At 45.8% G+C, this 72089-nt stretch overlaps 2 protein-coding genes across 3 annotated transcripts; both read right to left on the bottom strand.

The window, feature by feature from the left end:
• Positions 1–17292: 17292 nt before the first annotated feature.
• On the bottom strand, positions 17293–36383 carry LOC146059439 (interferon-induced GTP-binding protein Mx3-like). 2 transcript variants are annotated; one of them, XR_014470239.1, is made up of 3 exons: positions 36101–36383; positions 22321–22530; positions 17293–18077 (listed from the first exon to the last, which is right to left on the bottom strand). XR_014470239.1 is itself a non-coding variant. In XM_083171666.1 (3 exons), the coding sequence occupies exons 1-3, from the start codon at positions 36308–36310 to the stop codon at positions 17823–17825; spliced, it is 492 nt and encodes a 163-aa protein (XP_083027792.1). In that variant the 5' UTR covers positions 36311–36377; the 3' UTR covers positions 17293–17822. The 2 variants fall into 2 exon arrangements, 1 of the variants encoding a protein (XP_083027792.1); XM_083171666.1 differs by having other exon boundaries at positions 36284–36377.
• Positions 36384–39148: 2765 nt separating this feature from the next.
• On the bottom strand, positions 39149–70950 carry LOC146059279 (interferon-induced GTP-binding protein Mx1-like). The gene is made up of 8 exons (XM_083171389.1): positions 70761–70950; positions 54008–54145; positions 53131–53285; positions 50311–50449; positions 48297–48495; positions 46656–46734; positions 41412–41534; positions 39149–39358 (listed from the first exon to the last, which is right to left on the bottom strand). The coding sequence occupies exons 1-8, from the start codon at positions 70948–70950 to the stop codon at positions 39149–39151; spliced, it is 1233 nt and encodes a 410-aa protein (XP_083027515.1).
• Positions 70951–72089: the final 1139 nt, after the last annotated feature.

Here is a 72089-nt window from a genome sequence, read left to right as displayed (position 1 = left end):
AATATTATTTGCTCACTGTACGGAGTACCTGGAGGGAGGGATGCACTTATTAGTACAGTGATTAGCACAGTGTCTCTGTCAGTCTCTCTCCTACTCACACACTGTGACTGACTGAGTGCAGGGAGGATCTGCGTGCCACTCAGCTCAGCTGCTGGATACACAGCAGCCAATAGACTGTGTGTGTGTGTGTGTGTGTGTGTAGAGTAGCCAATGGGCGGGAGCCGGCAGCAGTGAGCCTGAGCCATTTCTGGACGCGCAGGGGGACTGTCAGACCCAGCCACTAAGCGGTGATGTAATGTGCATGGCAGAGTGGGTGGGCAGTGGCGGGTGACGAGCGGCGCTGCCAGCGACATATGATAATTCATGTCTGCGGCGCTCGTCACTCGCCGCTGCCCACATGCTGTGCCATGCTGCTATTTAACAGAATGTCAGCCTGCCTGCTGCCCCTTAATTGGTGCCGCCCTGAGGCCGGTGCCTCACTGGCCTAGGCACAAATCCGGCCCTGGGAAGGAGTGTGTGACAAGAGAATATAATCTATTCTAGATAATTGTCCTGTGGAGGCAGATAAGCAGGTAAAGTCCCTCTCTGTGAGATTTAGAACTCTCCATAGGTCTATTAATTGTAGGTGGGATGCTAGGGCTTGTATTCCAAATTTTGGCAGTTTCTGTCTGTTTTTGTTGGGGATTTGCCTGTCAAGTACTAGAGATGATATTAGATTGAGGTCTCCACCCAATATCACCGGCATATTGAGGTGGGTTGTCAGTAGTGAGAATATTTTAGTGAAGAAGGGTCTGGAGTACACATTGGGTGCATAGACATTCATGCAAATAAAGGATTGGGAGCTATGCTCTATTTGGCACATCAGGTATCGGCCTGCTGGATCAGCTATCACATTAGAAACTTGTACAGCTAGATTTGATTTAACTAAGATTACTAAGCCCCTGGCTTTTGATGTGTAGGGGGCTGCTGCCGCCATTTTCCAACCCATGGCATTTAGTTTAAGGGATTCAGGTTCAGTCAGATGGGTCTCTTGCAGGAGGGCTATATCTAAACGTAATTTGTTTAGATAGATCAGTACATTTTTACGTTTTTTGGGGGAGTTGATTCCCCCAATGTTCCAGCTACCCAAGGTCAGTGACATCTGTCGTGTCTAGGTAAGCGTATCCTGTCCATATAAAATGATTACCAACATACAATGTCACACATAATCTTGAGCAATATCTATAGCCTGTGGGTGTTTTTCCCATAAATGGCCCCAAAGTAGGATGGGAGGGGTAGGGTAAGGCAGAGGGCAAGGGGGGAGGAGGGGGGGGGGGGGGGAGAACAAATATAACAGTGAAATTAACTTCCAAAGAATAATAATTCTGTTGATAAACATAAAGTTTAGTCTCTAAGGGAAAGGTCTGGCTCCTAGAGTCAGCCGCCCTTATACTACTTTGTAACTTAGTAGAAAGACAATATAAGACTATTAACAGTGCAGGTGCGAGCTCAGCTATCTCGCTCAACATAAACCAAACATGAACAAATGTAATACAGTGTGAATAAAGTAGGACATATGTTACTTATAAATCCACCAATTCCCTTATGGCTCCCTCTTATAGCTTTCGGGTGTAAGTATAAGTCCTCACATCCTCATCTGCAGCTGGGGGGAGATCTGGGGGCCTGCCCCATGTTCTCTCTGGGAGAGGGTGTGCTGGAAATAACTTGGAGGAAAAAGGACGGTGGTAAAGAGGTTCCATCTTGTGGGGGAATCAAGAACTGCAGGGTGACGTGCAATTTTCCATAAACATGTGAAAAAACCATACTTGCCGACTTCTTAGCTGGGCTTTGCGGGAGAGTGGGGGCGTGGGAGCACTCAATTGTAATTTGGATAGCTCCGCCCATGGCCCCACCCCATTTACAGCATGTAAATGGGGCGGGGCCATGGGCGGAGCTATCCAAAGTACATTTCAGATGGTACTTTAGAAAGTTAGCGCTATTTACATTTTTCCAACCTGGAATCCTTCTTGTTTCCTCCCTCTCTCCCTCCACGCTGCTGCTGCTGCTTTATAAAAATAATTGTTCCTCTCCTCCTGCACCCTCATTACAGCTTCATAAAAATGTTATAAGGCAGTGGGGAGGGGAACAATTTTTATGAAGCAGCAGCAGCTTTGGTGTCTGTATTGAGGGGGGCGGGGGTTTGAGATACAGCCTGATTCTTCTTATTAAAGTAAACAGCGCAGCGGGGAGCAGTGGGAGAGAAGCAGGAGGGAAGTGCCGAAGCAGCCAGCCGCTATCTTACTGTCATCTGCGGCGCTGCCGGCCTGTCCTCTGCTGCTCCTGAGTCCTGTAGCCTCCTCTCCTCTGCTGCTCGCTTGTGCGCCGCTGATGATCCCGCGGCTGCCCCATGCTGTGCTGCTGCTGCCGGCTTGCCGCTATGATGGTGACCACATCCGGTCCCCGGCTGTCATTTAATAGGACAGCCGCGGCGCACAGAGGTTACCGGCGGAGCTGCGCTTTGTGACTTGCGCATGGCAGTCACTGATTTTTTTTGCCAGGAAGGCTAAAATCCGGGAGGATTCAGTAGATTCCCGGGAGACCGGGAGAAAGAATCAAAAAGCGGGATACTCCCGCGAAATGCGGGAGGGTCGGCAACTATGGAAAAAACTGAACTTGATCTAGTCACATTCTGACATGTGTCTGGGGCTGTGTTGTTGGAAATTGGCTTCCTTCAAATATTCCTCAGCATCACAAACATTCATAAAGTCCTTATATGAGGAACCATCAAAGATTCTGAGGCGAGCCGGGTACAGCAATGCAAATTTGCGGCCATCGCGTATTAGAGCAGAACAAACTGGGGAGAAATCCTTCCTTGTCTTACTCAGTTCCGCTGAATAGTCCTGGAATAACAGGATTTTGCTTCCCTCCCATGTTAAGTCTTTAAGTTTACGGGAAGCTGACCAAAACAGCTCTTTGTGCAGGTAATTCAGTGTCTTAAAGATGACTGCACGTGGTCTGGCTCCTTCTTGCTGTCTCTGAGGCCCCAGCCTGTGAGCGCGCTCAATCACTAGGTCTCCACATCTATCACTGATTTTTAGCATGGAAGGGAGTGTGAGCTTAATGAAATCGTACAGTTCCTGGCCTCTTACTGTTTCTGGGAGGCCTATTATACAGAGGTTATTCCGACGGGACCTATTTTCAAGGTCTTGGACCTTGTTCTGTAATTGCTGAATAGTTTTAGTGTGGTCTGCCGTTGTTTGTTTTAATTCACACACTTCCCCAAAGGTCTCCCCCACCCTCTGCTCAGTCTCCAGCACTTTCTGCTGTAGTTGGGATAGCTGCTTGTTGATATCTGCAGTTTGAGCTTGTAGCAGGGGTTTCATAGCTATTCGCATTGCCTCCACCAGCTCCCCATATAGTACTGGGGCGCTTGGGTCTGGCGATTTGCGGGGCTTAGGAGCATGGGTGAGGGGGGACCTAGAGCCTGGGGGTACCTGTGTGTCGTCGGCGGTATCCTCGTCTGAGGCACGTGTGCTGTGTGAGGGTGATCCTGGCAGGGACACGCTGGAGTTACCGGTCAGCGCCATCTTGGATGCGCGGTCTTCTCCTGCCTTTATCACGCTGGCTGCGTGTTTTAGCATCGGGCATGTCAGGGCACTTCTCTCACTCGGATCGGGGTATGCAGCTGAAGGTACGCTGAGGTGCTGGCGTCTTTCTGCGAGGCTTAATGCCGTGAAAAAATGTGATAAGGGCGGATGGCAGAGCAGAGCCAGCTCTCCTAGCTGCTGCTCATCAAGCCGCCGGAACCGGAAGTCCAGGTATATCTAATTTTATTCAAAAATAATACTTGTGCTCTGTGGGACTGTAAAACATAATTCCATGCTGCTGGTGCACTGACGTGTGCCACTGAGTGCCACTGCCAAGCAGTACCTAATAATTAATTATTATAAATTCTGCTGGTGCACAATAGTAGTATTGCTGACGTATCTACCTGTCTTGTGCCTAGTAGTACTGTCTTATCTACCTGTCTGGTGCCTAGTACTGCCATATCTACTGTCTGGTCTGTGGCTCACTGCCTAATACTGGCGTACCTGTGTGGTCTGGGGCTTACTGCCTAATAAATAAATACTACCGTATATCTACCTGTGTGGTCTGGGGCTCACTGCCTAATACTGCCGTACCTGTCTGGGGCTCACTGCAAATAATGGCGTACCTGTCTGGTCTGGGGCTCACTGCCTAATACTGCCCTACCTGTCTGGGGCTCACTGCCTAATAATGCCGTACCTGTCTGGGGCTCACTGCCTAATACTGCCATACCTGTCTGGTCTGGGGCTCACTGCCTAATAAATACTGCCCTATATCTACCTGTGTGGTCTGGGGCTCACTGCCTAATACTGCCGTACCTGTCTGGTCTGGGGCTCACTGCCTAATACTGCCGTACCTGTCTGGGGCTCACTGCCTAATAATGCCGTACCTGTCTGGGGCTCACTGCCTAATACTGCCGTACCTGTCTGGTCTCGGGCTCACTGCCTAATAAATACTGCTGTATATCTACCTGTGTGGTCTGGGGCTCACTGCCTAATACTGCCGTACCTGTCTGGTCTGGGGCTCACTGCCTAATACTGCCGTACCTGTCTGGGGCTCACTGCCTAATAGTGCCGTACCTGTCTGGGGCTCACTGCCTAATACTGCCGTACCTGTCTGGTCTGGGGCTCACTGCCTAATAAATACTGCTGTATATCTACCTGTGTGGTCTGGGGCTCACTGCCTAATACTGCCGTACCTGTCTGCTCTGGGGCTCACTGCCTAATACTGCCGTACCTGTGTGGTCTGGGGCTCACTGCCTAATACTGCCGTACCTGTCTGGTCTGTGGCTCACTGCCTAATAAATACTGCCGTATATCTACCTGTGTGGTCTGGGGCTCACTGCCTAATACTGCCGTACCTGTGTGGTCTGGGGCTCACTGCCTAATACTGCCGTACCTGTCTGGTCTGGGGCTCATTGCCTAATAAATACTGCCATATATCTACCTGTGTGGTCTGGGGCTCACTGCCTAATACTGCTATACCTGTCTGGTCTGGGGCTCACTGCCTAATACTGCCATACCTGTCTGGTCTGGGGCTCACTGCCTAATACTGCCGTACCTGTGTGGTCTGGGGCTCACTGCCTAATACTGCTGTACCTGTCTGGTCTGGGGCTCACTGCCTAATACTGCCGTACCTGTCTGGGGCTCACTGCCTAATACTGCCGTACCTGTCTGGTCTGGGGCTCACTGCCTAATACTGCCGTACCTGTCTGGGGCTCACTGCCTAATACTGCCGTACCTGTCTGGGGCTCACTGCCTAATACTGCCGTACCTGTCTGGGGCTCACTGCCTAATACTGCCGTACCTGTGTGGTCTGGGGCTCACTGCCTAATAAATACTACCGTATATCTACCTGTGTGGTCTGGGGCTCACTGCCTAATACTGCCGTACCTGTCTGGTCTGGGGCTCACTGCCTAATACTGCCGTGCCTGACTGGTCTGGGGCTCATTGCCTAATAAATACTGCCGTATATCTACCTGTGTGGTCTGGGGCTCACTACCTAATACTGCCGTACCTGTCTGGTCTGGGGCTCACTGCCTAATACTGCCGTGCCTGTCTGGTCTGGGGCTCACTGCCAAATAAATACTGCCGTATATATCCACCTGTGTGGTCTGTGGCTCACTGCCTAATACTGCCGTACCTGTCTGGTCTGGGGCTCACTGCCTAATACTGCCGTACCTATCTGGGGCTCACTGCCTAATACTGCCGTACCTATCTGGGGCTCACTGCCTAATACTGCCGTACCTGTCTGGGGCTCACTGCCTAATACTGCCGTACCTGTGTGGTCTGGGGCTCACTGCCTAATACTGCCGTACATGTCTGGTCTGGGGCGCACTGCCTAATACTGCCGTACCTGTCTGGTCTGGGGCTCACTGCCTAATACTGCTGTATCTGTATAACTGCCTGCTGGTGCATACTCACTGACATATATTAATTACACTCCAGTGGCGCTGTCCTGTGACATAACTCCACAAAAATAATGGAGATCCAAAATATAGAGTTTAACAAACAAAGGATGAAGATGCACTTCCTCATAGTTCTGAAGCTGCTGCCACTAGTCATGACATAGACGATGAAATGCCAACAACGTTGTCTGCCAAGTGTGAAAGCAGAGGGCAAGTACAATCGAAACCAAAGTTCCGTAAAAGGAATAAAAATATGAAATGTAAATCGTTGGAAGAGAAACTTAAACTTGGCAATATGCCATTTACGACACGGAGTGGCAAGGAACGGCTAAGGCCATGGCCTAACTTCATAATTAGTGGTGCAGCTTCAGATGACGAGGAAAGTCCTCCTCCTCCTCTCTCCCCGCCCAATATTAAATTAAAGAGAGTTAGGCTGACACCGACTCAAAAAAGTCTGAAAAAAATTTCAGGAAAAAAACCCGATAAAAATTTGGAAAATAAATCTGAAAAAAAACTCAGCCTTCTAAAGACATATCCCAAATCCTCACAGAGAGTCCTAGGGTGGCGGTGGTTGTGATGCCGGACCTTCCCATCACTGTACGTGAAGAGGTGGCTCCTTCCACCATTTGCAGTACGCCCTCTGCATATGCTGGAAGGATCACCCACAGTCTAGTTCCAGATTTTATTAGTGAAGGTGATGTTGTACACCAGGAGGAGGATATTGATGTAGCTGGCACTGAGGAGGAAGTTGTCGAGGAGGATGGTGTGTTGGTTTGCTTAAATGATGCACATGGGGGGAATGAGGCACCTGTGGGGGGAAAAAGTTGTTGTCCATGGGATGAAAAAGCCCATCGTCATGCCTGGACAAAGGACCAATAAATCCACCTCTACGGTCTGGAATTTTTTTTATCCGCATCCGGACAACAAAAGTATTGCCATTTGTAGCTTATGTAAAACTCCAATAAGCAGGGGTAAGGATCTTGCCCACCTAGGGACAACCTCCCTTCAACGTCAGCTAAAGAAGATTCATGGTTCAGTGTTTAGTCCAGAAAGTGCGGCTAGCACTCCAGCGACACCTAAATCACTTGGTCCTCCTTTTGGAGCCAAGTGCCTGAAAAGCACACCACCAACTCCCTCCTTGACAAATTCCTCCTCGATCCGGATAGGGGGGAGTCCTGCAGTCCATCTCACCAGCATGAATGACTCCATAGATTCCTCTGGAGGATCCTGCAGCGCTACGCCTACTACTACTGCCGCTGCTGCTGATCCTGGAAGTCAGTCATCATCCCAGAGGGGAAGTCGTAAGACCGCTACGTCTTTCACTAAGCAATTGACCGTCCAATAGTCATTTTCCATGAGGATGAAATACGACAGCAGTCATCCTATGGCAAAGCGGATAACTGCGGCCTTGACAGCTATGTTGGTGTAGACGTGCGTCCGATGTCCACCATCAATGGAGTGGGATTTAAACGGTTGATGCAGGTATTGTGTCACTGGTACCAAATCCCGTCTAGATTACACTTCACTAGGCAGGCGATACCCGCTATGTACAGGGACGTCAGAAAAAGTGTCCTCAGTGCCCTGAAAAATGCGGCTGTACCCACTGTACACTTAACTACAGACATGTGGACAAGTGGATCAGGACAAACTAAGGTCTATATGACTGTGACAGCCCACTGGGTAGATGCATCGCCTTCCGCAGCAGCAGCAGCATCTCCTGCATGCCAGCTCCTTCTTAGGCAGGCTACGCTGTGTATCACCGGTTTCAAGAAGAGGCACAACGCCGACAACCTCTTAGAGAAACTGAGGGAAATCATCTCCCTGTGGCTTACCCCCCTTAGACTCTCCTGGGGATTTGTGGTGTCGGACAATGCCAGTAACATTGTGCGGGCATTAAACATGGGCAATTTCAAGCACGTGCCATGTTTTGCCCACACAATAAATTTGGTGGTGCAGCATTTCTTAAAAAATGACAGGAGTGTGTAGAAGATGCTTGCGGTGGCACGCAAAATTTGCGGACACTTTAGGCATTCTGCCACTGCCTGCCGAAGGCTGGAGCGGGAGCAAAAACTCTGCAACCTGCCCTGCCATCAGCTAAAACAAGAGGTGGTGACGCGCTGGAACTCCACCCTCTATATGCTGCAGAGGATGGAGGAGCAGCAAAAGGCCATTCAAGCCTACACAGCCACCTACGACATAGGCAGAGGAGCGGGGCTGCACCTGACTCAAGCGCAGTGGAGGCTGATTTCCGTGTTGTGCAAGGTTCTCCAGCCGTTTGAACTAACCACACGTGAAGTCAGTTCCGACACTGCCTGCATTAGTCAGGTGATTCCCCTGATCAAGCTGTTACAAAAGCAGCTGAAGAAAGTGAAGGAGGAGCTAAAGCGGAGCGATTCCGCAAAGCATGTCGCTATTGTGGATGAAGCCCTCCATACGCTTTGCCAGGATACGAGGCAGTACTAGTTGTGTGTGTATCTGTTTTGGTCAGTTTAATATTTAACAAGACCCCTATCTGGCTGGTCTGGTGCCCACTGCTGAGAGTCATTCGTATGAGGGACTTGTCTTTTAAATGCATATAACTGAGTGCATTCCACTCATGAGAGTAATTGATTGCTGCACCAATCGCCCACTGCTCCTCGGCTGCACTGTGTAAACAGTGCACAATCAAGCCAGATAGGGGTCTTGGTGCTTGTTTTGAGGTTGTAGCAGGGGAGTGCAGCTACTCATAACACCTTTAGTGAAGACCAGTACTTCTCTACCGGCAAAGGACATCCTCCTCGACAGAGCGCGCAGCTTCACAAGGGACGCATGTGAAGCAGTGAGCAAATGGAACACCCGCCTAGCGAGCCAGATCACCTGAATCCACCCTAGTGATCAATAGAGTTACAGAAGTCGCAGCCAGATAGAACTCTTCCAGCTGCCACCTAGTCATTGATTAGCCCCCTCCCTTCCACCCATTAGGCAATGATTGACGAGACGAATGGTAATAAATAATAAATTAATAATTACTAATCACCAAATTAAAAATCAGATGAAATTAATTAATTATAAATAATCATACTCACAATCAAGACAGATAGGGGTCTTATGAAATATTAAACTGACCAAAACAGATACACACTCGAGCAGGTGATCGCTGACATGCCAGGTGCAACGGTCTTTAGCACCCTGAATGCCAAGTGTGGGTTTTGGCAGATCCCTCTGGACAGAGCCTCTTCCATGCTTACTGCCTTCATGACCCCTATTGGGTGCTACATCTTCCTACGCATGCCCTATGGCATCACCACGGGCAGCGAAGTTTTCCAGCGCTGCATGGAGCAACAATTCACTGGCTCTCCCTGTGACATCATCAGCATTCCTTATCTGCACAGCCGGGTCCATCAGTTACTGCCACTGCTGCAACCAATGCTAGTGATGGTTTACATTATATTAAATCTTCCATCTGCCACCTTAAAATTGATTAGCCCCCTCCCCTACACCCATTAGGCAATTATTTAAGAGAAGACTGGTAATAAATTAATAATAATCACAAAATTAAACAATCAGATTACATTAATTAATCATAAGCACACAATCAAGCCAAATAGGGGTCTTGTTGGATGTTAAAGTGATCAAAACAGTTACACACTTGCAGACAAACTCTGTGCTGCACAAAATGCCCACCGCTCCTTGGCTGCACATGGTAAACAGTGCATGATCAAGCCAGATAGTGGTCTTTTTTGGGCCTATTTTTTTAAACTGCCATCCAGCCTGCGGCTGCAGTGCCACTCTTACATGAGCCACGTGTTTGTGCCGCACACTTGTGTGGCTTAGCATAGTTATACAGCTACCTCGGTGCAAACTTTTGCCCTAAAAACAATATTGTGAGGTGTTCAGAATAGACTGGAAATGAGTGTAAATGAATGTTATTGAGGTTAATATAGCGTAGGAGCAAAAAAAAAAAACACCCTAATTCTGCGATTTTAGCAGTTTTTATGCTTTTTTAACAAAAAAATCAGAACCCAAAACCCCCAAAATCCAAACACAAAACACTTAGGAGGTGTTTTACCAAAACCCATTAGAACCCAAAACCTCAAGGTACTCAGAACCTAAAACCCGAAAAGTGGCCGGTGCACATCTCTAGTGTGTTGTAGTGTGTAATGAGCATTAAGTTTGTGGCATAATGTGTAATGGGCATAACAGTGTGTGGTATAATATGTAATAGACATTATGTTGTGAAGTATAATGTGTAAGGGGCATTACGGTATGTGGCATAATGTGTAAGGGGCATTATGGTGTGTGGCATAATGTGGCCATGCCCCTATTGCCATGTAGCCATTCCCCTTGTTTCATGTGACCTCACCTCCTCATGACATGTGACCACATGCAATTTTTTTTGATCGCCTACCAGTAACACTAAGATAAACTCTCTGCTTGCAGCACTGGTTCAATGGCCGTTACTTTAAAGGGACCTTAGAACGCGATAATACATGTTTCAAAAGACTATGGGGACGATTCAGACCAGTCCGAATTCTGCAACATTTTTGACCAACAAATGATTTCTCCTCCTTTCGGGTGCATGCAAGGGGATGTGTAAGCGTACACATCCCCTCGCATGCAGATGCAGGGATTAGTGCTGCGGGGCATATGGTCAGGCGAAAGGCAGTGTTTACCTGTCCACTAGGCAGGGCCGGCGCTTCCACTAGGCAGCTTTAGGCAGCTGCCTAGGGCGCTGGGGACCTGAGGGCGGTCCGCTGTCAGATGGAAGAAGAAAGTGGCGGCCATTACAGCTGCCACTGCTTCTAGTACTGCCGTCCGCCTGCCTGCTACCCTGCCAATGCCTCCAGGACCATACAGCAGCAGCAACACATCCGGAAGGGCAAACCCGGGGAAGCTGTCTGTCTGCTTTGTGTAGCTGCTAGCTGGGATCACTCACCAGTCAGGAGGAGCAGGGACTCTGAGGCCGCCCACTGATGCAGGCTGCGTGCTGCATTGAGGCACAGAACTAATGGCAGCTCAGTTCATTGGGGAGGGACCAAGAAGATTATGCGGCCCGTCCCCTGCCTGTCAGCACAACATGCCGCTGCGCTGCCGTTTTCATGGGGTTTTGTTTATCTTAAAAGGGCACCTGGGTAGCGTGGTTGCGCGGACCTGACAGGAATGGATGCCGCCAGGGGGAGGTACATAGACAATGCCGTTCCTGGACACTGCAGGGTGGCCACAGGATTTCCTCAGCCTGCACAGTGCTTGTGTCTGCTCTGTGCTGCTCCCGGGCCATGCCTGTATGTCAGGAGTCAGGCTGCCCGGGGCTGCTGGAGGGAGCAGAAGAAGAGAGGAGCGGATCCCAGTGGAAGCAGTTTGGGGAGACCAGGAGAGTGCATGAAGAATGAAGAGCTGCAGTGAGGTCAATCGGTCCGGAGTGTCCCCCAAAAGCAGCCTCCTTTGAAGCACAGTGGGCCAGGTTAGTAGCTACTACACCCCACCTGAGGCCTACTCTCGCAGCCTAACTCTAAGTATACATCCCCCATGGCTGAATATTAACTATAGACCCCTCCCTGTAGACTAACCTTCATTTTATACCCCTCCCCGTAGCCCAACCTTAATTATACATCCCCCAGAAGCCTAGCCCTAACTATGCATACCCCCATAGACTAACTATCTATACCCCCCACAGCCCAACCATTCACAACCCACCAGCAGTCTAACCCCACCCATCCCCCTCCCCAGAGCCTAAACCTAACCATACACCGCTCTGCAGCCTATAATACTAAGCACATAGGCACACACCCCGCAGCCTATAACCTTAACCCCCCCCCCCCCCCCCCGCAGCATATAACACTAGCCACACACGGAGCATGTAACACTAAACATACACACACATACCCCGCAGCCTATTACCCTAACCATACACACACCCCTCACAGCCAAACCCTAGCCTTCTCCACCATAACCCCTTTCTAAGTGGGGGGGAGTAGGCTGACAGTTTGCCTAGGGCGCTGAGGAACCTTGCACCGGCCCTGCCACTAGGCTGCAAACAGGTCAGAATCAGGTTGTATGTGCCTTTTAGTATGTTTCTTCTATGGTCTAAGAAGCAGGTGTTAAGGCTCTGTATTGTATCCTACACTTGCATGTGAACACATAGATCACATAGGTAGATGACGGTCCATAAAGTGTACAGTTACTGCTTCTGTGTTCCGCATGGTCACATGTCGTGCAGCCATTGTGGCCGCATTTGTAGAAAACATTATTATCGTCTTTCTTTACTTCCAAATTCTGTAAGCCTTGTTACATACTGGCTGCTAGCTTCTTCGTGAGGTTTCTGGATGATTGCTGTTTCATAAGTAAGAAATGGTTTTTTTTTCACTTATATAGGATTAATGCTGTTCAAACGATAAAGGACATACACACTGAACTCATCACTCATTAGTGATGCGCAGGATCATGGATCAGCCAGCATTGCACGGACCAGTCAGATCCATGCTGGCTTCCCAGTGTTAAAGATAGGGAAAATAAATACATTTAAAAAAAGCATGCGGTCCCCCTATCCGGCTATAACCAGACCCGGGCCTGGTCCTTGTTGCAGAAATAAATGGGGAAAAATCAAATAGGGTCCCCCTGTATCTCTGTAATCAACACCAGGCTCTTGGCCCGGTCCTGGTCCCCAAAATACGAGGGACAAAATACATGGCACACCCCCCACCCGCGACCCCCCCTCCCGCGGACACGCCCCCCCCCCAGCCGCCGCTATTCACAGCAACCCCAGGATTAAATGGCACATGCAAAACACTGACACGTCTATGGTCGACGATGAAAAAGGTTGACATTAGTTTTTGAATATTTATTTTTCATTTTAAGATTGTTTTCATATTCATTCTCATGTGTCGAATGTGTCCAATGAAGTGCCACTTATGTCAACATTTAATGTGTTGACCTTTCTGTGTTGATTTTTTCTGGTGGCGATTTGCGGCACCCCAGCGACCCCCTCCCGCAATTCGCGGCACCCCCCGTGACCCCCCCCCCGCAATTCACAGACACCCCCCACCTCCCCCCCCCATTCACAGCAACCCCACAATTAAATGGCACATGCAAAACACTGACATGGCTATGGTCGACAATGAAAAGGGTTGACATGAGTTTTTGAAGATTTATTTTTCACTTTTTCAATGTTTTCATATTCATTCTTATGTGTCGATATGGACACCAATGAAGTGCCACACTTATGTCAACATTTACATGTGTTGCCCTTTCTGTGTTGATTTTTTCTTGTGGCGATTGTATCTTCCACCACTGGGTAATCGCTGACGCTGTGTTGCCCACATGCCCCTATCATGCCACATAGCCCAGCCTCCTGCTCTCATGCACCCTATCTCCCACCCAGTAGGAGGAGACACTGACTCAGAGCCACCGTCCTGTACTCCTGTACTGCCACGCTGGACCCTCTCTGAAGAATGGAGAGAATATAAACCAGGACCGGAAACCGTGGTTACCAGGTAAGGCCACATAGACAACATTTTATACTATGCGTGTGTGTCATTAATGCAGTGAATATACTGTACTTCTCTATCTAGCTTTTAACTTTGCATAAGCTGGTACATTGGATTATTTTTTAAATAATAAAAAAATACATCATTTAAAAAAAAACACCGTTTTTATTTTGAGGTCGGAGACTATCATGCGCTCAGGCTGGAGGAGAGATGATTTCAAACCCTCCAAAGGAAAGGCTTTTTTATGGTCAGGGCAGTAAAAGTGTGGAACTCTCTTCCAGAAGTAGTGTGTCGGCAGATACAATAAATACATTTCAATTAAGGTTGGACACGCATTTATTGGATAAAAACATCAGGGGAACAACCGATAAACATAATTTATGTGGAATCAAAGTAAAAAATTAAAAGGTGGATTTAACATATAGGTAACACCATCTAATGGGACCTGTACAAGGTTGAACTTGATGGACGTAACCCTGTGTCTCCTGTGTGATAACTGTACTGTCTCTGCTACACTGTACTGTATTTGCTCTATTGTTACCTATCTGGCTGCTGCAACGACCAGTGGTGCCACGGATGGCTGCCTAGGCGCTGTGCAGCTCGGCGGGCATGTGTTCCCTATGTGATAACTATACTGTCCCTGCTTATATTGTTACCTACCTGGCTGCTGAAGCGACCAGTGGCGCCACGGATGGCTGCCTAGGCGCTGTGCAGCTCGGCAGGTATGTGTTCCCTGTGTGATAACTGTGCTGTCCCTGCTTATATTGTCACCTACCTGGCTGCTGCAATGACCAGTTGCGCCATGGATGGCTGCCTAGGCGCTGTGCAGCTCGGCAGATATGTGTTCCCTGTGTGATAACTGTACTGTCCCTGCTTATATTGTTACCTACCTGGCTGGTGCAATGACCAGTGGTGCCGCTGATGGCTGCCTAGGCACTGTGCAGCTCGGCAGTATGTGTTCCCTGTGTGATAACTGTACTGTCCCTGCTTATATTGTTACCTACCTGGCTGCTGCAATGACCAGTGGTGCCGCTGATGGCTGCCTAGGTGCTGTGCAGCTCGGCAGGTATGTGTTCCCTATGTGATAACTGTACTGTCTCTGCTTATATTGTTACCTACCTGGCTGCTGAAGTGACCAGTTGCGCCATGGATGGCTGCCTAGGCGCTGTGCAGCTCAGCAGGTATGTGCTCCCTATGTGATAACTGTACTGTCCCTGCTTATATTGTTACCTACCTGGCTGCTGAAGTGACCAGTTGCGCCATGGATGGCTGCCTAGGCTCTGTGCAGCTCAGCAGGTATGTGTTCCCTGTGTGATACTGTACTGTCCGTGCTTATAGTCACCTACCCGGCTGCTGCAGTGACCAGTGGCACCGCTGATGGCTGCCAAGGCGCTGTGCTGCTCGGCAGATATGTGTTCCCTGTGTGATAACTGTACTGTCCCTGCTTATATTGTTACCTACCCGGCTGCTGCAATGACCAGTGGTGCCGCTGATGGCTGCCTATGTGCTGTGCAGCTTGGCAGGTATGTGTTCCCTGTGTGATAACTGTACTGTCCCTGCTTATATTGTTACCTACCTGGCTGGTGCAATGACCAGTGGTGCCGCTGATGGCTGCCTAGGCACTGTGCAGCTCGGCAGTATGTGTTCCCTGTGTGATAACTGTACTGTCCCTGCTTATATTGTTACCTACCTGGCTGCTGCAATGACCAGTGGTGCCGCTGATGGCTGCCTAGGTGCTGTGCAGCTCGGCAGGTATGTGCTCCCTATGTGATAACTGTACTGTCCCTGCTTATATTGTTACCTACCTGGCTGCTGAAGTGACCAGTTGCGCCATGGATGGCTGCCTAGGCTCTGTGCACCTCAGCAGGTATGTGTTCCCTGTGTGATAACTGTACTGTCCCTGCTTATATTGTTACCTACCTGGCTGCTGAAGTGACCAGTTGCGCCATGGATGGCTGCCTAGGTGCTGTGCAGCTCAGCAGGTATGTGTTCCCTGTGTGATACTGTACTGTCCGTGCTTATAGTCACCTACCTGGCTGCTGAAGTGACCAGTTGCGCCATGGATGGCTGCCTAGGCGCTGTGCAGCTCAGCAGGTATGTGTTCCCTGTGTGATAACTGTGCTGTCCCTGCTTATATTGTCACCTACCTGGCTGCTGAAGTGACCAGTTGCGCCATGGATGGCTGCCTAGGCTCTGTGCAGCTCAGCAGGTATGTGTTCCCTGTGTGATAAACTATACTGTCAATGCTTATATGGGTGTGGTATATTTGCCCGACAGTCGGGATTCCGACAGTCATTAGTCAGACTCCACAGCGGGGGGAGCGCAATGAAGCCCCTTGCGGACTTGCTGCGCTCGCCACGCTGCAGGCACGGTGGCGAGCTGCGCTCGCCACCTATTTTATTCTCCCTCTATGGGGGTCGTGGACCCCCACGAGGGAGCAGTCGTGATTCCGACGTCGGAGTAGTGACTGTCGGAATCCCGACTGTCGGGGAGCCGTCCGGCACGTGCTTATATTGTCACCTACCTGGCTGCTGCAATGACCAGTGGTGCCAATGATGGCTGCCTAGGTACTGTGCTGCTCGGTGGGCATGTGTTCTCAGCTTATAATGTCTTAATGTATTGTATGCAATGTCCCCCCCTTCCTATCCCTGCTTGATGCTGCACTGTAATCCTCAAAAAATGCCTAGTGTGCGCAAGCACACATGGCCAATAAAGTTGATTCTATTCTTTTCTAGTAAAGTTGATTTTATTCTTTCAACCTAAAACATTCATCAGTCTTAAAAGTGTATGTGTCATTGGGTCGACCAAATTGTTGACATACATTGGGTCGAGTACTGAAGGATGACAGGCCTTTGGTTGACACATGAAAAAGGTGTGTCAACCTTTGGTCGACAGGGTCAAAAAGATCGGCACAAGCATCAGATCGATATTGGGAAGGTCCACAGTTTAACAATGTCGACCTAATGCTTGTGCCCACATTTGACCCTGCCGACCTTAGACATTTTGACCTTTTTAATGTGTTGACCCAATGTATGTCATCCTTAATAGTTCCAACCTAATGACCGTATAACTCTTAAAAATACTACATGGTATCTTACCAGAATGGCAACATTCCTACAGTACCAATCAATCAAAGCTAAAGTAGAAATTGATTATATACCCCCAGCTTCCGGAGAGAATACCTTGTGATATACTGTAATCTAATTGGTCTGTATGTGAATGCACAAATAACTGTGTTATTGGGTCTTGCAATACTGATAAATAATATATACATGAATCAAAAACCATACAATACAAATGACATTTTATTGTCATATTGTCAATTGTAACAGACATTTAATTTTATGTAATGTCATTGGATAATCATACATGTACAGAAAATACATTCTGTGTAATGTTATATAATACCTCAATAAAAAAAAAGTTTACAAAAACTTGCTCTGAACAACTGTACACAGAAACATTGGCTTTGCTCCTGCGGTGTATGAAGCTCACTCGTATTCTCAGGCAGAACCTATTGCAGAATTATACTTTTCTTGTAAGTAATACAAGGCATATAACTGGCATTATATTTTTGGATAGGTCCATTTCTGTGGACAATTTCAGCTGATGGCTATAATCTCTACAGAGTCAGCTACTGTGAAGATAATGACAGGTACCATGCAGTCTAAAGGGCAGTGAGGACTGAGTGGCGGCGGGGAGCTGGTAGCCGCATTTGACGGGCGGCGGAGCAGGAAGCAGCTACTGAATTTGAAAAAAATATTTTGAAATGACTGACAGGATGCTGCCAGTCTCTCAGTCAAGAACCGTCTGGCAAGTCTTTTCAAAATATTTTTTCAAATTCAGTAGCCGCTTCCTGCTCCGCTGCCCGGCAAATGCTGCCAAGTGCTCTCCGTTGCCACTCGAATCCCGATGCGGCCAGATCCCCGGGAGTTCTTTACATGCAAAAAATTATATGGAATTTATTGCATGTAAAAATTGCACACCAATAGTTCACTCTTAGAGGCAAATTCCACGGAACAGCATGCAAACTTTTGCGAATTACTGTATCAGCCGTTTTTCCGAATAAAGACGTGGATTTGTGATGACAGGCCCCCACAGCAAGTATACGAGCATGTGGAAAGGAGGGGTGGATAGTGCCAGTCTAGACTCTCATGTAACATAAAAGAGCCCTCAGAGACTGAGGGCCAAAATTTACTAAGATGGGAATTCTACTGAATCTGGGTTGTTGCTTTAGCAACCAATAAGATTCTACCTTTTATTTAATTAGCACCTTCTAGAAGATAATAGATATAATTGGATGGTTGCTATTGGCAACATCCCATCTTCAATAGAACTGGCATCTTAGTAAATTTACCCCAAAGTGCCTAACCCTCCCTTCCCACAGACTATCCCCTATAGGTATCCTCTGTGGAGCCCAAAAATGTGTGCAGCCGGGTATGTGCATCAGACAACCGCTCAATCTTTTGCTTCAAGAATTTCCTGGTGCTGCCGAGATCTTCATTCTCCTGTAGAAGCTGGTCGTGCTGGTCTCTCTCCTGCAGAATCTTCACCATCTCCTTCTGTAGCAGTTCCGCATTTTGATTTAAAATGTAAAACTGGATGATCCTGGGGATCTGATTGGAGAGGCGGGTGGCCGCTTCCTGTGGGACAAGCACAACTCCGGTGACTGATGACCATTAGTTGGATTTTACAATGGGCAATACGGACCAGGTGGACAATATTTTTGTAAACCTCTTACTGTACGTTCTTCAATAAACCAAATACTGTACATTACTGGAACCAGCAGATGTACATGACACTGTCCCACTGACTGCAGGGACTTGCATAGTAAGGCTGGGTACACACTGGAGCCATGTGTACCGAGATGATGTGTAGTAGTAGTAGTAGTAGTAGTAGGTTTATTTATAAGGCGCCACAAAGTGTCCGCAGCGCCGTACATAGCAAACAAAAAACAAGTTACAAGGTAACGTACAGGGTGTGTTGAAAAATACAGCATAAATAGGGTATAGCTGGTAGAACTAAAATCAGCATCAGTTAAAAATTAGGTGTCAAAATTGTCGAGGAGACTGAAGATGAAGTAGAGGAAGGGAAGAACAGGACAGGAGCACAGGTGAGGTAAAGAGGTAGGGTGAGTACGTGAGGAAGGAAGACCCTACTCATAAGAGTTAACAGACTAAAAGGAGGTGGGTGGACGAACGAAAAACAATAGAACAAGTAGGAACGGATGGGAATGGAGGCAGGATAGGAGGATCAAAAGAGGTTAGGAGGAGGAGGAGGGATAGGCTAGTCGAAAAAAGTGGGTTTTGAGGGAGCGCTTGAAGGAGGTAAGGGAATCAGAAAGCCTGATGGGTGGCGGGAGGTTGTTCCATTGCAGGGGGGCAGCGCGAGAGAAGTTTTGGACACTGGAGTGGGAGGAGGTGATTAGGTGAGAGGTCAGTCGGCGGTCAGCGATGGAGCGAAGAGGACGGGAGGGAGTGTGGATAGAGATCAGTGAAGAGAGGTAAGGAGCGGTGGAGGAGGTGAGAGCCTTGTAGGTGGTGGTGAGGAGTTTAAAGAGAACTCGGAAAGGAATGGGGAGCCAGTGAAGAGATAGACAAAGGGGGGAGGCGGAGGTAGAGCGGCGGGAGAGGAAGATGAGCCTAGCAGCAGCGTTAAGAATGGTTTGGAGATGTGCAAGGCGGCTGAGAGGTAGCCCAGAGAGAAGGATGTTGCAGTAGTCAAGGCGGGATATGCCAAGAGAGTGAATGAGAATTTTGGTCGCGTCAGTGGACAGGAATGGTCTGATGCGTGAGATGTTGCGTAGGTGAAAGCGGCAAGACTGTGAGAGAGCACGAATGTGGGGGGTGAAAGAGAGGGAGGAGTCAATGATGACACCGAGGCAGCGCGTTTGGTCGGTGAAGGTGATCTCGGTTTCACCTATGCTGATGGAGATAGTGGGAGAAGAGGGGATGTTCGGGGGATGGAAGATTAGAAGTTCAGTTTTAGCCATGTTTAGTTTCAGGAAGCATTGGGTCATCCAGGCTGAGATGGCCGTGAGGCATTCGGAGACCTTGGACAGGAGTGATGGGGATAGGTCGGGGGAGGAGAGATAGATTAGGGTATCATCAGCATAAAGGTGGTAATGGAAACCATAGGAGCTGATGAGGGTGCACAGACAGTTGGTGTAGAGGGAGAAGAGGAGAGGGCCAAGGACTGACCCTTGGAGAACACCGACTGGCTGTGGGGTAGTAGGAGAGGAGGAGCTCGGAGTGGAGACGGAGAAGGAGCGATCGGAGAGGTATGAGTTGAACCAGGAGAAGACCGTGCCAGTGATGCCAAAGGAGCGGAGGGTGTTGAGCAGGAGAGGGTGGTCAACAGTGTCAAAGGCAGCCGACAGATCAAGCTGGATGAGGATAGAGAAGAGGCCTTTGGATTTAGCCGATAGTAGATCGTTAGTGACTTTGGTCAGCTCATTCCTTGTTAAATCCTTTATTACACTGCACACCGCTGCATACGGTATTGTCTGGTTGGCCGGGCAGCAAGGTTGATAATATGTCATTCCAATTTGGCAAGAAAAGACATACCGGTCCAAGATCGCTCTAGTGTGTACCCAGCCTAAATGTGGTGGCATCCAGACTATACTGCACATATACTATTTCTTCCCTCTAGAACAGGGGTGGCTGGGGTTGCTACAACTCCAGGCACCACCAGTTGCCATTGTTTGCTTGCATTCATTTGCTGCACTATATTAAGAATTTAAGAAGGCAATTTTGATGTATTATATGTAAAAGCCTCAGTTTATTATATAAAATATTTTGTTTATTAATTTATTTATTTTTTGCCGGCCGGTATATTAATATGAAATTGTAATTATGTATTTCGTGTATTAAATGTAATTTGCGTCAATTTCAAATATGCTGCCTTAATTTTATGTACAGACGGAGCCCCTCTCATCTTTGCTCAGCTCTTGCCAGAACGTCCCCGCTGGCAAGAACCGGCAGAGAGGGACTCCCATCAGACTGGGACACGCTTGCTTCTCATGTGCATGCACGTCCTAGTCTCTCGTTGGCTGGGCAGTGGGACCCTGCCTGTTTCCACTTTAGGGATACGGGCAGGGATAGAGGGGGTCAGGGCGGCAATGAGAGCCGTCGGTGGTGGTGGGGCGGCTGCGGGGACCTCCATAGCCACAGGCCGTGTTAGCGTCTCATGCACGCGCACCCCTGGCGGGGGTTGACGATAGAATCACCAGCCCCTGAAAAGATGAAATGGACTACATCTATACGTTGTTGAGACTATACGTTGCAGCACCCCCGGATTAATACGGCAGACAGGGAAGCACCTCTGGACTGATATGACAGATAGGGCAACACCCCTGGATTTATACGACAGACAGGGCAGCACCCCTGGACTGATATGTCAGACAGGGAAGCACCCCATGACTTGTACAGCAGACAAGGCACACATGGACTGATAGAGCAGACAACACCCTAAACCGCCCCAATGCCGGAGTGAAGATGGCACTGATCAGCAGGGCCTTATATAGAATCCAAAAACCCACAAAAATCTGAATGCAGGATGATGACGTTTTGACTCGTTGTGGGATCAGAGTGCACGGGAAATTCTGAGCCGGACTCAGATACCACCTCGGAACAGGAAGTTCAGGTGGGTCCTGTTCTCTGAGCACAGAACCTGCTCACCCCTAGAATGAACAGCATAACAATGTGAAATTCTGTGTATAAGGGGTGCTGTGGCATGCTGTATCATGAATAAGGATCAATGCGGTGTGCTGTATTGTGAATAAGGAGCAATGTGCTGTGGTGTAACTTGAATAAGGAGCAACATGCTGCAGTGAAAAATGAATAAGGAGTGATACGCTATGGTATAATGTGAATATGAGACTGATGTAATGTAAATAAGGTAGCACTACTATGTGGCATAATTTAATTCGGGGATACCATTGTATGATCACACCCCTTCACAGCAAGATCACCCAACTTTTTAACATCCATTTAAAATATGGAAGATTGGGACACCAGTGCTCTTTCTGGTACATGGATGTGGATTGCTATGGATGTGGAATGATGGGTGTTGCTGGCTGCAGCTGATATCTGTGCTGCTCAGAGGTGGAAATAGCTCAGGGGCTAGGGGGAACCAAGCAAAATCTTGCCTAGGGCATCAAACTGGTTAGGGTCAATTCTATCTAACCTTCCCATGAGCAGCTGAACCCTCCTGAACTGCAGCCTAACCCCTAACCTTTCATCCTGCAACCTAACCCTTACCATCCCCAATACTTAAACTCCCCCTAGACCTAACCTTTCCTCCTGCAGTCTAAAGTCTAATAACTTTAGGTGACACTATGGCCCTCATTCTGATCAGCTCAGTAGACTGCAAAGCTCTAAGCTTACCAAGCAGTTGTTGCGCTTCCCTGGCACCGTATCCTCTTGCAACCAAGCGAGGGTATGTGTTATGAAAACATCCCCTCGCATGTGCCCACTGCTGTAGAGATGATTATTCTCCTGGGCTCCAAATATGTCAGTGGAGATTGACTTATATTTGTGGGCTTGTGGCCGGCTGAAGACAGGACAGGAGGCTGATGTCATGTGACACCCAGTCACGCCAACATTTACATGGGGATGCATCCATGACACGCTGGCTGTTCCCATGTTGGAGCTTCTTACACCCCCCCCCCCCACCATAAAGCAGCACCGACTGGCTTCTGAATAATCCATGTAGTATAGTAGTATAGGTAATTGTATGATGTACAGCACTATATCTAATCCATACCTGGCCCATGATCCTGAAAGACTTGACATCTGGTTGTCTAATTTGTGAAGAGCAGTTTATAAATGAAGAATATCCCAATCTATCCATTCCCCTCCCTCTCAAAATAACTTCAAAACTTACTACTAAATATGGATATAGAAGATCGGTCAACTGGCTTCCTGGGTTGTGGAAAAGGGTACCGTATATTTGTGGTGCAGGAAGGGATCTTTGACTGATGCTCGCGATATAACTTCTATCTTGAGTGAAGACCATCTCTTCCAGCAAGAACTGAGTCCTGATGAGACTGAGCGCAGATTCTTCTTGGATTTTTAGGATCTTTACAATGTTTCTCTAAAATCCAAAAAAGAAAAGTTAAAAAAAAAACAAGATAAAAACTAAAGTATGAGATCCTTAGATGCTTCCTGGCAAATGGATCCCAGAACCGACCTGTTTGAAAGGGTTTATGTCTCTTGGAGTTAAAATGGCATATAAGGATCTCTTATCTAAAACAACCCTAAAGGGGTCTACACACTACACCTGCTGAGCGATCTGAGCAATGTAGATCAGATCGCCCAGCAAGATAGCTAAGCACACAGCGATGTGTCAGCGATGTGTGCGGAGTAATCTGTCAGGGCCAGTGTTCTCCAGCGAGAACACTGGCCCTGGCCGGCGCTTAACTACTGTACATTTATTCTGCATGCCGGATATAAGTCGACCGCCGATAGCGACGAGTGTGGCCATGCATCCCTGTGGCCCCTGCACACGGAGCCACGGAGGGGCATTTTCTAAGTGGTCTCGCGAGATTGCTTAAAAAATATGTTGATACATGATCATGTGGACCTCAATAAGAGTACCACATCCGGGGAATAAACCATCAAAAAATCTATTTTTGACCTTAGCCATGTCGACCCTAGCCATGTCGACATTTTGATTTTGTCAACTTTTTGATTTACTTGGCCATATTGTTAATGAAAGAGTGTTGACCTAGACATTATCTGTGAAACAGTGAGATACCATGCCAGACAAATGGCCTCTATCCCTAGACATACGTCAGCTATCCCCAGATATAAGTCAGCTATCCTTAGACATACATCAGCTTACCCTAGACATACGTCAGCTATCCCCAGATATGTCAGCTATCCCTAGACATACGTCAGCTATCCCCAGATATAAGTCAGCTATCCTTAGACATACATCAGCTAACCCTAGACATACATCACCTATCCCTAGACATACGTCAGCTATCCCTAGACATACAGTAGCTATCCCTAGACATACATCAGCTATCCCTAGACATACAGTAGCTATCCCTAGACATACGTCAGCTATCCCTAGACATACGTCAGCTATCCCTAGACATACAGTAGCTATCTCTAGAGATACGTCAGCTATCCCCAGATATAAGTCAGCTATCCCCAGATATGTCAACTATCCCTAGACATACGTCAGCTATCCCTAGACATACGTCAGCTATCCCTAGACATACGTCAGCTATCCCTAGACATACGTCAGCTATCCACAGATATGTCAGCTATCCCTAGACATACGTCAGCTATCCCCAGATATAAGTCAGCTAACCCTAGACATACATCAGCTAACCCTAGACATACATCACCTATCCCTAGACATACGTCAGCTATCCCTAGACATACAGTAGCTATCCCTAGACATACAGTAGCTATCCCTAGACATACAGTAGCTATCCCTAGACATACGTCAGCTATCCCTAGACATACGTCAGCTATCCCTAGACATACAGTAGCTATCTCTAGAGATACGTCAGCTATCCCCAGATATGTCAACTATCCCTAGACATACGTCAGCTATCCCTAGACATACAGTAGCTATCCCTAGACATACGTCAGCTATATTAGACATACGTCAGCTATCCCTAGACATACGTCAGCTATCCCTAGACATACGTCAGCTATCCCTAGACATACGTCAGCTATCCACAGATATGTCAGCTATCCCTAGACATACGTCAGCTATCCCCAGATATAAGTCAGCTATCCTTAGACATACATCCGCTAACCCTAGACATACATTACCTATCCCTAGACATACGTCAGCTATCCCTAGACATACAGTAGCTATCCCTAGACATACAGTAGCTATCCCTAGACATACAGTAGCTATCCCTAGACATACAGTAGCTATCCCTAGACATACAGTAGCTATCCCTAGACATACAGTAGCTATCCCTAGACATACAGTAGCTATCCCTAGACATACGTCAGCTATCCCTAGACATACAGTAGCTATCTCTAGAGATACGTCAGCTATCCCTAGACATACGTCAGCTATCCTTAGACATACATCAGCTAACCCTAGACATACAGTAGCTATATCTAGAGATACGTCAGCTATCCCCAGACATAAGTCAGCTATCCCTAGACATAAGTCAGCTATCCTTAGACATACATCAGCTATCCCAAGACATATAAAAAAATTGTTTGTTTTTTTACTCAAAATCTGGCGCCCCTCCCACGGATGTGGTACAACAAAAGTGATATATACAGTATAGGAATCAGATTATACTCTCCTTTTGAATTGCATTCCTTCCACTGCTCCACTTTCCATACGTTCTTTTTCTCTTTTTCTTTTTTAGGTATTCACATATAATAGAAAAAATGAGAGAAGATAGACATCCAAATATCCTACTGCACGTCTTAATCCAAGATATTATGCAAAATAGGATGATATGGCGAGGGCGTACCGCAACTCACTATTTGTAAGTTGGAATACTCTTATCAAGGTATCGTTTCAAAGCAAGTCGTACCGTTACTCACGATTAAAAGTAATTTTCCAAACACATCATGGTTTCTTTTGTGTTTCTTTTTTTCATAACAATTTAGCAACTGGACTAGTGCCCTTGTGTTTTATTGGAAACTTGTGATAGTTTGATACAAGGATATGTCCTTTGTAATTTTTATTGGAAACTTGTGATAGCAGACTGTAAGGGAAGAAGGTAAGTGGGAAAGTGGTAGTCCGCACGCTGTTTAGATCCGGATCCTTGCTGCGTGTGTAGACTTCACGGCTACACTACCTTCACCCTGAAAGTTTGATACAAGTATATGTCCTTTGTAAATTTTATTGGAACTTATTCTTAAATAAATTGTTATGAAAAAAAGAAACACAAAAGAAACCATGATGTGTTTGGAAAATTACTTTTAATCGTGAGTAACGGTAGGACTTGCTTTGAAACGATACCTTGATAAGAGTATTCCAACTTACAAATAGTGAGTTGCGGTACGCCCTCGCCATATCATCATATTTTGCATAAGATCTTGGATGAAGACGTGCAGTAGGATATTTGGATGTCTATCTTCTCTCATTTTTTCTATTATATGTGAATACCTAAAAAAATTCTCTTGAGAGAATAAGAATGTATGGAGAGTGGAGCAATGGAAGGAATGCAATTCAAAAGGAGAATATAATCTGATTCCTATATATTAGGGCGGAGTGAAAAAACTGAAATTGAGAAATTCAATATCGGCTAGTGTGGGAAAGTTGTGACTTGACCTGAGTAAGAAACGTGCAAAAGCTTTTTGATCTGAGTCAACATCTTCTGTTCTGGCAAGAGGCCTAAAGTTTCACTTTTTAGGTGAAAATGACGAAACCTATGAAGATGCTCCGATCTAGTTATAATTATGTCAGGATGTCTTAGAGTGGTTCATTAATATACTTTAGCATAGTAAAAAACAGTACGAGCTTGTCCTAGTGCAAAGTGACTGACTGGCAGGAGAAAAAATCCCTAATAATTGACCCATTTTCATGGTCACAATTGTGAATATTGTGTGTTTTCTCCTGAACGTGTTTATAATAGAAGAAGCACAAATACTCTAAATGGAATTTCATTGACACTGTGTGAAATATAACACTGCATAATAGCCCTTAATCAGACCTGATCGCAGTACAAATTTGTTCTCAAAATGGGCAAAACAAATGCTGCATTGCAGGTGGGGCAGATGTAACGTGCTGAGAGAGTTAAATTTGGGTGGGGTGTGTTGAAACTGAAATCTAAATTGCAGTGTAAAAATAATGCAGCAGGTATTTACCCTGCACAGAAACAAAATAACTCAACACAAATCTAAAGGTGGCCATACATCTACAGATCGATTGTCAGATCTGGCTGGTTGGAACAAATACCTGGTAATATCTGAATGACAGTTTTTGGCAGTTTTCCAGCATTTCAAAGCAAAGTGCTCTCATCCATTACCAGTATTTTGTTCCAAACAGACAGATCGGACAATAAATCTGTAGATGTATGGCCACATTAACTCCCTCTGCACATGTTACATCTGCCCCACCTGCATTACAGCATATAATTATGCCAAAGATAAGCCAATATATTAATAGTTAAATACATTAAAGTGCATTATGCTGTAATAAGTATTGCTGATCAATCCTGCCTAGCAGGGCTGTCTTTTTGTATGGGCTTAATGGGCACTTGCCCAGGGGCCCCAGGCGTATAAGGGCTCTATATTGATAGCTGAGAATCCCCTTTTTCCAGGGATACCAGAATTTTGAAAATCGGCCCTGGGGAACTGCAGATATCCAACTTCAAAGCAGCAGTCCACATCCGACCTGTTAATTACAATTTCCAGTCATATTTCTCAGGTTCTCTCTGACACTAGCGGCTTGTCTCTATCATGCCCAGAACCAGAGATATCAGCCTTCCAGCAGCCGATCCCTGCTCCAGCTCCATACGTCTGGTGTACAATTATATATTTTTGTCAATGGATTGCTCTGGCTCCTGATCTCTGATCCCCAAGACCCCAGCACCTCCTGAAAGTTGGGACTCTAGGTTTTTATACTAGGCTAAGAAATCTATTTCCAGATAATGGCGATATCTGCAGTCAAACAAGCTGCCCTTCCACCGGAAAATGACGAATATTAAGCCCACTCCATTATCCAACCGTCCCCTGTGTATAAAACACCCCCTACCTCCCTGGAAGTCATTTACAAGGGACCCTTCATACAGCTCAGTGCCCCCTTCCACACGTTAGTGTTCACCCTCCCACCACCTGTGCAGTAAAGGAGTAATTAGCAGAAGTTACTGCTCCAGGTCCTACATGTTGAATGGAAGATAGAGCACCCCCTGCCACCCGTGGGACATCAAAGCTGCTGCTGATACCACCCCCCACCCCTAGGAGGGGAGAATGGGTAAGGGCCCCAGTGCATTGCTTTGCCCAGGTGCCCACACTGCTGTTAAGACGGCCCTGCTGCCTAGAAATGAACACAGTGATTGGCATATATCTACTGCTGGACACCACTCATAGAATGATTAACCTGTTATTTTTTTTAATCAATGTTCTTGTTTTTTTCCCCCTAAACATTAGATGTATTTGTTTATTTATTTATTTACAGTGTCTTATATAGCGCAGCAGATTACTTTACGCTTTACAATAGTAGACAGTGATAAAACAAACTGGGTAACAACAGACAGACTTGGGGGTTAGAGGGCCCTGCTGCAAGCTTACAATTTATTACATCATAATACACTTCAACGTATTTAAAAGTTAATATATTGGCTTATCTTTGGCATAATTATATGCTGTAATGCAGCCCAATCATGTTCCCAGTATAGGGGATGCAACACTGTTTTTCTGTCAATAAACAGAAGTGATATGTAAAATGATACATTAGACAGTTTACACTTACTTGTTATACTTATTGTAACAGTTACTGTTTTTCAATAACAGACTGCAACAGTTATTTCTTATTTATATACACAGGATTGTCTATCTTTGTATATGCACTGCAAAGAGAGCAGCATAAATCCAATTTCATGTATTTCAGTGGCACTGTGTGAAATATAACACTGCATAATGGCCCTTAATCAGACCTGATCGCAGTACAAATTTGTTCTCAAAATGGGCAAAAAAATGCTGGACTGCAGGTGGGGCAGATGTAATATGTGCAGAGAGATTTAAGGTGGCCATACATCTACAGATTTATTGTCCGATCTGTCTGGTTGGAACAAAATCCTGGTAAAAGATGAGAGCAAATGACAGTTGACCATTTGCTTTGAAATGCTGAAAAACTGTCATTCAGATATTACCAGCTGTTTGTTCCAACCGGCCCAATCTGACAATCGATCTGTAGATGTATGGCCACCTTTAGATTTGTGTTGAGTTATTTTGTTTCTGTGCAGGGTAAATACCGGCTGCATTATTTTTACACTGTAATTTAGATTTCAGTTTCAACACACCCCACCCAAATTTAACTCTCTCAGCACGTTACATCTGCCCCACCTGCAATGCAGCATTTGTTTTGCCCATTTTGAGAACAAATTTGTACTGGGATCAGGTCTGATTAAGGGCTATTATGCAGTGTTATATTTCACACAGTGTCACCGAAATTCCATTTAGTGTATTTGTGCTTCTTCTATTATAAACACGTTCAGGAGAAAACACACAATATTCACAATTGTGACCATGAAAATGGGTCAATTATTAGGGATTTTTTCTCCCACCAAAGTCATTCACTTTGCACTAGGACAAGCTTGTACTCTCTTTTACTATGCTAAAGTATATTAATGAACCACTCTAAGACATCCTGACATAATTTTAACTAGATCGGAGCTTCTTCATAGGTTTCATCATTTTCACCAAAAAAGTGAAACTTCAGGCCTCTTGCCAGAACAGAAGATGTTGACTCAGATCAAAAAGCTTTTGCACGTTTCTTATTCAAGTCAAGTCACAACTTTTCCACACTAGCCGATTTTGAATTTCTCAATTTCAGTTTTTTCACTCCGCCCTACTATATATATCACTTTTGTTGTACCACATGCGTGTGAGGGGCACCAGATTTTGAGTAAAAAAAACATTTTTTTGTCTTAAGCTTTTGTGGATACCAGGGAAATATCCCATTACTTAGAATAGGCGACTCTCCAAACCATATTAGCGCCAAGAGATTATCTTACAGAACCATTTTTAGTTAGCTATCCCTAGACATACAGTAGCTATCCCTAGACATACGTCAGCTATCCCTAGACATACGTCAGCTATCCCTAGACATACGTCAGCTATCCCTAGACATACAGTTTCCTAGATATACAGTAGCTATCCTTAGACATACGTCAGCTATCCCTAGACATACGTCAGCTATCCCTAGACATACGTCAGCTATCCCTAGACATACATCACCTATCCCTAGACATACGTCAGCTATCCCTAGACATACAGTAGCTATCCCTAGACATACAGTAGCTATCCCTAGACATACAGTAGCTATCCCTAGACATACAGTAGCTATCCCTAGACATACGTCAGCTATCCCTAGACATACAGTAGCTATCTCTAGAGATACATCAGCTATCCCCAGATATAAGTCAGCTATCCCCAGATATGTCAGCTATCCCTAGACATACGTCAGCTATCCCTAGACATACAGTAGCTATCCCTAGACATACAGTATCTATCCCTAGACATACGTCAGCTATCCCTAGACATACGTCAGCTATCCCTAGACATACGTCAGCTATCCCTAGACATACGTCAGCTATCCACAGATATGTCAGCTATCCCTAGACATACGTCACCTATCCCCAGATATAAGTCAGCTATCCTTAGACATACATCAGCTATCCCTAGACATACATTACCTATCCCTAGACATACGTCAGCTATCCCTAGACATACAGTAGCTATCCCTAGACATACAGTAGCTATCCCTAGACATACAGTAGCTATCCCTAGACATACAGTAGCTATCCCTAGACATACAGTAGCTATCCCTAGACATACAGTAGCTATCCCTAGACATAAGTCAGCTATCCTTAGACATACGTCAGCTATCCTTAGACATACGTCAGCTATCCTTAGACATACATCAGCTAACCCTAGACATACGTCAGCTATCCCAAGACATATAAAAAAATTGTTTGTTTTTTTACTCAAAATCTGGCGCCCCTCCCACGGATGTGGTACAACAAAAGTGATATATACAGTATAGGAATCAGATTATACTCTCCTTTTGAATTGCATTCCTTCCACTGCTCCACTCTCCATACGTTCTTTTTCTCTCAAGAGGATTTTTTTAGGTATTCACATATAATAGAAAAAATGAGAGAAGATAGACATCCAAATATCCTACTGCACGTCTTAATCCAAGATATTATGCAAAATATGATGATATGGCGAGGGCGTACCGCAACTCACTATTTGTAAGTTGGAATACTCTTATCAAGGTATCGTTTCAAAGCAAGTCGTACCGTTACTCACGATTAAAAGTAATTTTCCAAACATATCATGGTTTCTTTTGTGTTTCTTTTTTTCATAACAATTTATTTAAGAATAAGTTCCAATAAAATTTACAAAGGACATATACTTGTATCAAACTTTCAGGGTGAAGGTAGTGTAGCCGTGAAGTCTACACACGCAGCAAGGATCCGGATCTAAACAGCGTGCGGACTACCACTTTTCCACTTACCTTCTTCCCTTACAGTCTGCTATCACAAGTTTCCAATAAAATACAAGGGCACTAGTCCAGCAACTGGACTAGTGCCCTTGTGTTTTATTGGAAACTTGTGAAAGTTTGATACAAGTATATGTCCTTTGTAATTTTTATTGGAACTTATTCTTAAATAAATTGTTATGAAAAAAAGAAACACAAAAGAAACCATGATATGTTTGGAAAATTACTTTTAATCGTGAGTAACGGTACGACTTGCTTTGAAACGATACCTTGATAAGAGTATTCCAACTTACAAATAGTGAGTTGCGGTACGCCCTCGCCATATCATCCTATTTTGCATAATATCTTGGATTAAGACATGCTTCACATATTTGGATGTCTATCTTCTCTAATTTTTTCTATTATATGTGAATACCTAAAAAAATCCTCTTGAGAGAATAAGAACGTATGGAGAGTGGAGCAGTGGAAGCAATGCAAATCAAAAGGAGAGTATAATCTAATTCCTATACTGTATATATCACTTTTGTTGTACCACATCCGTGGGAGGGGCGCCAGATTTTGAGTAAAAAAAACATTTTTTGTCTTAAGCTTTTGTGGATACCAGGGAAATATCCCATTACTTAGAATAGGCGACTCTCCAAACCATATTAGCGCCAAGAGATTATCTTACAGAACCATTTTTAGTTAGCTATCCCTAGACATACAGTAGCTATCCCTAGACATATGTCAGCTATTCCTAGACATACCTCAGCTATCCTTAGACATACAGTAGCTATCACTAGACATATGTCAACTATCTCCAGATATAAGTCAGCTATCCTTAGACATACATCAGCTAACCCTAGACATACGTCAGTTATCCCTAGACATATGTCAGCTATCCCTAGACATACCTTAGCTATCCCTAGACATACGTCAGCTATCCCTAGACATATGTCAGCTATCCCTAGACATATGTCAGCTATCCCTAGACATACGTCAGCTATCCCTAGACATACGTCAGCTATCCTTAGACATACGTCAGCTATCCCTAGACATACGTTAGCTATCCCTAGACATACGTTAGCTATCCCTAGACATACATCAGCTATCCCTAGACATACGTCAGCTATCCCTAGACATACGTCAGCTATCCCTAGACATACGTCAGCTATCCCTAGACATACGTCAGCTATCCCTAGACATACGTCAGCTATCCCTAGAACATACGTCAGCTATCCCTAGACATACGTCAGCTATCCCTAGACCAGGCATGTCCAAACTGCGTCCCTCCAGCTGTTGAGAAACTACACATCCCAGCATGCCTTGTCATAGGTTTAGCATTCCCTAATAGCAAAACTGTGTCAAGGCATGATGGGAGTTGATAGTTTCACAACAGCTGGAGGGCCATAGTTTGGACATGCATGCCCTAGACAAACAGTAGCTATCCCTAGACATACATCAATTATCCCTAGACATACGTCAGCTATCCCTAGACATACCTTAGCTATCCCTAGACATACGTCAGCTATCCCTAGACATATGTCAGCTATCCCTAGACATACGTCAGCTATCCCTAGACATACGTCAGCTTTCCCTAGACATAAGACAGCTATCCCCAGACATACGTCAGCTATCCCTAGACATACGTCAGCTATCCCTAGACATACAGTAGCTATCCCTAGACATACATCAGCTATCCCTAGACATACGTCAGCTATCCTTAGAAATACGTCAGCTATCCCCAGATATAAGTCAGCTATCCCTAGACATACATCAGCTATCCCTAAACATTAGTCAGCTATCCCTAGACATACGTCAGCTATCCCTAGACATACAGCAGCTATCTCTAGACATACAGCAGCTAACCCTACCCTAGACATACAGCAGCTATCCCTAGACATACGGCAGCTATCCCTAGACATACGGCAGCTATCCCTAAACATACGTCAGCTATCCCTAGACATACATCAGCTATCCCTAGACATACGTCAGCTATCCCTAGACATACGTCAGCTATCCCTAGACATACATCAGCTATCCCTAGACATACGTCAGCTATCCCTAGACATACGTCAGCTATCCCTAGACATACAGTAGCTATCCCTAGACATACATCAATTATCCCTAGACATACGTCAGCTATCCCTAGACATATGTCAGCTATCCCTAGACATACGTCAGCTATCCCTAGACATAAGTCAGCTATCCCTAAACATACGTAAGCTATCCCTAGACATACGTCAGCTTTCCCTAGACATAAGACAGCTATCCCCAGATATAAGTCAGCTATCCCTAGACATACGTCAGCTATCCCTAGACATACGTCAGCTATCCCTAGACATACGTCAGCTATCCCTAGACATACAGTAGCTATCCCTAGACATATGTCAGCTATCCTTAGAAATACGTCAGCTATCCCCAGATATAAGTCATCTATCCCTAGACATACATCAGTTATCCCTAAACATTAGTCAGCTATCCCTAGACATACGTCAGCTATCCCTAGACATACAGCAGCTATCTCTAGACATACAGCAGCTAACCCTACCCTAGACATACAGCAGCTATCCCTAGACATACAGCAGCTATCCCTAGACATACGGCAGCTATCCCTAAACATACGTCAGCTATCCCTAGACATACATCAGCTATCCCTAGACATACATCAGCTATCATGAGACATACAGTAGCTATAACTAGACATATAGCAGCTATCCCTCCCTAGATATACAGTATGGCAGCTATCCCTAGACATACATCAGCTATCATGAGACATACAGTAGCTATAACTAGACATATGGCAGCTATCCCTCCCTAGATATACAGTATGGCAGCTATCCCTAGACATATGGCTGCTATCACTGAACAATTTGTACACAAAGCAATTAAGAAAAGCATTACTTACATTAGTAAGTCTGCAGAGATTACCAAAGTTCTCAAAGTGTGAATTTGCAATGTCACAGAAAGCTTTTTGTACAGTGTCTGAAAAATGTACAATGTTTCTCATTAAACCAAACAGAACAGGAATATTCCGATTGGGGTAATTTACGGTTGACATAATTTATGGAAGAATGTGATGCAATCAAGGTAGAATAGGGGTGTTCATGTTTGTAATTAGTTGGTTGATCAACAGTAAAAAATGTTGACAGCGTTTAGGTTGACCCTAAAAGTTCGACTTCACAAAAAAAGTGGACGCAAGGAAAACATGAAAATGGGACAGAAAAAGGTTGACATGAGTTTCTTTATTTTTGGGGTGTCACTTTTTATGTTATAGACCATCAGCCCAGATTAATGTACTGTGTACTCATACATTGGGCCTGATTCAGACCTGTTTACACAGCAGCAAATGGCCAGCGACCAGCGATGAACTTGCCCCCTGAGTGATGTGCCGCTATGCTTGAATTGATGTGCGCGGTGTGTGAATTGTGCGTGATGTGAGAATTGATATGCCCTGGTGTGTTAATTGATGTGTGGTGTTTGAATTGATGTGCGCGATGTGAGAATTGATGTGTGCGGTGTGTGAATTAATGTGCCGTGGTGTGTGAATTGATATGCTACGGTGTGTGAATTGATTGATGTGTGCGGTGTGTGAATTGAAGCGTGTGGTGTGTGAATCGATGTGCGCAGTGTATGAATTGTGTACAGTGTGTGAATTGATGTGTGCGGTGTGAGAATTGATGTGCGCGGTGTGTGAATTGATGTGCGCGGTGTGTGAATTGATGTGCGCGGTGTGTGAATTGATGTGCGCGGTGTGTGAATTGATGTGCGCGGTGTGTGAATTGATGTGCCGTGGTGTGTGAATTGATATGTGCAGTGTGTGATTTGATTGATGTGCGCAGTGTGTGAATTGATCTTGTGGTTTGGGAATTGATGTGCACTGTGTGTGAATTGATGTGCGCGGTGTGTGAATTGATGTGCGCGGTGTGTGAATTGATGTGCGCGGTGTGTGAATTGATGTGCGCGGTGTGTGAATTGATGTGCCGTGGTGTGTGAATTGATATGTGCAGTGTGTGATTTGATTGATGTGCGCAGTGTGTGAATTGATCTTGTGGTTTGGGAATTGATGTGCGCAGTGTGTGAATTGATCTTGTGGTTTGGGAATTGATGTGCACTGTGTGTGAATTGATGTACGCGGTTTGTGAATTGTGCGCAGTGTGTGAATTGATGTGCACGGTGTGTGATTTGATTGATGGGCGCATTGTGTGAATTGATCTTGTGGTTTGGGAATTGATGTGCGCGGTGTGTGAATTGATGTGCATGGTGTGTGAATTGATGTGCCGTGGTGTGTGAATTGATATGTGCAGTGTGTGATTTGATTGATGTGCGCAGTGTGTGAATTGATCTTGTGGTTTGGGAATTGATGTGCGCAGTGTGTGAATTGATCTTGTGGTTTGGGAATTGATGTGCACTGTGTGTGAATTGATGTACGCGGTTTGTGAATTGTGCACACTGTGTGAATTGATGTGCACGGTGTGTGATTTGATTGATGGGCGCATTGTGTGAATTGTGTGCAGTGTGTGAATTGATGTCCGTGGTTTGTAAATTGATGTGCGAGGTGTGTGAATTGTGCCCAGTGTGTGAATTGTGTGTGGTGTTTGAACTGATGTGCGTGGTATGTGAATTGATATGTGCGGTGTGTGAATTGGTTGTGGTGTGTGAATTGATGTGCGTAGTGTGTGAAATGTGTGTGGTGTTTGAATTGATGTGCGTGGTGTGTGAATTGTATGTGGTCTGTGAATTGTGTGTGGGATGTGAATTGGTTGTGGTGTGTGAATTGATGTGCATAGTGTGTGAAATGTGTGTGGTGTTTGAATTGATGTGCGCGGTGTGTGAATTAATGTGCCACGGTGTTTAAATTGATGTGCGCGGCGTGTGAATTTATTTGCCGCATTGTGTGAATTGATGTGCACGGTGTGTGAATTGATGTGCCGCGTTGTGTGAATTGAAGTGTGCAGTGTGTAAATTGATTGGTGTGCGCGGTGTGTGAATCGATGTGCTGCAGTGTGTGAATTGATGTGCGCAGTGTGTGAATCGATGTGCACTGTGTGTGAATTGATGTGCACGGTGTGTGAATCAATGTGAGCAGTGTGTGAATTGTGCGTGGTGCGTGAATCGATGTGCCATCCAAATGACCCAGCTTAGTTAGATGCGTAAATATAGTCAGCTGTAACGCTAGTTAGACACCGGTGACTGATCGGTGGGACCATGACCGACGGGACTTTTTCAGGAATTTTTGGTGCTAAATGTCACAGGTATTCCCAGGATCACCTGATCCGTAGGGATTGGGTGAGATCGGCCCAAGTCGGTCTAGTGTATGGGCGCCTTTTGTATGAAACAGCTTCATGCAAGTAATCAGTGGTGAAGTGCAGCAGAACATCAGTGTGAAGGACAGGCTTCCCTGGGTCCTAGAGCCCCACATGTATGCACAGTAGTAATGCACTGCTTTCTAGCAGCAATAGCTACTTATACCATATACAGCAGATGTAAATCACATAATATGCAGTAACATCCTCACCCGTCACTTCTTTCAGCACTTCCATGGCAGGATCTTGCATGCTACCAATTTTCTTTTTAACGATTGCTTGAAATGTCTTATAATTAATGAACACTGGGGGTTCCATCCCACGTTGCAACCTAGCAAATTCATTAACCTCCTGTGGGTTAGTATCTAAAACAGATTAGAAAACAGAAGGTATACCGGAAATACTGTAGCGTTTTTTAACATGTTGACATTCCATCATCAGTGGGTGCGTGCTGATCTGCTACAGTGGAATATTCATTGTCCCCCTTTGCAGCACTGCTCAGTCCCTTCCTCAGGGACCTGATTGGCTAACCACCGGGAGCCAGTGACAGCATGAGGTGGGGATAATGACAGAAGCATCGCAGCATCCCTCCACCCTCTGCATGCATATCAATTTAGGAACGCCATATCCATGAAATGAATCCCAAAGGACATGGGGATGGAGCAATCATTGTCCCCATTATAGATACTGCAATGTAAGTAACACCTTTATGAACTATTTATTCATACATAGCCATGCTCATATCTCCCAACTGTCCCTACTTTTGCTAGATAGTTCAATTTTTTTTGGTACTCTCCCGCCGTCCCACCAGTGGGCACTAGTGTCTCGTGTTGGTGGGGGTAGTTGGGAGTCACCCCTGTCACTCAGCATTGAAAAGATTCTGTGCACATGCACTCCATATCTTCTCACAGAGCGCTGGCCATACCCCCCATATAGTCTAGAAAAGTGGGGATGTGGCCACACCCCATTTTTGGGAGTACACGCCTTCCATGCAAGAGAAGATGTTAGGAGGTATGCATACTTGCCAACCTTGATGGTTTCCTCTCTGGAGGAAGCAGGTGGATGGTTATATAGGTGATACCAGGCTAATTATGTCACTAGGCCCCACCCTTACATTGGTAAATCACTGTGATTAGCCCATAGTTACATATGGGGAAGGAAAATAATGACGCGATTGCCATAAAAAAGTGTCATTAGGGTTTGGGCCCCTCCTCAGATGCTTGTAATATTCTCCATATTCTGGGAACCAGGAGGAGTGCCCACTCTTCTGGGGGTGTGGGGGACTACCCAAACAATCATGTGTCTCCAGAAGGTTTTGGGAGAGTATGCAAGTGTATACATATAAATCATGAATTATCAGAGGAATTACAAACATCACCACTAGGGGTCATCTAGATTATCTACAACAGCAGTTCCCAACCTGGGGTACTAGTACCCCTGTGGGTTCTCTGCAGACCAGTTGGCGGTACTTAAAAGTAATATTGGTAATGGCAGAAGAAGAAAAAGTCTGATGGTGAAAGAAGTCTGCCATTGCCGTGTAGACAAACCATGTTTCATCACTTCCAGTTTGGTCTGCAGTAGCAGCTTCATCATCTTCTCGTGCTTTTGCCTGACCAGCGATCCACTGGGAGCTTCCCGTGCTGCACTCAGACATCAGAGATCATCTGCCCCACTCTAACATGGGTGGAGGAAGCGCAGGTTGTTAGAGGGAATCCCAGTGACAATACACAGCCAGTTGGCCATACAGAGAGGGACCCAATTCCCGACCGCACACTACTCTTCCTCCACTCCTTCATATAAAGATATGCACAGGGCCGCTAAGAGGATGGCCAGGCTCTGGAAAAATGTAGGGGTGTGGCCTCTGATGGAGGCGGGGCATCCAGAGGGGTGTGGTCATACTGAGGCAGCCTCTCATCTCTCTCCCCATTGATGGCTCCCGTCAATGGAGAGGGGGGGGGGGAGCAGGAGCCTGGGCAAATGTACCCGATCCCCCCTCTCGATGGCCTCGGATATGCGTACTGCTCACTTCCACTCCACTCATAAGTTCTGTGGTTATTTTAAATTCAGAGGAGGAGGCACTCATAAATGAAAAACCGGTACTTGTTTCCTAGCACGGCCACAAATCTTGGCCATCGGGGGTAATTTTAGTGGCCTGCGACGCGACCGACGCGATGCCCCCGATTTTTCCATTGAAATGCATTGAAAACAGTGAAAAATCGGGTCGGTCGCGTCGTGTGCACCTAAAAATGCTTAAATGGTCCACCCGCGTTGGCCGCGATTTCCCCATAGGGAACAATGTTAAATGCCTCAATTTACCCGCGATGACCCCGATTTCCCATAGGAAACAATGTTAAATGGATCACTTTACCCAAATCAGCATAGGGAAGAATGGTAAATGGGCCAGAAACCCCCCAAAAAACCACAGAGCAGTGGAATTTCCCCCCAAAAGTAGTTGACGCCACCCCGTGATCAACGTGAACCCGAAGCGTGGCGAGCGCAGCGAGCCCGCGAGGGGCGGCGGTACACATCCTCTGACATTTTCATGCCCTACTATCCACGTCGGCGTGGAGTTGAGAATAGAATAGTGTTGCGAGCGCAGCGAGCCACCGAGCCCGAAGCGTGGCGAGCGCAGCGAGCCCCGCGAGGGGACGCGGATACCTTCACAGGTAAACGCGTCCCTTCGCGGGCTTCCCAGGTGTCCGCGTCGCCATGGACACCTGGGAAGCCCGCGAGGGGACGCGTATAACTGTGAAGGTATCCGCGTCCCCTCGCGGGGCTCGCTGCGCTCGCCACGCTTCGGGCTCGGTGGCTCGCTGCGCTCGCCACACTATTCTATTCTCAACTCCACGCCGACGTGGATAGTAGGGCATGAAAAGGTCGGAGGACGCGTACCGCCGCCCCTCGCGGGCTCGTTGCGCTCGCCACGCTTCGGGTTCACGTTGATCGCGGGGTGGCGTATAGTACTTTTGGGGGGACATTTTTATGTTCAGGGGTGTTTTTGGCCCATTTACCATTGTTCCCTATGATAATTTGGGTAAATTGATCCATTTCACATTGTTTCCTATGGTAAATCGGGGTCATCGCGGGTAAATTGAGCCATTTAACATTGTTCTCTATGGGGAAATCACGGGCATCGCGTCTGGCCCATCGCACCCGATTTTTTAGCGGCCGCGATGCCCGCGATGGCCCCAATTTTACCCCCGATGACCGCGATTATGATCGTTGTGGCCGTGCTAGGAAACAAGTACCGAAAAACCAAATCAAGGGGTGTACGGGGTAGAAAAAAAGTTTGGAACCGCTGATCTGCACTGGTAGACATTGCCATACTGTATCTTACACAGAGTGTTGTAGCAGGCTTCCAGCTTAATCTGAAATTTACTGAAGATATCCCGAAGATATTGAGGAAGTTTAGGGTTTTCATCCTCCCCTTGTGTGACACGGGCAACATCCTTGATTAATAGGTGTATTTTCTGCAATGACACAATAAATAAAATGCATTAGTAAAACTGAAATGCTGGACTTTGGGCCCGATTCAGATGTCCCCTTCCAATGGAGCTCCCTGCTGGTCCCCGACAATCACCCCCACCTCCTCACACCCCTCCCTAAACCTGCTTATCTCCCTGAAGCGTAGACAGGCAGGGTTCGCCTCCCACACTGCCTGGAAACTGGGACTCATGTGTGTGAGACGCGCATGTGGCCGCAAGGAGGATAAACCCATTCGATGGTCGCAGATCATTTCTACCATTCGCTCTGAATAGGAAGTCTATACTTTCTTTACAGATGGCCGCTTTTTGACGAGCTGGGGGTGGGTACTGACATCATGTGATGTAAGCCACCCGTCCCAAGCAGGCACGGACACGTCTGCGTTCTGACGGGCCCGCCCAGCGTTTCTATGTAACCACCATTTTTGTGGGCACACCTGTAAAATACAGGGTGGACCCCAGCGACCTTCCGTGTCCGCTCATCAGTGAGTAGACTGCCCGGCGAGTGTGAAACTTGCTGAAGGCATTCGCTCTGGGGATTTGCACATTCGCATACAGTCTTCATGCAAACCCCCACCATCGCGACTGGGGACGAATTTTGACCTGAGCGGGGACATTTTCACGCTTACGTGTAATAAGTTATTCAGCAGAAGCTACAGTAATGTAAAAACTAGGGATGAGCATGTCTGGATCTCCCCTGAACTTCCCGATCCGAGCCAGGATCCGTGTCCGACTCAAGTTTTTTTCTGCCGGAATCTGAGCCCACATCCAGGCAAAACGTCATCATCCCACTGTCGGATTCTCGCGGGTTTTGGATTCTATATCAGACAATTCCAAGGACAAGTCCATCTTGCACCTCTTTTCTTTGAATTATGCTCTCTTTGGAGCATTGCTTCTTTTTGTGGGGGCCCAAACAAACCAATAATTTCAGACCCTGTCACTGAAATGGTTGGTTTGTTAAAGTGTGTATGTCCTACTACGCAACAAAAGGGAGGGTGGGAGGTCCCAAGGGAGGGTGGGAGGTCCCAAGAACCATTCCATCTTGCACCCAATTTCTTTGCATTATGAGGCCTATTTTTTAAAACCTTGATCCCGTCTGCAGCTGCAGTGCCACCCCTAGATGGGCCACGTGCTTGTGGTGCCCACTTGTGTCGCTAAGCATAGTCATCCAGCTACCTCAGGGCAAACTAATGACCTAAAAACAATATAGTGAGGAGTTCAGAATAGGCTGGAAATTAGTGAAAATTAGTGTTTTTGAGGTTAATAATAAATATACAGAACCAAAACACAAACTAATTCCAAATCCAAAACCAAAAACCCAGAAAATGGCTGCGTGCACACCTCTAGTGAAAACTGATGTTTTCATAAACTTTTTGAAATAGTGTTGTACTATCATCTAAATGTCCTAATGGCCAATTGTAGGAGAGTTCGCAAAATTCTACGCTAAGCCCTTAATTTGGCATTTATTTTAGTAAGCAGATCACCATACCTCCCCACCGTTTTTCTTTTGGGACTGTCCCACTCGGGGAAGCAGTGTTGGAAGACCCTCTCTCAGTCAGTGGAGTATAGATGATGTGAGCATATGATAATTTATACATCCCCACAATTTCTCTTAGGTGCAGAATGTGATAAATAGGCCCAAGTGCTTTTCGCGGGACAGTCACATTTTTTTGTCCTGCATCCTGTCCAGGGCCAGCAGTGTCCAGCGGTGTGGGTGGGGTCTATTCAGAGAGGTAGAGGGAATGGAGGCATGGCTAGTAGCTCACCACAACGCTGACCATGCTCCCAAAGTGATGGACAATGGGGGAGTGATCTGCGGTCCCAGAATCCCTGCAAAGCCATGTCCTCCATGCATAGGCCACACCCCTTTTTGGGCATGCGGCTGGTTACAGCCGCCCCGATTGCTCTGACTGGTGACAGCTCATAGTATCTACTGTAGAACATGTTTTACTGGTACTTTATCTCTCTCCACGTTACCTCTGTCCAAGCTCTGATAAATCTAGTGCTGTACAATTTTTCTAGCAAGCAAATACTGACTCACCTCCATCAGGAATAAAGTCCTGTCTTGCTCGTCCCCAGGTACAATGGGACCACATTTTTCTAGTTCGTCCTTTGCATTTTGAAGTATCTGATTTATCTGATTATCCAGTGACGGAAGGAATTTCTAATAGTAAAAGAAAAACTTGGAGTGAAAAATACCCCGACAATGAGCTGCATGTGCGCCGCTGCCCAATATCGCCATCACTACACTATTTCAGACACCGCCTCATTAAAATGACTATGCCGCTACACCCCTACCCCATTATCACATATACTTATTACCAGTGGATTGGTGTCTCGAGTCATTGGATCTCTCTGGTGCTGTAAAATAAGCTGCTACTTTGCAGCATCACATTACTGCACCGGGGGTCACGAGAGCCTTCACCATAGCACTGATCACCGGACCCTGTAGAGCAGGCATGTCCAACCTGCGGCCCTCCAGATGTTGTGAAACTACACATCCCAGCATGCCTTGCAATAGTTTTAGCATTCCTAATAGTAATACTATGGCAAGGCATGCTGGGATGTGTAGTTTCACAACATCTGGAGGGCCGCAGGTTGGACATGCCTGCTGTAGAGGTATGTTTTATTTTGGTACTTGTTTCCTAGCAGGGCGCCCAGATTTGCTACGTACGCAAACATAGTCAAATCGCATTGCATCGCATAACGCATAGTACTAGCATGCGATGCAATGCGATGTGATGCGATTTTCACATTCCCACTACCTGGCAATCCCGCCCGCTGACAGATCCTGACAGAAATCACTCTGAGGTGATTTTGTGTAGAGAGAGGAAGCATAAGTGAGAGCTGGTGATTTTTTGAGTGTTACGACTGATTTATCGCTATTATTATCGAGATGGCTGGATCGATTAATATGTTTTCGCTGCCGCAGACGGAGGAGGAGGCTGACACGTTTTTTCAGCCTTCTTCCTGTGGTGATGAATTCGCCATGCAAATTTCTTTGAAGGAGTCAATGTGACGCTGCCATGTCCGAGTGTGTCAGCTGAAGGTGAGCCTGAGAGTGGCACTCTGGTTTCCAGGCTGCCGCTTGTCGTCTGTGACAATGCTGCGGTTTATTTATTCGTGGGCATAGGAGCTCACCTCTATTGAGTACTGCAGCCAGCAGTTGGACATCTCTAAAAAAAACCACTGTCCTCTATAACCGGTGTGTGCGTGAGGCATGCGCAATTTTATTGATCCGGGAACAGGGGTCCACACCCAAAATGTGGAACGACTTAGAGGTGCGTGTAAGTGGCGAAATAAGCGCCAATGAGGCACTGCACGTCATGAGCTCCAGTCATACCTCACGGAGTCTATTTGGCGCAAAACTTTGGGGGCTGAGGACCCTTTCCTCCGTATAATTGAGGCCCCGAAGCTCCTACCAAAGGACGATTAAACATATTCTCATTTATTATTATTGTTCTTTTTATTCTTGCTGTTCTGTAATCATTCCTGTTTCTGATTTTAACGTTATTATATTGTAATTATTAATGAATGTTTTTAAATTATTTATGCTACATTAATCAAATTTGTAAAGTAAATTAGTTATTAGTTAACACATGTCGTCATTACTGTGTCAGCTGTATGAATGTGCAGGTGTGAATGTTTTCCTAAAACACCAGCACTATCCACGCCACCCCGAAGCGCGGAAGCGAAGCAGGGAAGTCCAGGAGCAGAGCATTTTCTCCCGCATGGAGAGGGTCAGGTAGGCAAGTATGAATCACGTCAGAAATTTGCTCCCAAAATCTGGAAAAGGACAAAAACTGTCGCTCAGACACGGTACTGTAGTTAAACCTGTTTGATTTAAACAATTTGACTGAATGTTTTTTGTCCATTTTCCTGGGTTTGTAAGCACGTTTCTGTTTGTCCTTTGCTCCCATCCAGTGCCATATTTGTATTCCATCCAAGTAACTGGGAAACAGATGATGTAGCAACACGGTACCACACCTGATTTCATTGCGGTCATTGAGTATCAATGCAAAGTGCGGTACTTGGTTAGTTTCACGGCGGCAGCATGGCCGCGCGCTACCTCCGGGTCTGCTCACCCACGCTGCGGACTCGGTGGCTCGCTGCGCTCGCCATACTATCTAACATCAACTCCATGCCAGCGTGGATAGTGGGGGTATTAACTATCCACGTTGGCGTGGAGTTTCCTTTAGAAAGTGTGGCGAGCGCATCCCGGAAGTAGCGCGCGGTCATGCTGCCGCCGTGAAACTAACCAAGTACCCAAAGTGCAAACACATTCTAACATTACGGTGGAGGCTTTGAACAATTAGAACTAATTGAGGTATACTTGCCTACCTGACCCTTTCCCTCAGGGAGAAATTGCTCTGTTCCTGGACTTTCCTGGTAATGTAGGATTGCCATCACCTGTGGTGAAACACCTTTCTATCACTTAACTAACTCCCCACAGGTGATGGCAATCCTACATTACCAGGGAAGTCCAGGAACAGAGCATTTTCTCCTTCATGGAGAGGGTCAGATAGTCTTGTATGATTTGGGGATATACATATATACATATAACGCACATCACACACACACACACACACACATACACACACACACACGTACACACACGTACACATTGAACACACACACGTAGCGCACCTCACACACTTACACATTGGATAGATACACACAGCGGTGTAACTATAGGGGGGGGGGGGGGGGCGCTGTGCATGTGGGGGGCGCCGGGGGCTGCGGTGCTATAGTTACACCCCCCCCAATCCCCCGCAGACTTACGTATCTCGCTGGTCCCGGCGGCTCCGTTCTTCTGATGAGGACCACCACAAAATGGCCGCTCCCATATAGTATAGCACACAGTTCTCTGAAACTGTCTGCTGTATGGGGGCGGCCATTTTGTGGTGGTCCTCAGCAGAAGAACGGAGCCGCCGGGACCAGCGCGATAGGTAAGACTGCAGGGGAGGGGGTTAGCATGGGCGGCGGGGGGGTGCTTGATGGGGCGGCGGTGGCGGGGGGGGGGGGGGTATGGGCGCCACCCCCCTAACGGCGGGGGGGCGCCCAAAACGTAGCTACGCCACTGTACACACAACACATACATAACACACCACACACAGTACAACACACACCCACAAACCGTACAACACACAAACACACACTCATAGGCGTGCGCACGGGGGGTGCCTGGGGTGCACAGGCACCTCCTAATGACACCTCCGCAGCCTCCTCCTTTCTCTTTGAGACACTCGCTGGCTCACTGGCTGGATTCTGCGCGCCGCCCCCTTCCCCCCTCCGCCTGGCAGCTGCAAATGCATCCCTCCTCTGCCTAGCAGCATGAGGCGAGCTCTTTCCCTTCACTTGGAAACGTAAGCTCCGTACCCCCTCCGTCCCGGCACCTCCATCCGCCCCGCCGCGTCAGCTCCCCCCTCCACTAGTCAGCAGGAACCCCGCCTCCGCTCGTTTCTCGTTTGCAGGAGCTCTGTCCCGCCTCCACTCATCAGCGTCGGAGCTCCGTCCCCACCTCTGTGGCAGTTGCAGATAGCTCTCCCCTTCCTCCGCAGGCTCCAGGCAGCTCCACTGTGTATATAGGTTTATGGGGGAAATTTGTGTGTAACACTATGGGAGGCATTATGTATGTGGCACTATTGAGGGGCATTGCACTATGTGTGTGGCACTATTGGGGGGCATTGTGTCTGTAACACTATGGGAGGCAGTATGTATGTGGCACTATTGGGGGGCATTGTGTCTGTAACACTATGGGAGGCAGTATGTATGTGGCACTATTGGGGGCATTGTGTCTGGCACTAAAGGGTCAGCACTATGTGTGTGACACTACGGGAGGGCATTATGGGTGGCATTATGCATTAAAGACTTTGTAGACATTATGCGTATGGCACTCAGAGGGGGCATTATATATGTAAAACTAAGGTGGGCATTATATGTGGGCAATGAGAATGTAATCCCCCCAGACAATGAGCATGTAATCCCCTGGGCAACAAGCATGTAGTCCCCCTGGGCAACAAGCATGTAATCCCTGCTGGCAATGAGTATGTAACTACCACTGGCAACGAGCATGTACTCCCTGTGTCAATGAGCACGCAACCCCCCCCCCCCCGTGTCAATGAGCATGTAATTCCCTGGCAAGGAGCATGTAAACCCTGGCATCGAACATGTAACTCGTGACAACGAGCATGTAGGTAAGCACACTTTTATGGCATAACATGTAATGAGCAATATGGTGTGGTATAATATGTAATGTACATGTATATATGTGTATAATGTGTATAATATGTAATGGGTATTTCGGTGTGTGGCATAACGTGTAATGGGCATTGCTGTGTGTAGAATAATGTGTAATGGGCATTACAGTGTGTGGCATAATGTGTAATAAGCAATTTGGTGTGGGGCGTAATATGTAATGGGCATTACGGTGTGAGGCATAATAGGTAATTGGCATAACAGTATGATGCGTAATAGGTCATTGGCATTACGGTGTGTGGCCTAATATGTTATTGGCATTACAGTGTGAGATGTAATGGGCATCACAGTGTAAGGCGCAACGTGTAATGGGCATTACGGTGTGTGGTATAATGTGTAATGGGCATTAGGTATGCTATATAACGGCTCTGTGAGGTGAAGTAAGCATTACAGTGTACATTTTTGGCGCATGCCTTTGGCTCACACTGTCCATATTTTACAAAAATTTGTTAAGCCCTGGCATTATGCGTGATGGGCATTACTGTGAGTGGCATTATGTGTAATGGGCATTATAGTGTGTGGCATTATGTGTAATGGGCATTACAGTGTGTGGCATTATGTGTAATAGGCATTCAATTTTTGAAGCGCGCCTTTGGCGCGCACTGTCCCTGTTTCTGGTGTGTGTGGGGGGAATGATTCAATGATTCATTCTGAAGTGCATATACATAAATAAGTCACCTTCTATTTAGTTAGCATTTATACCCAATCGGTGGTGATGGACATGCCCAGGAGGTGGGGATGGACACGCCCAGTAGGTGGTTATGGACACTCCCCTCCAATGGTGCACCCCCTAAGAAAATGGGCTGCGCACGCCTATGCACACTTAAACATTTCACAGATACAGAAACACACAGAACACACACACACTTAGTGCACAGATACACACATACAAAACACACACACATATATACAGAGTACACCTCACACACCTACACATTGGACAGATAAACACAACACACCCGGCAACGCATTGTGTGGGTCAGCTAGTTAATAATATAATGAATACAACACAAGATGGCCAACTTACACGGATGTGCTCCACAAGTTCAGTTGTGAGTCGTTGCGCCAGAAACGGGACAGATGCTTTTTTATGAGTCAGAAAATCACTGCAGCAACAAAATAAAACAATTAAAATCCCAGATCCCAGAGTCTTTTTTGTGTGCAGAGAAGTAACGATAACAGAAATATGTTGTAAGAGCGGCAAAATCTGATTTAAAATATTTTAGCTAAAAATTCTAATCTTTCCAGTCTATCACAGGCTAAGGTAGCCGGACTGCCGTCACCAGCTTCGGTAAGGCTGCATCTGCACATTGCATTCCGCACGTAGGCTCCTATGCGGCTGTCTACACATACGCGGCAGCACAGCCGCTGCCAGATCCTACCGGATGGCAGGATGACCGGATCTAAGATGAACACATACATTTCAACTGCCCTGCCCCTATGAGCTGGTATTATTTTCCAGTGGGAGACAGAGGGCATGCAGTCCGATGGCGGAGGAGGAGCAGAGAGGACCTCATGAAGACGCCAAAGTCCTTGGAGGCAGCGGCCATGCATAAGAGTTTAAAAGCTCTTTTACATGGCCGCCACCATCCGGGTGAAGACACCACAGAAGAGGGGTGTGTGTGTGTGTGGGGGGGGGGGGATCCCGTCATGGGTGTCCCCTGGCTATGGCATAACACCCCCTGCTAATAGAGCCCAGTGCTGATCCCTAAAATATGGGGGGACCCCACAGAGGCGTAACTACTTTTTTTGCACCCCCCCCGCCGGACATTTCGGGCGCCCCCCCCCTGAAATATTAACCCCCTCCTTACCCGTCCCCATTGCCGACGGCGCTTCTGCCTCTAACCCGACACGCAGATCTGTGTCGGGTGACAGGCGGTCCCCGGATCCGGCTGCAGTGCTAATATAATAACAGACACTCGGAAAATGGCTGCCCCCATACAGCATTATGGGGGCAGCCATTTTCCGAGTGTCTCTTATTATATTAGCACTGCAGCCGGAGCCGTGGACCGCCCGTCACCCGACACAGATCTGCGTGTCGGGTTAGAGGCAGCGGCGCCGGCGGCAATGGGGTAAGGAGGGGGAGGGCAGGAGTCGGGAGCCGGGACCAGGTGGTAAATATAGTCCCGCAGACCCCCCAGGCGCCCACACCTGCCTAGCACCTCCCCGCCACCGCGGGGGCTGCGGGACTATAGTTACGCCACTGGGACCCCACTCATTCTGTTCCCCTTATTTTTGAAACATGGGCTGGCTCCAAAAGCCCGATGCGGGGGGGAGGGGGGGGGATAAGTGGGGGAGCCTTGCCGGGTGCCTCTCCAGTCACTGATGTCACCACATGCCACTGATGTGATGTCTCATTGTGTTGGAGCACTGCAGCATGCCATACCTATTTTGTTAATCCTGGGCCCTACCATTTCTGATGGAAGCCCTGATAAAGGGTAAACGTAAGTAGACGTAGGCAGGATTTAATGGTCTGCGTACAGACATGCACATGTGAAAGGAGTACTTCCAGAGATGAAAGTGAGCGCAGACTTTTAAATACATTTGAATGACAATTTGAATCACTTTGAAAATATATACTGTACTATAAGTAGCCCAGGCTCCCAATTGCTAGTAAAGAGCCCTTATTGCCGCTAATAAAAAGATAAGAGATTAAAGAGAAACTAACGAAAAATATTCATGATTTTCAAAAAATTTCTTCTCCCTCTCGATGGCTTCTTTCAGCGAGAGCCTGTTCTGAATCTCAAGCTGTCCCCGGCATTTCACCATCATGTAGCCTTTCTTTAGGGGGACAGTTTTATTTAGTAACGTTTCAATGGTTTTCCCCTCTGCGCCCCGGTCGATCATATCAGGTTTAGTTAGAATTCCTGTAAAAAAAGAAATAAACCATGGATAATGATAAATTGATTCCACAGAAAATTCCAAGGCTTGGCTATGGGCACAACATTTGCACCAGGCTATGCTCAGTTCTCTCTTGCCAAACAATAGATTACTCCATAGCACAATTACACAAAGTACATCCTAATAATATGAACATTGATGCAATCCAAAGTGACACTTTTGAAAAAACATTTTTTGGTACTTGTGTATTATCACGGCGCCCATCGCATCGTATACCATAACACTACATATGGTATACGATGCGATGAAACGCGATATTGTACAATAATATATTGTATCGCATCGTACAACCACCCTGATGGGTCCTTACAATGTTACATGCCTCCCCATTGTCAATGCCACCCCCAGTATCAACAACAACCCGAAGCGTGGCGAGCGCAGCGAGCCCGTGAGAGGCGGCGGTACGCATCCACCGACCTTATCATACCCCCCGTATCCACATCGGCGTGGAGTTGAATTTTATAGTGTGGCGAGCCCGAAGTGTGGCGAGCGCAGCGACGCGTTATACATGTAAAGTAATATGTGTCCCCTCGCGGGGCACGCTGCGCTTGCCACGCTTCAGGCTCGGTGGCTCGCTGCTTCGTGTATGAAATGGTTGGAGGACGCGTACTGCCGCCCCTCGTAGGCTCACTGCACTCACCACGCTTCGGGTTGGCGTTGATCCTGGGGGTGGTGTTGAAAATGGGGGGGGCATTTCACATTGTAAGAAGCTATAAGGGAGCTCGTACAATTAAAAAACGCATCGCATGCCGCTATATGGCATGCAATGTGATGCCATACGAGGCACATCGTGGGCGCCGTGATAATACACAAGTACCAAATTTTTTAACCACAACAATATAAATTTGGCGTTCAACACCAATTTCAGCCAATAGCTGAATTCCTACATTTAGGAGTCTATGTACAGTACTAAGCCTTGGAGAGAAATAAAGTATATTATAAAGTACCAACCAACCAGATTCTTACATTACAGGCTGTGTTTGAAAAATAACAGATAGGAGGTAGTTGCATGGCACTTTGGGCCTTATTTTGGTTCATTCTTTCTGACAAAATCCTTCTTAGATGGACAAAACCATGTGCACTGCAGGGGGGGCAGATGTAACATGTGCAGAGAGAATTAGATTTGGGTGAGTGATTTTGTTTCTGTGCAGGGTAAATACTGACTGCTTTATTTTTACACTGCAATATAGATCTCACTTTGAAGTAAAACCCCACCCAAATCTAATTCTCTCTGCACATGTTACATCTGCCCCACCTGCAGTGCACATGGTTTTGCCCATCTAAGAAGGATTTTGTCAGAAAGAATGAACCAAAATAAGGCTCTTTATCTCTCCAGTATCATCTAAGTAAAAAGACCAAATTTTGCAAACAGAGACATTTAAAAAAGGGCCAACAACATATGTTATACTCTCTTGTCTTAAGCTGGCCATACACTAGTGCATTTGGGCCCTTTTCATCCAATTCTGATGGTCCGGGATGAGAAATCAGATGGAAAAGTGTCAACTCACATGTGTTTCAGCTGCCATCCAATGCGCGGTCCCATGTGCATCATTACTGAGCCGGTGAGCCCAGGGCTAGACTATTGATTTATTGGATCCCGCAGCCCTTGATACATCATTTGCAATACGACCATATACAATGTATCGTATGCAATCCTGCCACCCGGGAAGCTGCTGGGCAGTTCAAGGAAAATCTTGTGCAACTTCTACATAGTCTGGACCCCAGGTTGTTTGTTGTTCAATCTTTTTCTGGAGCCTAAATGAGATGACGTTTGAACTCACCCAAAGTTCTCTCCCCATTAGGATCCACCTTACGAGCCATCTCCAGGGCTTCAATGGTAGGGATGTCAACGTGACATGGAACCACCACCAAGCAGATGGTTTCCTGTCTCTCGATGTACTTTATGATGAGATCTCTAATCTGTAAATGTAATATAATCTGTAATGTAATGTAATACAGATATACTGAAGGATCTAGGCCATGGCAGAACTACAGAGGGTGTAGAGTATGTAGCTGCTTTGGGGCCCAGCAGCAAGGTACAACAAACAAACAATCCCCTGTGCCTCTTTGTATTTTTCTTAATTACATTAGTGCAATGGGAGTAGTATGCCAGACAGAGCCGCCCCCGCTTGCTAGATAGACTCGCGGGATGATGATGTCATCATCCCACTAATCAGAATTAAGGAACTGTACATCCCGAATGGGCTAGTCTATGATAGGAGCAGAAATATGATTATGTTAAAATAAGTTTTAAATGTTTTATCTAAAGATTTTTTTATGTTTCAACTTGGAACGCTGTGTTGTCCGCAGATGGCGATCGCTCCATTAGGAATTAATAGAGCAATCACCAGCTGGGAATAGTTTTTCTTTTCTTTTTTTTTTTTTTATAGCCAACAGGTGGTATTTCATGCCCTACCATCCACTAGGGCAACAGTTCTCAAACTGTGGGTCCTGTCACGACTCCATGTTGCTGACCATCAGGCTGATGACTTTTCTAATCTCAGTCAGTGATTCAAGGGGCTAGATTCTCTAAGCTTCAAAGTGATAAAATCCAGAGTGATAAACAGCCAGCCAATCAGCTCCTACCTGCCATGTCACAGGCTGTGTTTGAAAAAATGTTAGGCAGGAGCGGATTGGCTGGCTGTTTATCACTCTCTATTTTATCACTTTTGAAGCCCAAGGAGTCTGTTGAGTTGTCTGTAATTTTAGACTCCTCACATCATGTTGTGCCTCCACAATGCTGCCATGCATGTGCTGTCTGCTGACTACACGTATGGCAACCATTCTGCAGTAAATTGCTGGGGTTCTGTAAATATTTATATTGTCTGATGGGGTCCCAGAGGCAGGGCATGCTGGGAGTCTGAAAATACGTGTATTGTACACGTGCCGGCAGCCAGCAAATAAAAAACGCATGATGACACCTCAGCATGAGGCAGCAGACTTGCAGGGTAATACTCGTGAGATGATGACATCATCATCTCGCGAGTGCGTCTTTCAGGCTGCGGAGGCAGTCCTGGCAGGCGCTGTATGTTAACGTGATGGATGGGGATGCGGAGAGGAGGCAAATATGGCAGGGAGGCCTTTTCAGACAACAGGATTCCGGGAGATTCCCGGAAATCCGGGAGAGGTGGCAACCCTATTCCCAACTCATAGCTGCCTCATCTCTACTCTCCCTGACAGTCCCTGAATATCCCAGCTCATAGCTGCCTCATCTCTACTCTCCCTGACAGTCCCTGTATATCCCAGCTCATAGCTGCTTCATCTCTACTCTCCTTGACAGTCCCTGTATTACCAGATTCCAGCCATCTCACCTCTGCTCTCTCCCTGACACTCCCTGTGTTCCCAGCTCACAGCCACCTCATCAATGCGCTCTACATGACACTCTCTGTATCCCCAGCTCATAGCCACCCCGCCCACCTCTGTTCTTTCCTTGACAGTCCTTGTATCCCCAGCTCACTGCTGCATTACCTCTGCTCTCTCCCTGACAGTCACTGTATTACCAGCTCAAAGCTGCCTTACCTCTCTCTCTTCCTGATAGCCCCTGCATACCCCAGCTCATAGCTGTCTGACCTGTGCTCTCTCCCTGACGATCTCTGTTTCCAGTTTACAGCCGCCTCACCTCTGCTCTGTCCCTGACACTCCCTGCATTCCCAGGTCACAGCCACCTCACCTCTGCTCTCCCTGACATTTCCTGTATCCCAAGCTAATTGCCGCCACACCTCTGCTCTTTCCCTGACACTCCCTTTATTCCCAGCTCATAGTTGCCCCACCTCTGCTCTCTTCCTGACACTCCATGTATTCCCAGCTTGTAGCTTCCTCACTTCTGGTCTCTCCCTGACACTCCCTGTATTCCCATCTCATAGCTGCCTCATCTCTACTCTCCCTGACAGTCCCTGTATAGCTCATCTCATAGCTCACCTCTGCTCTCTCCCTGACACTCACTGTATTCCAAGATTATAGACGACTCACCTCTGCTATTTCCGTGACAGTCGCTGTATTACCAGTTCAAAGCTGCCTTACCTCTCTCTCCCCTGATAGTCCCTGTATACCCCAGCTCATAGCTGTCTGACCTCTGCTCTCTCCCTGAAAAGACCTGTGATTCCAGCTTACAGCTGCCTCACCTCTGCTCTCTCTCTCTGACATTCTGTGTAACCCCAGCAAATTGACGCCACACCTCTGCTCTCTACTTGACACTCCCTGTATTCCCAGTTTATAGCCGCCTCACCTCTGTTCTCTTCCTGACAGTACCTTTATTCCCAGCTTATAGCCTCCTCACCTCTGCTCTCTCTCCTTGACAGTTCCTGCATTCCCAGCATATAGCCTCCTCACCTCTGCTCTCTCCTTGACACTCCTCATATTCCCAGCTCATAGCTGCCTCACCTCTGCTCTCTCCCTGACAGTACTTTTATTCCCAGTTTATAGCCTCCTTACCTCTACTCTCTCCCTGACACTCCCCATGTTCCCAGCTCATAGCTGCCTCACCTCTGCTCTCTCCCTTACAGTATCTGTATATGCAACAGAGAGCTACAAATTTTGTGAGTTCTGACGATAAAATTAGAGAATGAATATAAAAACACAAAGGCAACTCTCCTGCATCTTACCTGGTTTCCAATGTCCTGTGGCTGAGCTCCGACTGCCACTCTTACAATCCCAGGGAGATCAATGAGCGTAAGATTGGGAGCATCAGGAGAGGTCACCTCAAGGCTTATAAGCTCAGAGCTGATCCCCTCACCTGGACCAGCTATTGCCACCTGAGCTGCAAAACAGTAAAGCAATATTAATGTATACTTTGTGAATCCCCTTATGGAATTAAACTTATTTAGCGTACATTTGGTTATATGACGGTAGGTGGCACTGTAACCACTGTGCACGTGATGGATGTTGTAGATCACAGGTTCTCAAACTCGGTCCTCAGGACCCCACACTGCATTTTTTGTGGATCTTTTACAATGGCTTAATGAGTAATGAATGCACCTGTGCACCTGCCGTGTGACCTGGAAACTGTGAACTGTGTGGGGTCCTGAGGACCGAGTTTGAGAACCCCTGTTGTAGACTAAGGATCGAGGGTTTTACAGGCATTCAGAAATCCCCTTTGCGTTTGCATATGAAATAAATGGTCACATGGAAGCCTTCAACTACCGCCAACCCATTCCTCTTGCAAATTGTCCACTCCGTTTGCCTCTATAACACTTTAATGGTTTATCTGTCATCTGTACAACTGGCCCTTCTCAGTCTCTAAGGGGTAAATATACTAAGATTGCTGATCAGGGGCGATCCACGGTACAACCGGGATCGGCCGTGATTGACAGAGCAGACGGGCGCAGCAGGCACAGACAGAGACAGGACAGGTGACCTGGTGGCCAACGACAGCACATACAGTACAGTCGCTGCGCAGTAGTATCTGCTTCTGGGGCCCCTCTAATCGCCGGGGTCCATCACATTTGTCCCTTTTGTCCCTTTTGCCGTGCCTGCACTCACCTTCCAAGATTGCGTTCTCTACCTCCATGGGACTCGCCAGTTCCTTGCTGAATTTATCATAGCTGATTTTCCCCTTCCATTCTGCACCACTTGTAGCGCTCACAAGTTTAAGTTCTAGGGGACATCTGGTGACAATGCCTGAAAAACAAGAAGGGCGTCTACATTTTCAGATCCCCTACTTCAATAATCTGATTTCTCACATTGGGTGCAGTCAATTTAAATCATACTGAACCCCTCACATTAAGGCCCCCATACACTGAGCCGAGGTACTGCATGCAGCCTCACATGCAATACCTCTGCAACTACCCCCCGCGGCTAGGATCACATATGATTCAGCATATGAAGTCCTTTTGCAAACGATGTATCGTATGCAATGTAATTCACTACTTCAGGATATGACAAATCCTTGTACCAGCCATGGTGATCAATGGGTTAAAATCATGTAAATAAGGGCCATATCATACTAGTGTATGGGCTCCTTTACAGGCACAGATCAATAACACATGTAATAGAGAGAGTACATCTGGCTCCCACAACCACTTGTCCTACTGAGACATGAACAGATGAATTATGGGCAAATGTATTAGGGATGAACATTTCTTTGGGGTCAGATCTTTTATCTAGTGGTGCCCACACATGGTGAGCAGTGGTGCCGAGAGAGGAGGGAAGGTGCTTTTTACCTGGGCCCGGGTTCCTCTCCCCTGTTGCAAGTGCCCAGGCAGTGGTGAGAGAGACGACAGGCTGCTATTTGTTGACAGGCAGCAGATGCTTGTGTCCTTAGCCATGCCGACCTATTTCAGGTGTCGGTCTTCAGTGGTTAACCCAATGCATGGGTGTGGTCTGTGCTGTGGGGTGTGGCTAGCACCATGGAGGACCTAGCTACCCACCTTCCTTCATGCACCTCTGTCTTCCTCCCCTCTTAACTTATATGAAGCAAACACCACCTGTTATAGTATTATTATTATTATTATTATTATTATAATAATTATTATTATTAATCACTGAATAAGAAAAATAAGAATACAAACAACAAACACAAACTATGGTCTATTAATAAAATAAAATTAGGGTTAATAAGGTTAGAAGTACAAAAGAAGGCCCAAATTGTGGGATTTTAGTTTCTGACAATTTAAAAAAAACTAAAATAAAAAAAAACAGTTTCAAAATCAAATCCGAACGATGAATTAGAACCAAAACATTAAAAAAAAATATTTAATTATGAGAGCATTTAATTATTTAATATTTATATAGTTCATTGTAATATTCAGTTTTAGCACACTAAGCCAAGTGGTGCACCATACTAATGTGACTACATTAATTATTTACCTATCAGCACATCTAAGTTATATATAAATGTGCCTAGTATTAATGATAGTTTTATAAGAAGGTCGGCAATTCAGCCCTAGTATGGACTATAAAAATAATTATATCTTTCTAAAAGCACTAGCACATGGATCTTCTCTTTGTGCAGTAATTGATTACTGTTTGAACTGTTAAGTCTACTTTAACAGTACCTTAACCCCTTCCCGACATTTGACGTACATTTACGTCATGGTCGGGAAGTACTTCCCGACACATGGCATAAATGTACGTCATGCCATTTAACTGTCACCGCGTCTATAGACGCGGTGACAGTTTAAACATGTCTGCTGTCCCTGACAGCAGACATGTCCCTGCATGCCCAGGGGGGGCTGCGATGCCGCCCCCCCGTCGGCGATCGCTGTGATTGGCTGTTCAGTGTGAACAGCCATTCACAGCGTTTTCTGTGTCACCGGCGAATAACGTTCGCCGGTGACACGGGGATCGGAGGTGATTGGTGCTGTAAAGTACAGCACCAATCACCGCGGGGTGTAAGGGTGACACTGGTGTCACCCCACCTCACCCCGCCCGCCCCCAAAGGCCGTGATTGGTTCGTCGGACCGACGAACCAATCACAGCCATGGAGGGGGGTTTAAACTAACGGTGACTGCACTGCAGACGCCATTCCGGTCTGGAATTGCGTGCAGTGCGGTCACTGTGCCTAGCTGCAGCGATATACTGACCAGAACCTTGCAAAATACTTACCTGATCACTGCTTGGGATCTTGCTACTTGTTGTGACTTCAAGTGTTGTGCTGTGCTGTGTTGTGCTGCTACAGTGTCATCGAGTTTTAGATAGAGAGATAGAGAGAGAGAGATAGAGAGAGATAGAGAGGGCTAGTGACAGAGACTGCTATATTTTGTGCTGCTGCAGTGTGATAGAGTTATAGATAGAGAGATAGAGAGAGATAGAGAGAGATAGAGAGATAGTGACAGATTGTGCTATATATTTTTTATATAACTGACTGCTGCCCCCCCTTTTGTGCTGATCAGTATAAATTAACTGATCAGCAACTTTTTGGGGGCGCAGGTTTTTTTTTATATATATATATATACCTGTCAGTGCTGCTGCTGCAGTGTCATAGAGTGATAGATAGTGAGAGATAGAGAGATAGAGAGAGATAGTGACAGAGAGTGATAGAGACTGCTATATTTTGTGTCTGCTGCCCCCCTTTTGTGCACCCCCAGCAACTTTTTGGGGGTGCAGGGGTTATTTTTCATATATATATAACTGTCAGTGCTGCTGCTGCAGTGTCATAGAGTGATAGATAGTGAGAGATAGAGAGATAGAGAGAGATAGTGACAGAGAGTGATAGAGAGTGCTATATTTTGTGTCTGCTGCCCCCGCCTTTTGTGCTGATCACTATATCTGAGGTGATCAGCAACTTTTTGGGGGTGCAGAGGTTTTTTTTTTTTATATATACCCGTCAGTTGCTGCCAGTTGCACTGTCAGTTGCACCAAAGGTTGTGCACCTGCTGCCCCTCACTGGTAATCAGTGTCGCATCACTGATCACCTTTTTTTTTTTTTTTGAGGGTGCTGTGGGGTCTTTTTTTTATTTATTTTTTACACACACTGTGATTTTGTGTGTGTCCTGTGGCCACTGTGCGCTGATCAGTGACGTACATCACTGATCAGCTTTTTCGGCACAGGGTTGATCTATTTTTTTTTTTTTTTGATCAAATTCCTGTTGCCTTTGAGCGCTGTTCAGTGACGGACGTTACTGACCAACATCTGTGCTCAATTTTTGGCGCAGGACCTTTTTTTTTTTTTTTTTAACCCCTTCAATTTTTTTTTTTTTTAACCCCTTCAATTTTTTTTTTTTTTATTGGAATCAAATTCCTGTATAAAGTATTTTTTTTTCTGCACTACATACACACTACATACCCCCCGGGTTGAAATAAAGTTTGTACCCCCCCCTACACTATACACGTGTTGAAACATTTCACTACCAGTAACACAAAAATAAAAATGGCATCCCAAATGTCATCCCAAATGTCATCCCAGTCCTCCAGAAGAATGTATTCAGCGGAGGAGGCATATGCCATGCTTGCCTCTGACTCTGACACAGCCAGTGAGGCAAGCGGGGAATTTGAAGGATTCGTCTTAAGCTCCTCTTCCTCCTCTAGTGATGAGGGACCCCCTCAAAGACGCCCCCGTAGAGCAGCTGAGACCCCCCCAATAATTTATCTCGTATGGACCCCACCACCAGACAATTTTGAGCCCCAGGTTCCTGAGTTTTTGGCCATGCCAGGAATCCAATTTGATTCCACAGGTCTCAGAGAAATTGACTTTTTCAAATTATTTTTCTCTGATGATTTTATCAATTTAATGGTGGACCAAACTAATTTATATGCCCAGCAGTTTATTGCTCAAAACCCCACGTCATCATTTGCTAGGTGGACCCCTGTAGATGCAGTAGAGATGATGACGTTTTGGGGTCTGGTGTTTCATATGGGCATAGTAAAAAAGCCAGAAATTAGGCAATATTGGAGTACAGATGTTCTGTACAGCACCCCATTTTACCGTATGGCCATGACCCGGGCTCGATTTGAGACGATCCTTAAATTTTTGCATTACAACGATAATGCACAGTGCCCACCCAGAGATGATCCCACCTTTGACCGGCTATTCAAAGTCAGGCCGGTCATTGATCATTTCAGTGCCAAATTTGAAGAGATGTACATCCCAGATAAATTCATTTGCATAGACGAGTCCCTTATACATTTTAAAGGAAGGGTTAAATTCCGCCAGTACCTTCCCAGTAAGAGGGCAAGGTATGGCATAAAAATGTATAAGCTGTGTGAAAGCACCTCAGGGTACACTCACAGGTTTAGGGTATATGAAGGGAAGGATTCAAGAATTGAACCGCCAGAATGCCCCCCCTCCCTCGTAGGTGTTAGTGGAAAAATTGTCTGGGATTTAGTGCACCCCTTCCTGGATAAAGGTTATCACCTCTATGTGGATAACTTTTACACCAGCATCCCCCTGTTTAAGGCCCTTGGTTCAAGAGGTACAGCAGCTTGCGGTACTGTGCGCAAGAACCAAAGAGGCCTCCCAAAAACGCACATTGCCCAAGTAATGAGAAGGGGTGAAAGCAGGGGAATATGCACCGAAAATATGTTGTTGGTCAAATATAAGGACAAGAGGGATGTCCTTATACTGACAACAATTCACGGAGACAGTACCACCTCCGTCCCTGTACGAGGTACCAGTACCCACACCTCAAAACCTAATTGTATCCTGGATTACAATAGGTACATGGGCGGAGTGGATCTTTCAGATCAGGTACTGAAGCCGTACAGTGCCCTGCGGAAAACAAAAATCTGGTACAAGAAGCTGGCCGTGTATATCATCCAGATGGCACTGTATAACGCTTACGTGCTATTCCGTTCTACCGGCCAGAGGGGGACATTTATGCACTTTCAAGAGGAAGTCATAAAGGGCCTAATATTTGGGAACCAGCAGGCAGAGGGCCCCAGTACTTCTAGTAAAGGCCCCCGTATTGTACCAGGGCAGCATTTTCCTGATGAAATCCCCTCCACTGGAAAAAAGGGCAGGACACAAAAAGGTGCAAAGTTTGCTATAAAAAGGGAATAAGAAAGCAAACTATTTTCCAGTGTGACACTTGCCCCGACAAACCCGGCCTATGTATAAAGGAGTGTTTTAAAATATACCACACATCTATGGATTATTAGGTTCATAATTTCACCGTGCACCCACCATTCATTCCACCAGAATCTGAGCCGCAAAATCCAAAAATAACTCCTTCCCTTCTGAGTCCTGCCATGCACCCAACTGGTATTTTTTGGTCACATGTGAGGCATTGCCGTACTCGGGAGAAATTGGGGCACAGATTTTGGGGTGCTTTTTCTCCTTCATACCTTCTGAAAATGAAAAATTTTGAGCCAGAACTGCATTTTTGTGTAAAAAAATGTAATTTTTCATTTGCACAGCCCAGTTGTATCAAAATTGGTGAAACCCCTGGGGGTTTGAAATGTACACTATACCCCTAGATGAATTCCCTGAGGGGTGTAGTTTGCAAAATGGGGTCACTTGTGGGGGGGTTCCACTGTATTGGTGCTTGGGGGGTCTTGCTAATGCGACATAGCACCCACCAACATTCCACCAGAATCTGAGCTGCAAAATCCAAAAATCACTCCTTCCCTTCTGAGTCCTGCCATGCACCCAAATGGTATTTTTTGGTCACATGTGAGGCATTGCCGTACTCGGGAGAAATTGGGGCACAGATTTTGGGGTGCTTTTTCTCCTTCATACCTTCTGAAAATGAAAAATTTTGAGCCAGAACTGCATTTTTGTGTAAAAAATTTAATTTTTCATTTTCACTGCCCAGTTGTATAAAAATTGGTGAAACCCCTGGGGGTTTGAAATGTACACTATACCCCTAGATGAATTCCCTGAGGGGTGTAGTTTGCAAAATGGGGTCACTTGTGGGGGGGTTCCACTGTATTGGTGCTTTGGGGGTCTTGCTAATGCGACATAGCACCCACCAACATTCCACCAGAATCTGAGCTGCAAAATCCAAAAATCACTCCTTCCCTTCTGAGTCCTGCCATGCACCCAAATGGTATTTTTTGGTCACATGTGAGGCATTGCCGTACTCGGGAGAAATTGGGGCACAGATTTTGGGGTGCTTTGTCTCCTTCATTCCTTGTGAAAATGAAAAATTTTGAGCCAGAACTGCAATTTTGTGTAAAAAATGTAATTTTTCATTTGCACAGCCCAGTTGTATCAAAATTGGTGAAACCCCTGGGGGTTTGAAATGTACACTATACCCCTAGATGAATTCCCTGAGGGGTTTAGTTTGCAAAATGGGGTCACTCGTCGGGGGGTTCCACTGTATTGGTGCTTGGGGGGTCTTGCTAATGCGACATAGCACCCACCAACATTCCACCAGAATCTGAGCTGCAAAATCCAAAAATCACTCCTTCCCTTCTGAGTCCTGCCATGCACCCAAATGGTATTTTTTGGTCACATGTGAGGCATTGCCGTACTCGGGAGAAATTGGGGCACAGATTTTGGGGTGCTTTTTCTCCTTCATACCTTCTGAAAATGAAAAATTTTGAGCCAGAACTGCATTTTTGTGTAAAAAAATGTAATTTTTCATTTTCACTGCCCAGTTGTATCAAAATTGGTGAAACCCCTGGGGGTTTGAAATGTACACTATACCCCTAGATGAATTCCCTGAGGGGTGTAGTTTGCAAAATGGGGTCACTTGTGGGGGGTTCCACTGTATTGGTGCTTGGGGGGTCTTGCTAATGCGACATAGCACCCACCAACAATCCACCAGAATCTGAGCTGCAAAATCCAAAAATCACTCCTTCCCTTCTGAGTCCTGCCATGCACCCAAATGGTATTTTTTGGTCACATGTGAGGCATTGCCGTACTCGGGAGAAATTGGGGCACAGATTTTGGGGTGCTTTTTCTCCTTCATACCTTCTGAAAATGAAAAATTTTGAGCCAGAACTGCATTTTTGTGTAAAAAAATGTAATTTTTCATTTGCACAGCCCAGTTGTATCAAAATTGGTGAAACCCCTGGGGGTTTGAAATGTACACTATACCCCTAGATGAATTCCCTGAGGGGTGTAGTTTGCAAAATGGGGTCACTTGTGGGGGGGTTCCACTGTATTGGTGCTTGGGGGGTCTTGCTAATGCGACATAGCACCCACCAACAATCCACCAGAATCTGAGCTGCAAAATCCAAAAATCACTCCTTCCCTTCTGAGTCCTGCCATGCACCCAAATGGTATTTTTTGGTCACATGTGAGGCATTGCCGTACTCGGGAGAAATTGGGGCACAGATTTTGGGGTGCTTTTTCTCCTTCATACCTTCTGAAAATGAAAAATTTTGAGCCAGAACTGCATTTTTGTGTAAAAAAATTTAATTTTTCATTTGCACAGCCCAGTTGTATCAAAATTGGTGAAACCCCTGGGGGTTTGAAATGTACACTATACCCCTAGATGAATTCCCTGAGGGGTGTAGTTTGCAAAATGGGGTCACTTGTGGGGGGGTTCCACTGTATTGGTGCTTGGGGGGTCTTGCTAATGCGACATAGCACCCACCAACATTCCACCAGAATCTGAGCTGCAAAATCCAAAAATCACTCCTTCCCTTCTGAGTCCTGCCATGCACCCAAATGGTATTTTTTGGTCACATGTGAGGCATTGCCGTACTCGGGAGAAATTGGGGCACAGATTTTGGGGTGCTTTTTCTCCTTCATACCTTCTGAAAATGAAAAATTTTGAGCCAGAACTGCATTTTTGTGTAAAAAAATGTAATTTTTCATTTGCACAGCCCAGTTGTATCAAAATTGGTGAAACCCCTGGGGGTTTGAAATGTACACTATACCCCTAGATGAATTCCCTGAGGGGTGTAGTTTGAAAAATGGGGTCACTTGTGGGGGGGTTCCTAAATTTTAGCATCTTATGGTGCCTAGAAACCTACATGGTGCCTAAAAAATAATCTCATAAAAAGGAGGCTCCAAAATCAAGTAGGTGCTCCTTCTATTATGAAGCCTGTGGTTTGGTCAACGTGCACACTAGGGCCACATATAGGATATTTATGAAAACAAAAGAATTGGGGGAATCAATTTTTAGTCACATTTCTCTAGTAAAATGTACTGTGTTCCTTAGAAAAATGTATTAAAATTGCAAATCTGCAAAAAAAAATGAAATTTTGAAATTTCACCTACACTTTGTTTCAATTCCTGTGAAACACCTAAAGGGTTAACAAACTTCCAAAATGCTGTTTTGAATACTGTGAGGGGTGCAGTTTTTGAAATGGTATCATTTATGGGGGTGTCTCACATACAAGTCCCTCAAAGTCACATCAGAACTGAACTGGTCCCTAAAAAAATCAGTGTTTGAAATTTTCTTGAAAATTTGAGAATTTGCTATTCATATTGTAAGCCTCCTAGTGTCCAAAAAAATTAAAAGGAAGTTGAAATAATGATGGAAACATAAAGTAGACATATGGTCTATGTTAGTTATTAACTATTTTGAGTGGTATGATTATTTGTCTCACAAGCAGAAAATTTAACATTTTGCAAATTGCTAAATTTTCCATTTTTTTACGACATTTTGGTATTTTTCACAGAAAAACACAGACTGTATCGACCCAAATTTACCACTAATTTGAAGTACAATGTGTCACGAAAAAACATTCTCAAAATCACTGGGATAAGTAAAAGCAAAAAAAAGTTATCCCCACTTAAGTGATACATGTCAGATTTGAAAAAAAGGGCTCTGTCAGGAAGGCAAAAACTGGCTCTGTCAGGAAGGGGTTAAAGGGAAAGAAAGGATGCTTATCCTACCATAGGTATAATAGAAACATTTAGAAATGATTTCTCGTGTTTAAATCTAATGTCACCAGACTGACAGGCTTATCCACCTCTAATAGGAGAGAGGGAGGAAGAGATGACATCAGAGGAACTGTGATTGGTGAAATTAAAAAAAAACCTGCTATTTAAATCAGTCTGGGATGCCTGGACAGGTTGCCCTGACGAAGCGGGATCTGCGAAGCGCAACCCACACAGTGGGGCAGATATATCAAGCCTGGTGAAGAGAAAAAGTGGAGATAAAGTGGAAAGAGATAATGCACCAGCCAATCCAACTCCCAGCTGTCATTATTCAAACACAGACTTTATTTCCACTTTATCTCTTCACCAGGCCTAATACATCTGCCCCATTTTTTGGTGTGAACACACTGGGCCAAATGTAATAGGGTGAGAGTTTCAGAAAGTGAGAGATTTTGGGAGAGTTTTCCCATTTTTTTTTAAAGCAGCAATCAATTACACGGCAAAATCAGGTTGACTTTCTGAAACTCTCACCCGATTACATTTGGCCCACTGTGTCTGTAGAGTGAAACATTCGCTCACAAACACTATTGGCCCTAACCTCACCATACAGCTAACGTTTAATCTCTTCTCACGCTGGTGGTTCAGATATCATATGGCACACTGGAGTATGGCAATTTAAGCTGTCACTGTGGTTCTCCCTGATATTATCTTTTATATACGCTATTTGCCTCTATGGACAGTATTCAATGCTCCCGAGTCACCATTTTTTTCCGGCGAATCGGGCTGTTTTCACTCCTTGCAGTGAGTCTTTTTCACTGAAAATCTGATTCACCCTATTCAATGTTCACTGTTCGCCGAAAGCGACCAGTGAATGCCGGCCAGTTCTCCGTTTCATGATCGCTGCAGTTCGCTGGTGTATTTCAATGGGGTTTGAGTGGGATTCGCCAAGAGTGTTATCAATGCTAGGCTGAAGAACTGCTTTCAGCATGATTTTCGCCATGATTCACCGTTTTGCATTCAACATCTTGTTAAGGTGAACTGGAAAGTGATCTTTTAAAATAAAGGGTACTTTCTTTTGGTATAAAAAATATCAGTAAATTTTATTCTGTGAATATATATATATATAATTTAAAAAACAATTCTTTACACATTTGGCAGCAGGGGCGGGGAGCTTCCTCCACAGCGCCCCTGCCAGCTCTCTCATGGGAGATTGCATTAGGTTATAAACTGTGGACGGTTATAAAACCAGTCATTCTCACTCAAGGAATACAGTTTGTGTGGATATTTAATGACAGGGTTTGTAACCATCATGCAAATCTGGTATCTATGTTAATAGACTCTCTAGCAACAAAAATATTTATGATACAATATATCACCGTGTTGCAACATTTAAATGGAACTTCAGACACAATTTTTCTAACTTAGCTCTCTGATATACAGAATTCATCTACCATATATAGGAGAGTGTAATCAAGGGGTGACAACAGGGGAACCTGCAGAGTCTGATATATAAAATATTGCACAGTGGCGTAACTACTTTAAGGCAGCCTCAGCAGCCGCTTGGGGGAGCAAGCAGCAGCAGGGTCTATGTGGGCGCCGGCACCCGCTCGACGCACTGACATGCTGCTGCCTGCCGCTGCTCACTGACTGAGTACTGGAGGTGAGTCAGCCACAGCATGGGTGGGGCCATAGCAAAGATGTCAAATTCCCCCACTGATTCAATTGACTGTACGCAGAGCCGGCTATTGGCTACTGTGTACAGGATGGGCAGGTGGATGGACATGCTAGGGCGGCCTAGTATACGTCAGATCCAAGGGAAGCAGCCGTGTGTTATGTTTGCCGCTAGGCACAGAGTACAGGTTACTGGAAGCAGGGAATGGGAGGTCAGGCGTGAGCCCGTAGCCGGGACCGCCGGTTAGGACGGCCACAGCGAACCCTATGCTGACTCTGTTGAGTACCCCGGGCAGATGACAAACCCCTGCAGGAACTAGGCTTCACCTGTGGCCGCCGCGTTTGAAGGAGCGAGTTAGGCCCATTCCAACCCCGATGCAGCTAGGTCTATGTGGGGACAAAGGGTAAGCGATTGTCAGGGGTAACTCAAGAGGATAATCTGACTACAGGGCCTGACTGTCAAAGTACCCCTGTCTGCCGGCACCAGGCCAAGGACGGGAATGCGACCCAGTCGCATGCACAAGGGAATACTGACAGGGAATCTCCAGTGAAAGAAATACCACAAGGCTAAGCGGCAAATCCCCAAAACAAAACACAGGGATAGGAATAAGGGAAGGCCCTGCCTATCAGAGAAGAATAAATGGAGGCAAAGACAAAGGAGAAACAAATGATCAACAGGATAATGATTAATAGGAGAAGCAGTATGAGCTAAGCCCACGGTGGGGCGAAGTCCAATACCCCACAAGGGGAACTAAACAAATGGCTGGACAGCCTAATAACAAAAAGAGCTAGGCAGCTCAAAAGGTATACACCAGGCTCCAAAGGAGCACTTACGTGACCCCGAGGAAGCACCAGAGGAGCTGGGCTTGGGCACTGGAGCAGGACGGTGACGCAGGATACCACCAGCAGAACTGACAGGGAGACCAGAGAAGAATCAGGAGCAAATCCGGGTAGCTGGGAACACTGACAGCGCCAGGGACCGGGAATATGCTGAGAGAAACGATTCATTCGAAGGTGGCCATCTTATGTGTGGTAAAAGAGGAACGATTATATCCACTCCATTCATAATGTACCTCAAATAAACAAAGTGAAAAGTATTAAGAATATGATTTCATAATAGTACTTGTTCATGATGACTAAGACACAATGATAAAAATATGGCAGCTGGATAAAAATCGGATAAAATGACATAAAAATAGCAGCAAAAAATGGAAAATAGCAGCAACATGGATTTGAAGGGACAATTACAGAAACCATGTAAGTTCAAAGTCCTTATTGAGACCATGGGGGACTAAGGTTTTTAACTTGAAATTCCACTCCATTTCTTTTTTCGCCAACATGGTCTTACAATCTCTATGTTTCCATGTAGATTTTATATTTTCTATTCCTATGATGTCGCGGATGTGCTTGTTTGAACAGTTATGTGTGCTGCTGAAATGTTCCGCTAGTGAGTGGATTTGTACCCCATTTTTTATATTGCGCAGATGTTCCATCATTCTAGATTTAAGGCTCTGCTAGTCCGTCCTATATATATCAAGCCACATGTGCATTCGATCAGGTAAATGACAATTGGGGTGTGGCAAGTTATGAATTGTGAAATCTTATATTTCTTGTTCTTAACTTCAAAGGAGTCCCTTTTTGATTGTTTCGATTTTACTGCTTTGCACATCCCGCATGTGCCACATCTGTGGCACCCCTGGGTACGTATGCGTGATGTGTCTGTCCCAGGAAGGGCACTTTGGACCAATTTCTTTTGTAGGTCATCAGATCTACTTTAGGAGATCTCCTTCTTTAGGAGAGGCCAGTGTTTCTTTAGGATGGCTTCGAAACACTGGCCTCTCCTAAAGAAAGACCCCATATTGGTTAACATTCTCCCCCCTCAACCCAAATTCATTTTCCGTAGATCTGATAACCTACAAAAGAAATTGGTCCAAAGTGCCCTTCCTGGGACAGACACATCACGCATACGTACCCAGGGGTGCCACAGATGTGGCACATGCGGGATGGGCAAAGCAGTAAAATCGAAACAATCCAAAAGGGACTCCTTTGAAGTTAAGAACAAGAAATATAAGACTTCACAATTCATAACTTGCCACACCCCAAGTGTCATTTACCTGATCGAATGCACATGTGGCTTGATATATATAGGACGGACTAGCAGAGCCTTAAATCTAGAATGATGGAACATCTGCGCAATATAAAAAACGGGGTACAAATCAACTCACTAGCGGAACATTTCAGCAGCACACATAACTGTTCAAACAAGCACATCCGCAACATCATAGGAATATAAAATATAAAATCTACATGGAAACATAGAGATTGTAAGACCATGTTGGCAAAAAAAGAAATGGAGTGGATTTTCAAGTTAAAAACCTTAGTCCCCCATGGTCTCAATAAGGACTTTGAACTTAAATGGTTTCTGTAATTGTCCCTTCAAATCCATGTTGCTGCTATTTTCCATTTTTGCTGCTATTTTTATGTCATTTTATCCGATTTTTAGCCAGCTGCCATATTTTTATCATTGTGTCTTAGTCATCATGAACAAGTACTATTATGAAATCATATTCTTAATCCTTTTCACTTTGTTTATTTGAGGTACATTATGAATGGAGTGGATATAATCGTTCCTCTTTTACCACACCTAAGCGGAGTCCTCACTTCCGGCGGAAGTATCTATCAGCCGGCTCTTTTCCTACAGCGAACTACGTGCTGCACACTTCCGGGAATCGGAACCGAAAGTGACATCAGATCACCGGGATGTGCGGGGCACAGTAGAATGCACGGACACTGACTTCCGGTGAGGAGTTTGTGACACACACGCTCCCTGTCCCCCGCTTTTTGCCACCATTTCTCTCTCTATAAATAAGGAAACCCAGACAGCAATCCAGCAGTCTTGATAAAGAGTCTCCACGACTCGAAACGCGTTGGCCCAGGATTGCAGACCACCAAGGAGGACCTCTGCCCAGCCCAGAAACTTGTGGAGCCGACAGGGTGAGCCCATATTTGTTTGGAAACACTCTGTCTTTACCATCCCTGGCTCCACCTTTCTAGCTGGGTAAGGAGGGATTCGCTATCTTTTAAACCTTTTTTGTGTACATTTTTGCCTATGTTTTTATGTGGAAGTTTTTATGTGGAATAAATTTTTCAAATTCAAGGAATAGCTTCATGGAATATACTTTTCAAGGGGGTGCGCAGTGGTACACAAGTTCAATACTGTATATACCCCCTGAGAATTATACTTGATAGGGCAATATTACATGAAACGCTGAACTAAACATGATAACGAGAGCATTACTGAACACATGACTCTCTTTTTTAAAACACGCACTAATTTCACTTTGTTTGTATCATTTATGTGTTTTTTTTTAATAGTTTGTAGTTTTAAAATAATTAATAAAGGTTACATTTTATTGTAATAAATTATTTCCTATTGGTGCACCGCATCCAGACAAATCTTTTGTATACTCCAATTATTCATTGTCTGTGGTAGCACACCCCTGATTTTCACCCAATAATAATAAACAGGGGGCCATGCGTTTTTATTGGACTGATGTACATCACAGTCTTGTGCGATTGACTTCTACACCATATAGCTTAGAACCAAAACCACCAGAGATGGTCTGGCGATGGTACTACTTGATGTTTGACCAACATGCTTCGGGACTGGTCAAATAGCATATGGAAATGGTAGCATTACTCACAGCCACTCAATCAGGTAAAAGTAAAAATAGAGACAGGACAAGTCAATCAGGTAAAAGTAAAATTAGAGACAGGAGAAGGAATTTTTGTTACAATTCAGAAGGGGGCCTGGTGTGACCAGGCACACCCTATTGTCTGGCACCCCCATCACCAGGTCTGACGCTCTCCCTGCTGCTGCCAGTGCTGCGCCTGTCACAGTGTCTGAAGCTAGGAACTCCTCACAACCACCTGTGACTGTGGCAGCAAATGTTGAAAAGGGTGCAGAGCTAGGCTGCGGCAGAGGGTGTGGGCCACCGGCGGCAGAGGGGGTGTGGCTACCTGCGGCAGAGGGGGTGGGGCTACCTGAGGCAGAGGGGGTGTGGCTACCTGCGGCAGAGGGGGTGAAGCTATGTGGCTCCATGCTAGGGGTGTGTATAGTATGTCAGCAGGAGCTCTTCAGAAGCAGAGGAGGTAGTGAGTATTATCTGAGGCATTACGTATATATAGCACTATGGGGGGATTATGTATTTGGCCTTGGTGTTGTTAGGTGCTAAGGAACCCTTGTGGCACCATATAAATTAGCAATAATAATAGTAATATGACACAATGAGGGGGAACAACACTTATATGGCACTTTGAGGAGCATTACATATATGGCACTATTTTTTATTTTATTTATTAACCGTTTCTTCTATAGCGCACACATATTCCGCAGCGATGTACAGAGAATATTTGAATATTCACATCAGTCCCTGCCCCAGTGGAGCTTACAATCTATATTCCCTACCACATGTACACGTGTACACAGACAATCTAGGGTTAATTTTTGGTGGAAGCCAATTAGCCTACCAGTATATTTTTGGATTGTGGCAGGAAACCGGAGTGCCCAGAGGAAACCCACGCAAGCACGGGGAGAATATACAAACTCCGCGCAGTTAGGCCCATGGTGGTAATTGAACCCATGACCTCAGCGCTGAGAGGCAGTAATGTAACACCGTCGCTGCTGCTATGGAGGGCAGTACATACAGTATATGGCACAATCGGGGGCAGTACCTACTTTATATGCACTATAGAGGGCATTACGTAAATGGCACCACTGGCACTGCCGGGACAAGATGCGGGAAGCTGCATCTTCTGCCATGAAGCCCCTGGCAACAAGCATGGAAACCCCTGACAAGGAGCAGGTCTTTTAAAAGTAATTAAAAGCCTTAATGTTTGCCATTATTTGTAAGGGGCATTATTGTGTGTAGAACATAAAATACTGTCAGGGGCATAACTTTGTGTGGCATAATGTGTAGTGTTCACTGTATTGTGTAGTGTGGTATATTGTATAAGGGACATTTAGGTGTGTTATCGTGCATTACTATAAGGAGGGAAAATGACAAATAATAGGCCTGATTCAGACCTGATCACTGCTGTGCAAATTCATACGGTAGTTTTTTTTTTCTTGCAAAGGACGTCCCTTGCAGTGAGGTCACACCCCATTTTGGAGCATTCTGGACAAACCTTCCTGCCCCAGGATAACCACTCAAGGTGTTAAGGGTCCTCTTAAGGGAGTCTGTTTATTGTGATGCATTCAGCGCTGTCGATAGGAGGGGGAGCGGGTACTATTAACCCGGGCCAGGGTCTGATGGAGGGTTCTGCGCCCCCCTTACCCACTGCAGAGATTGGGCAGTGAGAGTACAGCCTCTCTCCCCCGCTCAGCACACGCTGCTCAGTGCCGTGTGCTCAGCCGGGGAGAGAGACAGCTGCAGCAGCCCATGCGCCGACACATAGCTGAACCCACAGCAAATTTTTTTACATGGCCATGTCCATCCCATTGACCACGCCCCCCCCCCTTTTTTTTTTTAACAGGGCCCAGTGGCACTTTCATCGGCCCTGGTTGTATTCAGAAAGTCATAAGGACATATCACAAACAGAAATAGCATGGACCCTTATGATAGCACCCTTAAGGGGGTTGGCCGATAAAACCCATCTTGGAACTTTGATTGTCCCTTAAGATGACAAGGTAGTGTGCAAAGCTTGAAGAGGATTAGTTAGTGTTACACATGTAAAATACATACACACACTTATGTAGATTATATATATATATATATATATATCAAGATTGACCCAGTCAAGGCCGGATTGTATCAATCATCACATTCTGAATGTTAACATTTCGTGTTCCTTAATGCTGTATGCAAGTAGAAATTTACTATGGACAGCCCTTGCGGTAAGACTTTTATGACCCAGTGTTCTGTGCTTATATCTAATGATGGCCTCATTACTGGTCCAATAATATGATTTGCTACCCTGGCAGTGTAATGTGATGGCCACTTTAACTGGTATTATATGTAGGTCACCACAGCAGTCGGTATAATATATCATTTGTTTGTTTTTGTTGTTGATTTTCTTTCTGTCAGGGGCCAGTGTTTTATTTTCCTGTGTATCTTTGGCCAATGTGTGTTATTTTATTTTTCTTCTGCCCACTCACCACCCAAAAAAATTTACAACCCTATATTGTATTTAAATAAGGAGTTGAGGGGCCCAAACTAGTATTTTTCCAAGAGGCCCCATGAGATCCAAACCTGGCTCTACTGACACTGGTTTTAGTTATGTTTTATGTACATTGTGAGGTGTTATATGGAGCTTTACAAGATCCTTTCATGTGAAATGTTTTTTTTATCTGCTGTAATTGTTGAATCTACTTTTTGAGGTGACCTCCAGTGGATAATAACTCACCGTTGCCTCGGGGGAGGGTGACTCCAGACAGAGCTTCCAGAACAGAACTTTTCCCTGAACTCTGGTCACCGATGACCGCGATCGCCGGTAGTGATATTTCCTTCTCCACCCCCAGGGACCTCAGCGAGTCAATGAACTCAATAGGTGGACGTATAACCTCCTCATGACAGGTATTCAAGCAGCTGGCCATCCTGTAAGAAAAGAAAAATATAGATCTCATCATCAGGTCTATAAAAACCTCCCTACATTTTCTGATGGATGATCATGTCCAGTGTTGGATTGGGACCCATGAGGGGCCCACCAGGGGAAGCAATGGTACGAGCCAAGGTCTAGGGCTTTGGCCAGCCTCCAGAGTAAGCCAACACAGTGGCTTAGCTAACCATTAGAGAGTGCATGTATGGAACCCTTTATAGATACTGATTCCATGAATACTCATTAGCAGCTCCAGAGGCGGGGCTGCAGCACAGTTCAAAGTTCAAATAGGGGAGCCACACCCACAGCTACCAACTGCCATTCCATACTGACTCACTGACAGTGTGCGTGGCTCCCCTATTTGAATTTTGAAACTGTTATGCAGCTCCCCCCTCTGGATCCGCCACTGTGAATAATAATTGACCAGATAAATGCACTGTAAAGAACGCACCATAGTACTGTGCTATATAATATAAAATAATATATATATATATAATTAAGAGCACAGTATGGAACTTGCACCCTAGGGGATGGTGTGGGGACCCTGGGCAGTGGGGCCTACTGGGGGGTTCCCCTGTGCCCCTGTTTGTCAGTCCAACCCTGAAATAAAATATACTTGAGAATTCTGCGCTAATTTACAAGAAGCAGGGTGACTATGGAAGCACTCAAAACCCGCTCATATATGTTTTTTCAATTTAGACATTTAGGGGGAAATTTACCAAAATGGATTCGTAAAAAATAGGTGTATTTGTAGGCAGAAATTTACAATCCCGAAAATACAACAATTCGTATTCCTAATGATGGGACATTCGTATTTGTATTTACAAATACGAATATCTACACCATCGATAGGATACGACAGGAATCACCATTCAAAAGAATGGTGGTTCCTGATGTACTAAGCAGCCGTATTGGTAATACGGCTGCTAATTGGTGTAAAACAGGCACGCAAATTCGACAGGAAAATACACCTTGAAGATCGACATGGTAACGAAAGACGACATGATCCGGAACCAGGACAAGGCACCGGATCAAGACTCTGGGACCTACCTACGGGATCAAGATAGGTAAGTATCAGTGTGTGTGTAATGTATGTATTAAACTTTTATTTTTCAGGTGTCAGTGTGTATTTGTATT

The sequence above is a fragment of the Crinia signifera genome, chromosome 2, assembly GCF_055691185.1.
Source record: "Crinia signifera chromosome 2, ASM5569118v1, whole genome shotgun sequence".
NCBI classification, from domain to species: domain Eukaryota; kingdom Metazoa; phylum Chordata; class Amphibia; order Anura; family Myobatrachidae; genus Crinia; species Crinia signifera.
This window is presented reverse-complemented; position numbering and strand designations above follow the sequence as displayed.

Coding starts and splice junctions, on each gene's coding strand:
- LOC146059439 (XM_083171666.1), bottom strand. CDS start 36,310: ATGTTAAAAAACGCTACAGTATTTCCG. Junction 22,531..36,283: donor AAAACGCTACAGTATTTCCG/GTATACCTTCTG, acceptor TTTGGATTTTAG/AGAAACATTGTAAAGATCCT. Junction 18,078..22,320: donor TTCTATATCCATATTTAGTA/GTAAGTTTTGAA, acceptor CTTGTCCCACAG/GAAGCGGCCACCCGCCTCTC.
- LOC146059279 (XM_083171389.1), bottom strand. CDS start 70,950: ATGGCCAGCTGCTTGAATACCTGTCATGAGGAGGTTATACGTCCACCT. Junction 50,450..53,130: donor CACAGGACATTGGAAACCAG/GTAAGATGCAGG, acceptor TTACATTTACAG/ATTAGAGATCTCATCATAAA. Junction 39,359..41,411: donor GGACTTTATTCCTGATGGAG/GTGAGTCAGTAT, acceptor GTGTCATTGCAG/AAAATACACCTATTAATCAA.